This window comes from Acomys russatus, chromosome 1 (genome assembly GCF_903995435.1).
Source record: "Acomys russatus chromosome 1, mAcoRus1.1, whole genome shotgun sequence".
In the NCBI taxonomy this organism is placed as follows: Eukaryota; Metazoa; Chordata; class Mammalia; order Rodentia; family Muridae; genus Acomys; species Acomys russatus.
In genome coordinates this window covers 14,453,811-14,525,899 of record NC_067137.1, presented here as the reverse complement: position 1 = coordinate 14,525,899, position 72,089 = coordinate 14,453,811, and the positions used below count along the sequence as shown (strand labels likewise).

At 44.9% G+C, this 72,089-nt stretch overlaps 1 protein-coding gene and 1 pseudogene across 1 annotated transcript; both read right to left on the bottom strand.

Moving 5' to 3' along the window:
* Positions 1-12,713: 12,713 nt before the first annotated feature.
* Positions 12,714-35,266, bottom strand: LOC127195740 (histone-lysine N-methyltransferase SMYD3-like; annotated as a pseudogene).
* Positions 35,267-40,094: 4,828 nt separating this feature from the next.
* Positions 40,095-41,924, bottom strand: Cdc42ep3 (CDC42 effector protein 3). The gene has a single exon (XM_051165924.1). It carries the CDS (start codon positions 41,683-41,685, stop codon positions 40,921-40,923), a length of 765 nt encoding a protein of 254 aa, XP_051021881.1. The 5' UTR covers positions 41,686-41,924; the 3' UTR covers positions 40,095-40,920.
* Between the last annotated feature and the right edge of the window lie 30,165 nt (positions 41,925-72,089).

The following is a 72,089-nucleotide window of genomic DNA, read 5'->3' as shown; positions in this document are numbered from 1 at the left end:
GAGGCATTACAATAATCCCTAAATCCCCAGGAGCCGGCCTAGTGAGATCGTAGCAGAAAGACACCGAGGAGACCTAGACACATGGCCACTGGGGCAGATCTCAAAGCCAGTGGGATGCACGGGGTCTGAGCCCAAGGTTCACAGCCCTCTAGGTTTCTCCATCAGATGAGTCACTCCACACAGGGGGCCATTACCAGGCTGAGTCGATGTCTGCCGATTGCCTAGGTGTCTGAGCTGTGCAGGACGAATCTCTAGTGAGCTGTGGAGAGTCTGTGGCCATCTCCTGTGCATCATCTTCAATAAAGAAGTGCATCCTTGGTTATGCCACAGTAACAAGTACACATATACGCACGCACACACGAACGCATGCATGCGCCTTCTTGCCCAGTAGAAGTAACTAGACCACTTTCATACCTTTGCTGGGTAAAGTAGTCTGGCCTGGCATCTGTGGTCTCTTAGGGTTTGCAGGATCTCTGTCCATGCCCTTCTGGCTTTGATGGTCTCTGCTGAGAAGTCAGGTGTAATTCTGATAGGTTTGCCATTAAATGTTATTTGGCCCTTTGCCCTTGCAGCTTTTAATATCTTTTCTTTATTCTGTATGTTTTGTGTTTTGATTATTATGTGACGGGCAGTTTTTCTTTTCTGGTCAATTCTATTTGGTTTCTGTAGGCCTCTTGTATGTTTATAGGCATCTCTTTCTTTAGATTGGGGAAATTTTCTTCTATGATTTTGTTGAGAGTAGTTTCTGGGCCTTGGAGTCTGATATCTTCTCTTTCTTCAATGCCTATTATCCTCAGATTTCTTCTTTTCGTGGTGTCCTTGATTTCTTGGATGTTTTGTGTCAGGAGTTTTCCAGATTTGGCATTTTCTTTAATGGTTGCTTCAAGATCTGTGATTGTATCTTCTAGTCCTGAGATTCATCCTTCCATCACTTGGATTCTGTTAGAAAAGCTCACCTCTGTGTTGCTCGCCTTCTTCTCTGAGGTCTCACGTTCTTGTTTTTTCTTCTGTCTGTGTTTATCATTGAATCCATTCTCATCTTCAGATCTTGAACTGATTTTTTGATTTCTTTCATCTGATTGTTTGTATATTCCTGAGTTTCTTCCATTGCCTCTTGATAGGTTTTCAGAGCTTGAACCATTTTCTTGATTTCTTTCATCTGGTTATTTGCATTTTCCTGAAATTTTTCCAGTTCCACTCTATGTGCTTCTTTTATGTCTCTCACCTGTTTGGCTGAGTCTTCCTGCATTTGATTATGAATTTTATTTGTTTCCTCCATTATCATCCTCATTACTAAGGATTTGAGCTCATTTTCTTGTATTTCCGTTGTGTTTGAATTCTCTGGGTCATTTTCTTTGGGATAGCTGGAAACTGGAGATGCCATGTTGTTTTGGTGTTTTTGCGTATGCTTTTATGCTGTTCTTTAGACATCTTGCGGTCTCTGTTTTTGTTGGGTGGCTTCAAGAGTTGGGTGGAGGGAGTCTGATGATAGATTCATTTGTTTTCTCACGATTTCCCTAGGCTGGAAGCTTTGATGCTTCACTGGTGTGGATGGCAGGAGGCTAGCCCTGTCGTTTTGGACTCTCACAGCCAGTGATCCTCAGCTCCCCTGTACTGTGGGTCCTGCAATTGTTCTGGGTCTCTGAATGAGCGTTGGGTCAGGACAAGGTATCCACAGTCTTCTGGGTCCCCTGCCAAGTCCAGCCAGGGACACTGGGCCCAAATCACACGCCGAGCTCAGCTAGATTCTCAGGGCCCGAACTGTCTGCAGAGCTCAGCTAGGGACTCTGGGCCCAATCCGTGCACTGAGCTCCCCTAGGGACTCTGGCCCCAAAACGCATGCAGAGTCCAGCCAGAATTTTTGGGCTGGGACTGCGCACCAAGCTCAGTTAGGGGCTTTTGGCCCAAAGTGTGTGCTGTGGTCAGTTATAGACTCAGGGCCCAAATCGTCCACCAAGCTCAGCCAGGAATTCTGGATTCAAACTGCGCACTGTGTCCAACCAGAGTCTGAGAGCCAGGACTGTGCCAAAATCTCAGCTAGAGTCTCCGGGACCAATCTGTCTGCCAGGCACAGTTAGAGACTCTGGCCCCAAACTGCACCCCGAGCTCCACCCAAGTCTCCGGGGCCAAATTGTGCACCGAGCTCAGCCAGGGATTCTGGACCCACACTGCACGCTGAATTCAGCCCGGGACTCCAGGCCTAAACTACGTGGAGAGTCCAGCCAGAGACTTAGGGCTGCCAAGCCTGTGTGCAAAGCTCAGCTAGAGTCTCTGGACCCAATCTGCCCGGCAAGTCCAGCTAGGGACTCTGAGTCGAATCTGCATACTGACCTCAGCCTGTGTCAGCGCCCCAGAACTGCAAGTTGAGCTGAGCTAATGTCTTGGGCAGAATTGCTCACTGAGCTGAACTAGCACCTTGGGTGTAACTGACCGCTCTGCCCAGCCTGTGTCACAGCAGGGGAGCTGTGGCTGAGCTGAGCTAGCACCTCAGGCAGAATTGCTTGCTGAGCTGAGCCAGCATCTCCACCGCACTGCTCACTGAGCTGAACTCGGGACTCTGGGGTTGAACTGTCCGCCGAGTCTAATTTGGGTCTCAAGGCACCACACAACCCAAATCCTGCCCAGAGTCCCCTCTCCCGCAGCAACTCCCACTGGCCACCACACCAATCGCCTCCACCAGAAGGCTCTGAGCTGCAAACCTCAGCCACCGCTGCTGCTGCTGCTGCTGCCACTGGTGCCTCTGCCACTGCTGCTCCGATCCAAGAAAATCCGCTCTCCTCCCGTGTGCAGGGGCATGCAGATCCTCCGCACCCTGGTCCCTCCGAACCATGGAGCACTCCTGCTGCTTTGGTGTGGGGACCTCGGTGTTCCTAGCTCAGAAATCTGTGTAATTCCCTGAATTGTTCACTGGAGCTTCTAAACACGGTCCACACTGCTTGCCGCCACCTTGGATCTCTCGTCTGGCTACTTCAGGTATCCGTTCCACAGGACGGGTCCTAGGTGTCTCTGGCCTGTGTGTTGGTCCGGCCTGTTTGCTGATCCTTTTTTTTTTCTGATCCACGTGTGCTCAAGCTGGGTCTGGACCTGCTGTTCCTCTCCCACTTTCATATCTTTGCTGCCGCCATTCCTCTTCCCCCTAAGGAGCTACAGTGACTTCTCTGACCCTGACTTCTGGAGAAGTGGCTTTTGAGTGAATGGCCCAGTCTCTCTTGCTTCCCTCTGGCTATGGTGCCAGCCTGGTCAGAGTCTGTGTACTCTGATCCCCTCTGCTCTTTGTACTAGTTTTATGGGGTATAACTCTTGGAAGGCAAAGGGGTGGTTAACCAACACTTTTATGTATATACTTAGTTTAGAGGTGTGATTATTGGCACACTCATTCAGTCCTTTCATCTGAGCCACGGTCTCCAGTAGCTTCATCAGCAATAAAAGGATGTTTCAGTCTTTATCTGCCTACTTCTGTTTATTTCTATCAACTCTGGGTGCTTCTGTGTTGATGGTGCAGGAATACTTTGTTTTAGCTCTTTTTCTTTTTGTGTTTGTGTGTTAATAATTTTACATGTGTGTGACAACCACTTTACCAACTGAGCCATCTCCCCAGGCCCCAACAACGTCAACCCTTCTTATCTCAGGCCCTGTTGGTGTTATGCTACACAGTGGTGAGCTGGAACAAGCAACGGGCAGGAGAACTTAGGGGAAAGTAAGGGTCAGAGAGGAAGCAGGCAAAGAAGGGGCCTCTATTTGCAGCAATCGGAGACATCTCCAGTGCCTGACCCTGATGAGAAAGATGCTAACAAGGGCTTGCCAGGACCAGTACATGCCACACCAAAGCATCCAACAAATGAAATCTGACCTGGTATAATTGTGAATACTGTTTCCTCATGATGGGTTTTGTCAGTTCTGTCTTGGTACCTGTCTCCTGACCCTTGCCTTTACATGAAATCTTGTATTGGTATCCTCTTTATGGCCGTTCTTATATAATAATGAAAAAATCTCCAGCTCAGCTGGCTACAAAACACATCATGCTAGAAATAAGATAAAATAATCTTAGCTATAGCAAGGGGCCCACTTTCCTATGTGTAGGCTGGTGTAAGCAGGAGGCAGGTATGAATAGGGAGGGGAGACATGCCTGGCACTCTCTGTGCTTTCTATAGGGCTCTGCCATGATTTCTCTTTTAATTCACTGGGCCTGAGGAAGAGCTGGGTGGAACAGTGGGCCTGTCACCCTCCAGCCCCTACCCCTTGCCAGTGGCTGGCCACACTCTTCACCTGCTTCATCTAGATCTCTTGGCTTTGTACAGTCATACCATCTTTTCCTGTCTCGTGGGGTCCTGGCTTCTTTCTGTTGCTTTTTGTTCTAAGCCAGCTACATTTCCCAGGTCCAGTTGCTAGGTAGCTCAAGTGACTTTGTAAGTCAAGAAAGGGTCACTTGGCTATCTAGTCACTGGGACTTTAGGTCATTCTGGTTAGCCGGTGTGCAGACCTGCTAGGTGTGCAGATCTGCTAGGGAGTTTTCTTAGTAGGGCAGATGTCCACAGTGGGAGGTGGGGGCTACTTGAGAGAAGTGTGGCTTCTGTTTACCAAGTGTCCACAGGTCATGGCAAACTGCCTCGTTGTCAGGAGAGGAGGGGCCACTATACTGAAGATTACCCACTGGTGGTTCTAAGGCACAGGGGGGAGGGCATTTCAAGTAAGACAATAAGGGCTGTGGCTGTCAACTCAAGTAACGCTTCCTGTTGGGGACTCGGGGAAGCCCCACCTCATCAGTTCCCTACAGAAAGTTTCCAGACCCTTCAGAAAATAGAGTATGTGCTGGAAACCACTTAGGCTTTCCTCACCAGCAGGCTCCTGCTGCCAGTAAAGGCAACACCATGCTCCCCCCACCCAGCGATGTGTCAGATTCAGGAACAGTGGGGAACAGATATTAGAGGATTAGGACTATGTCATTTCAGGGCAGATTTGTTTCAAAGTAATATCCTTCAGGCATCAGCTGCGCTTTTTAGGGTCATCCCTCAGCCATGACTCTCAGCTCCCCTTCTTGCAGGGTAGGCAGTTCCAAAATGCTTGTCTCTTGGTAGAATCCTGACCTTCCCTTAGAAATGAAGCAGGAATACATGCCTCAACAGTTCAAGGCAAGCTAGGTCATGCCTTTCATTTCTGCCATGCATTTTCAGTGACAATCTCTTCCTGTGTGTTCCTATCTTTTTGGGGGTCAGATTCCTGGAATTAACACAGGTTTGCTGGGGTCAGCAATACCACCTCTCCTCTGTACAAATGAGTGACAAGGGCAGGCTGGCTGCTGAAGGAGGCTGTAAGTACATTAAAGCACCTGGAAGGGGAAACCAAAGTCAATGTTTTCTTTAAGGCCAAGGAAAAGAGTGTACACAATCGTGGCCTTTTACCTTAGTGGACGTAACAGACGTGGCCTGAGTATCAATGACTGGCTTCTCCAGTGTGTCCCTAGGGGTCCAGGTTTGGGTAACGTCTTCTGTTATTAGCAGGACGGTCTAGCAGTTGCAACAGCACTGCCCTGCTTCTAATCCAGTGAAACAGGGGTAATGCTGCCTATACTCTCATATTTTTTCCATTTTTAAATTATGTTTCTTTTTTAACATATGCATTTCTATTATCACACATGAATGAAATAAACTACATACAACATGAAGAACCATGAGACAATCAGGAATTATATAAATATTACATTCTTAGTGTTTTGGCTATGTGTATTTGGCAAACTTGATGTAAATATCTTTTCTATCTTGTTACGTCAAAATTTCAGAATGACAATCAATATCTATTACATCTCATCTCTATTAACTTAAAACATTTATCTTGATCCAAAAACATCTTAAGCCCTAACCAACTAAGCTTAATTGTAAGACTAAACTATCTGGCCTTCAACCCCATCAGAGACTTGAGAAGGAATAAAACTTAAATACCTGAGTGAACCAGAAGTGCAGGTTAGCAGCTTCCAAAATGAAAAAGCGACTAAGACAGTTTACCGCCTGAACAGTCACTCAACACTCTCTATAACTTTGGAGCATCATCTTCAGCCTTCTGGCCCAATATATCTGACAGACATATTTGTGAGGCATGATTTAGAGGACTTGTTTACTCTGTTTTGGCAGAGTTTGGCCATTGACTCTGTCTGTATCTAAGCTTGCCCATTTTTAGGCAGAATTCTGTCTGTGGCAGAAATGAGGACATTTTTCCCAGTGGCTTGTTTGCCACATTTGAAACCAACTCCATAAAGAGGTCCTTTGATGCTCATCATCTTCTTTGAGGTAGGCTGGGATTAGTAAAAACGTGCCATATTCTGTAGGTCTTTGAGACTTTTGAAGACTTTAACTATTTTACCTTGTATACCTATAAAATCATATATTTTTTAAAATGCCAGCTTGGTACCAACCAATGCTTTCCCTTTCCTCCAAACAGCCCTGTGAAGTAACTATTTCTCCTGCGTACAGACGATAAAACTGGGCCTGGTAGAAAATTGATTTGCTCCCAGTCATACACACACTCTGCAGTTGCTTTGACCTGGGTTTGATCTGACTCCAAAGTGAATGGTCATAGTTAGTATTGCCCAGTTGTCTTGATTTGTGAGTTAAGACTCTCTCCCGAACTGGACTGTTCTTCTGCAGTGTTTCCATCATCTACCAACCGTGACTGACAAATTCCCACAGTTCCGTGCACAGATCCTGCAGTCTCGGTGTTGTTGACACTGTGCTGTGTTGGAGCTGAGGGGGCCTGCTTCAGTTCTCCTGCACACAGTCTCTTCCTGCCACTCACTCTCTGGGGCATCTTCGTATGACCCCTCTTCAGCAGAATAGCCTAGCATGCTCCATAGCGCAGGAGCTCGGATCCAAGGAAGCAAACCTCTATGCTTAGCTAAGGTCTCACTGGCTGAACCAAACTTTACTGTAAAGCTCAGATTCAGTGAGGGAGGAGACTGTTCAGTGGAGTTGTTTGGCTTTTGTTTCAAATTACTAGGACCACAGCACAATAGTCTACCAAACTAGTCAACAATAACATTGTAACTGCAGCTTTCACTTATTGAGCACCTGGTAAGACCAGTCAATGTGTTCCATGCTCTACATCATATTTCTTGTTCATCAGCATCATAACCTAGCCAGCCTGTAGCTTGTTTCCATTCTCCTCATGTGACAAGAGAGGAACCTGAGGCTCCGAGACCCTAACTTGATAAAATGACAAGAGAGAATTCAAATACTTCTTACTACGTTTCAAATGGCATAGACGTGGTGCCTGCTGAATAGCTAACCCTATGAGTGCCTGCCGTGCGTGCTGAGACATGAATTCAACTCCCAGCAACCACAGGTGGACAGAGGCAGGGAGAGTACTGGGGCTAACTGTAAGCTGAAGGCTGGTGACAACTCCAACCCAAAGGTGGACGGCATCTGAGGAACAATCACCACATACATGTGTGTGTGCGCGCGCACACACACACACACACACACACACACACACACATACATGCACAAACACACATAGAAAAGTAAGAAGCGGGGTATAAAGAATCTATTGTAATCATAGTAAGAGCACTTGGAATCTGGGAGGAGAAGGAATGGTGCTAGCCCCTAGCTTCTACAGGTGAAAGCTACAGGGCATTTGTGCTTTGAGACTAACTTCCTTCCATGTGTAGTCTTTTTAATTCTGAAAATCGAACTGAGAACACAGTCAATAAACAAGAGTTGGCATAATTAGGTTCATTAAAATACTGGGACAGAGGGGAGGACATCCTATTAAGACTCTAGATGAGAGAAGCATGGAAGGATGGCAAAGCAGAAGGATCCAGAGGGTCCTAGAAACCTACAAGAAGAGCATTATGATAGGCAGATCTGGGCCCAGGGGTCCTGCTCAAACTAAGGCACCAGCCAAGGACAATACAGGCTGTAAACTTCAAACCCCTCCCCAGATCTAGCCAATGGACAGGACATTCTCCACAGTTGAGTGGAGAGTGGGGTCTGACTTTCACACGTACTCTGGTGCCCCATATTTGACCATGTTCCCTGGATGGGGAGGCCTGGTGGCACTCAGAGGAAGGATAGCAGGCTACCAAGAAGAGATTTGATACCCTATGAACATATACAGGGGGAGGAGGTCCCCCTCAGTCACAGTCATAGGGGAGGGAAGTAAGGGGAAAATGGGAGGGAGGGAGGGAGGAATGGGAGGATACAGGGATGGGATAACCATTGAGATGTAATATGAATAAATTAATAAAAAATTATGAAAGATTCAGTGTGGCTTTTCTTTTCATCTCTCTTGTTTTAAGCCATAGCGGAAAAAGCCGAGCCTTTCTCTGGCTGTGTTTTCAAAATGTTCTCGGGAAGCAGAGAGCCAGAGAAGAATGGAATGGAATGAGCTGTACCCTACAGTAATGCAGATTTCCAAACCTAACTTAGATGTTTGGGGGGAAAAATCTCATGTACACACACATACACACACACACAGAGCGGTGACTCTGTTCAGATGTGTTTGCCAGCTAAAAGCCACGCTGCCACTCAGGCTCATTTGCCAACGTCCTTCCTTCCCCATTACCACTTGGGGCTGTGGGCCAGGCAGGGAACACAGTGTTTGGCCTGTCCAAAGGCTCGGGGGTGTATGAAGCATAGGCATTGTTGAGTGAGCCTGGCTGGGAGGGCAGTACATAAAAGCAAGCGAATCATGTGGAAAGACTCATGGAAACTTATATTAAAATACGATACCTCCAAAAATAATTTCTTGCAAGCAGCAAGAATTAGTGCATTGTGAAACAAACAGGGCTTTCACTGTTAACCACAGGAAAGAAGCTGGGGTGGGGGGTGAGGGGGGGTCAGTGGAAAATATCTGCTGTAAGAACTGCCCCCCTCTTTCTCCATCCCCCCTCCCCATTCTCTGTCTCCCATGCTAGGTGACATTAACTGATTAAAATGCTAGCACTTGGTTAGTTAAAGAGGTATTAAAAAAATCAGAGTATGTGATTTGTGGTACGTTGTGGGGTCTCTTGTATTTCCACTGCTGTGTCTGTCTTGCTATATCCTGTTATTTTGGTCTTTGAAATACTCTTGAAAATTCAGGCCATTGCTTGCTTTTCTGGATGCAGATGGTTGGAGGGACCACTGACTAATGACTGTTGACAGCTTTGACTGACATTTGCGTGGCCTTTGCCTGTGTCCTCATTACCCCGTCCCACCCTCATGACAATAGTTTAGTGATACAAAGATGCTGATAAATAGTATTTTAAAAACCAATTTCTTTTAAAATGAATCCCATGAAGAATGTGGCTATTTTATCTTAGCAAATAACAAATTCTTGCAGAAGCTTATAATTGCTGTCAAGTCTCCTCCCTCTCTACCTGTCCCATGAAATAGATTGTGGTCTAAATAAGGACTGTAAATGATTCATACACAAGCAAATTTATTATTCATTTTAGAAATAAAGCTGAGCCCATAGAGTCTAGTCCAGGAAAAATAAGGAAGAATGAATGGCTTTAAGGACACATCAGATTACTTGGTCCAAATAAAGACGTTTGGTATGGCTTAAAATAAGTCTATATTTATTCTTTGAAATGGGCTGTGCAATTAATGTTTCCTCTGTTGGAAAGTCACTTAAAACAGTTTCATAGTGTTCATCTTGTGAATTATAATCTATGGCAAGAATAGATGCCTTGATTTCATCGACGGTTCCATGACGAAGGAGTTGTCACACAACGTTGACAGCACTGGCTCAGAGACTTTATCAGTATCCTAAGGTCACACATGTCACACATGTCGTCATACATGGCTTAAGCTGGACATGATGGCTCCCGAGTTCCTAAGAGCTCTTATGGCTCCTTCAGAGGCCTCTGCATCTTCAGGCCTCCCTCTTCGCTCTCTCTCTCTCTACTAGAGCATTTTCACTGTGTATTAGAATTCTTCTGGTGATATAGCTGCTTCTGTGCCTGGCAGAGAAGATGCCTAACATCTCACTTGCTGAGTGAGCAATTAGAGGTATAAGAATTACTATCCTGACACAAAGTGTTACAACGGAATTGAGGGACAAGACAGATATGAAACACTAGTCTAGAGCATGGACGGGAGGATTATTATATGATATGATATAGACACCTCATGGTTCATACATTCAGATGAGCATGGGGCTATAGGAAGAGAGAGTAACCAATGAAAGTATCAATAGGTATGTGGGATGAATCACAAGAAACTTATGAAGAAAATAATACACCCACCAGAATTCCTTTAGAAGGTCCCACGGCAATATATTTTAAACACTGAAGACATCTGCTCTGAGGACAGCTATTCCATAAAATGAAGAGGGTTCATCTATTGTTCTGGGGTGGGGTGGTGGGTTCAAGAAGAAAGTTTGACTAAGGAAGAGACCTCCTGTCTACTCTACAAACTTCAGACCATGTGCCCCAATGAGTGGACTTTCGTTGCTGTGCTGGAACTAGTGGATGGACTTGAAGCAGAGATGCTTACAGCACCAAGGCACTGGTACTCGGAGAACACAAGGACACTGCAAGTCTACAGACAGTTACGATATGCAGCCAGGCTTAAGCAAACCTCTAGTGGAGCAGGGAGGTGGGGAGCATACATCCAGATGACTGACTGAAAGGAAATGTGTCCTTTATCCAAAGAAGAAATATGGGTCACAGGCTTTAGGAAACCAAATTAAAGCAGAAGCACTTTCCTTTAGCTGCAGGCCCCACGTCCATGCCAGTCTGCTATCCATACTGACAGGGAAGGGGCTTTCAGCTCTGCCTTAAGTGAGGGAAAGCTATGTTGGTGTGAGTTTTTCATGATGGCAAATCCACTTAGTGTTTAATGTACAGAGTTCTGTCTTAGTTAGGGTTTCTATTGCTGTGGAGAGACACCATGACCATGGCAATTTTTACAAAGGAAAACACTTCACTGGGGCTGGCTCACAGTTCAGAGGATTGGTCCATCAGCAGCACGGTGGGAAACACGGTGGCATGCAGGCGAACATGGTGCTGGAGACGGAGCTACATTCTCTGGAGAGAGTTCTACATCCACATTGACAGGCATCAGGAAGAGAGAGTGACACTAGACCTGGCTTGAGTACCTGAAATCTCAAAGTCCACCCACAGTGACAGACTTCCTCCAACATAGCCACGCCTCCTAATAGTGCCACTCTCTATGAGCCTATGGGAGCAGAGCCATTTTCATTCAAACCACAACAACTTCCATTTTGAAATTGTGTTCTCATTATTTTTAATCATAAATATTCCTTTTAATGAATTATTGGTTTTTATGTCCTTATATTTGATGTTTCAAATGTGTTGATTTTGTGTTAACCCTCCAAATTTCTAGAAAATTTCATCGATTCATACAAACCTACAATTTCAAGAACCTCTTCCCTAAATATGAACCATACTTTCTTTTCATAATACATAGTATATTTATCATATGTAAGGAATTAAAAAACAAGAATCTGACTAGGAAATGAGCAACTGCTCTGAACAGTCACAAAAACACGAGGCACAGTCAACATCATCAGTCATCAGGAAGTTGAAACTACAATGAAATACGTACAACAGTTAAAATGCTATTAAAGCCAACAGCAAAGCAAGCAAAAGCCATCACATGTAACACACACTGGCATGGATATGGAGAAGAGGAAGTCTTACACGTTGTCGGTGGGAACCGAAACCAGAACAACAGTATGGAACTTCATCTGAGAAGTGAAAATAGGACCACCATGGGATCTAGGCACCCCAGTTCTAGGTATATGTCAAAGGGAAATTAAACCTGCAAACCCCAAACATACTTACCTGTCCATGTCTACTGTGGAGCCATTCGTAATAGCCGAGGCTGTGATCACCTTGGGTCCTCACTAACAAGCACAATGTGCATATAAGTAATGGAGTATTGCACAGCCATAAAGAAGAGTGAAACTCTGTCGTCTGCAGCAGAAAGAATAGAAGCAGAGGAAATGATACCATTGGACATAAGCCAGGGACAGAGACAAGTACTGCACTCTCTCCCTAGCATGTAACACTTAGGTGGGTCACTATGAGAAATGGGAAATCACAGAGGCAGGAAAATAAAGGGAGGCCAGATTTGCTCTCTGATAGGTGCACAAGGTACACACGTCTTCAAATGTGAAACATCAGAGCAAACCACATAAGTGTGCGTGATACAAGCCAATAAAATTAAAAGAACAATAAAAAGGAAAAAGCCTGTTTCTTGATAAAATGGGATGTACACTTGTGAAAATGATTACTTTTATCCAATTACCTCTAGATACATGCAAAGAGGAAGTTTTTAACTTTTTCCACACTATTTTTTGTTCTGTTTTGTTATTGAGACAGGGTCTCTCTTCATAGCCCTTGCTGTCCTGGAATTCACTATGTAGACCAGGTTGACCTCAAACTCTCAACAGTCCACCTGCCTCTGCCTCTTGAGTGCTGTCTGGTGTTCCACCTTGTTTTTTTTTTTTTTTTTTCCTAAGTTCCAATTTCCAATGCTGGCATCTTAAACATGAAAACCACCTGTGAGCAGGTGAAGCCAGGTTGCCAGATGGCAAGATCATCTCCTATATTTGTTATAACGGTTCTGCTCAGTCACGAACACATCTTTTCATGACACATTGCAAAGACACATCTATCCACATAAACACAATGGCATTTTCTATAAGAGGTTCACACAGTAGTAAGGCATTCGGTGAAGGGTGCGCCACTTCCCCTGTTCCTCTGGGTGTCCTTAGGAAGCTCTTATGTTGGCATCACATTCTTCCAGGAGAATAATCGAATCTTCAATTGGGCTATGTTCTCGGCCATGGGTCACTTCCATAATGTCAAAGGCCAGCCCCAGGTTTTTCATGGCTTGGGGAAACATGCCTTGTTGGAGCTGTAGTTTGCCAACTTTCATCCTTGCATGCCTCTAATAGGGTGGTGTAGTGCAGCGCCTCCTCCAGCATCCCCAGGATAATGCAGACATCCATGGCATAGTCAAGGACTCCATGGTGCACGTGGCGTAGAATAGCGCCTCCTCCAGCATTCACAGGATGATGCAGGCATCCACGGCTTCACCTGGTAGACTTTCATGTCAGGAAGCTGCTTAGAGTTGCTGCTCATGATCACCTGGCACGGGGCCAGAACCTGCTTCACCTCCCAGCGTGCCTTCAAGCTCTTCAATTTTTTTTTCAGCGATTCCTGAACTTTCCTTCCATATTTGTTCATCACCTGTTAGCACATCAGCATCTTTCCATCCATAATCCCAAAGTACTTGCTAAGGTTGTTCGTTTGGGCCAATCCTTTCCTGTGGGACTTCAGAGTTCCTCCTCTGGGCCCACATGGCTCTTTCCCATCCCATAGCGATCCTCCTTCATGACCCATAATTTTCAATCATCTACATTTTCTTAATTAAATGGAAGAGAGGAGATTTATTTCCAGTTCCCATTGCTGGCACGGCTTGGGGTTGATTAGAGCAACATCTTTTGAGTTACCCCGTCCACAGCCTTTGAGGACTGTCTGGAGCAACCGTTTAATTCTGTGGCCAGCACTCTGCTCAACAAAGGAAACCTCACAGTTTCTCCAGGACGGTACTTTGCATGGTTTCATCACAAAGCAGTGTTGATGTAATGATTACAGATTTTCACTTAATAATTATGAAATGCACTCTTGTTACTGCGCCACGTGGTAATTGGCCACAAATGGCACATATTGCATTTAAATGGCTGTAATTCCTGCTGTTCACATTAAAGCCAGCTTTGTAGGTATGGCACCGATTTAGTCACACAGGGCCTCATGCACAGGAGGGCTGGATGTCTTGTGGGAGTGGTTCTCAACCCTCCTAATGCTGCGACTGTTTAATACACTTCCTCATGGTGTGGTGAACCCCCAACTATAAAATTATTTTGTTGCTACTTTCTAACTGTAATGTGCTACTATTATGAATCATACTGTAAATATATGTTATGTAGGATATCTGACGTGTGATCCCCAAAGGGGTTGAGACACACAAGTTGAGAACCAATATTCTATGGTCATTCTGTGGAAGTTTCTGATAAAATTCCTACAAGGGACCCCATCCTACCTTTTCCCTTTCCACTGAGCCCTCCAAGTTTTTTCTGTCCACCTGCTTGAGACTGGCTGAGAAAGAGAATCAAAGGACCAGGTAAGAAGGCAGGAGTGAGCTGGGTCCCTCAGCCAGCTCAGGAGCCCTTGCCTCTTTCGTTTGCAAGGAGTCCATCACTTAGAATGTTCTGGCTCTTTTGTTTCTACTGTAAAAGAGAATAAGAGGAATGGTGAGATGGCTCAGTGGGTGAAAAAAACTTGCTTTGCAAGCCTGACAACCAGAGTCAACCCAGAGCTGGCCACAAAGGGAGAGAACCAACTCCTAGGAAGGGTCCTCTGACCTCTGCCTGTGTGCCATGCATGCACCTAGAGAGTAGGTTATAGTCAGATGCCGGGCACATGGGCACAATGGGGCTGAAGAAGGAAATGCCCAAAGGAACTCTTTCTCGTGTCTGATCTTTGGCACTGTCCTCTCTCCTCATTTTACTCCAAGGTCATCTGGCTTGGATTTTCCTGAGGTTTCATGGAGGCATGAACAGGTAAATTGGCACCATCAGATCAACAGAAAGATTAGGACCTCAAATGTCTGCCCGTGGCCTACAGCCACGCTTATTACAGGCCAATTATGTTAATGTAGAACAGTCTCCCTGTACAGGTGAGGGGGGCAGGTAAAGCCCTCCTCAGTTCCTTCTCAGAGAAGACCCTGGGGCTAGTAGTCCTAGATTCTACCAGGCTGAGACCATAGAGAACATTGAGAGTGGTCAGGTGGCAAAGAAGGCCATGAGAAGGAAAGTGTTCTTGGCAGTAACATCATAGCTGTGGGACACTCCGTGCCATGGAGCTGGCTATCGACCCTCTTCTGCAGCATCTCGGTTAAAGGGTATTTACTGGTCCCTTTGGGTTTTGATCAGTAGATGTCTTCCTGGACCTGAAAACAGTACCAAATTCCAATCTCAGGCTGTTTCAAGATGGAATCGGAGGTCAGCCACTCAGTTTCCAGAAACTCGGGAGCCAGAAAACAGGAAAGGGAGGTGATGGAGGAGAGCTGAGTGGGACACAGGGCAGAGGTACCGTGTGAGCGCAAGGCAACTGGCCTTTGAGTTGTATGACCTCGGTGAGAATTCTGTTGTTGCTATAGTAGTTCTGGTGAGGTCCTGAGACTGTGTGTGAAAGCTTTTTATGTGGTCCCCAGTTCTGGTGGGGGTGGTGAGGGTTTCTCACTCTTAAACAGAGTGGAGCCTGTGTGAGCTAGGGGACCTGTCAGCTCTATGGATGAGTCATCCTTGCTAGGTTGACTCACTTGGCACTTGCTAGGTTTCTGTTTTCTACAACCCGGAAAGTAGGCTTCTGATACCATTAGAATAACCCAGACTTTGGAGATCTGGGAGTGCAGCTCATTGGGCAGAATGCTCGCCTACCTTACATAAAGCTCCAGGCTTGAGGCCCAATACCATATAGACCAAGTGTTTGGTGAATGCCTGGATTAATTTCCTGCACCCAAGAGGTAGCAGTCCGAAGGTCAGGTTGTTCGAGGCCATCCTTGGCTGTATAGCAATTTCTAGGCCAGCCTGGGCTACATAAGACAAAGTTGTACTTTTGTTGCTATGTTGCCCTTTTTAAAATCTCTTCTCTCTTTTTTTTTCTTTTTTTTTTTTTATTAATTTATTCTTGTTACATCTCAATGTTTATCCCATCCCTTGTATTCTCCTATTCCTCCCCCCCTCCATTTTCCCATTATTCCCCTCCGCTATGACTGTTCCTGAGGGGGATTACCTCCCCCTATATATTCTCATAGGGTATCAAGTCTCTTCTTGGCTACCTGCTGTCCTTCCTGTGAGTGCCACCAGGTCTCCCCCTCCAGGGGACATGGTCAAATGTGAGGCACCAGAGTATGTGAGAAAGTCGTATCACACTCTCCACTCAACTGTGGAGAATATTCTGACCATTGGCTAGATCTGGGAAGGGGTTTAAAGTTTACCTCCTGTATTGTCCTTGGCTGGTGCCTTAGTTTGAGCGGGACCCCTGGGCCCAAATCTGCCTATCATATTGTTCTACTTGTAGATTTCTAGGACCCTCTGTATCCTTTTATTTTGCTATTCTCCCATGTGTCTCTCATTTAGAGTCCCAATAGGATGCCTTCCCCTCTGTCCCACTTTCCTGGTAAGTGAAGGCTTTCATGGGACATGCCCCTTGGGCTAGTATGCAGATATAAGTGAGTATATACCATTTGATTCTTTCTGCTTCTGGGTTAACTCACTCATTATGATTATTTCTAGCTCAATCCATTTATCCACAAATTTCAGGAATTCCTTGTTTTTAATAGCTGAGTAGTATTCCATAGTGTATATTTACCACAGTTTCTTTATCCACTCTTCTACTGAGGGACACTTAGGCTGTTTCCATGTTCTGGCTATTATGAATAAGGCTGCTATGAACATGGTTGAGCAAATTTTCTTGTTGTGTGCTGGAGCATCTTCTGGGTATATTCCAAGGAGTGGAATAGCTGGGTCTTGAGGAAGCCCTATTCCCATTTTTCTGAGATAGCACCAGATAGATTTCCAAAGTGGCTGTACTAGTTTGCATTCCCACCAGCAATGAAGGAATGTTCCTCTCTCCCCACATCCTCGCCAGCATGTGGTGTCGCTTGAATTTTTGATCTTAGCCACTCTGATGGGTGTAAGATGGAATTTCAGAGTTGTTTTGATTTGCATTTCTCTGATGACTAAGGAGGTTGAGCATTTTTTTTAAGTGTTTCTCAGTCATTTGATACTCCTCTGTTGAGAATTCTCTGTTTAGTTCCAAGCCCCATTTCTCAATTGGGTTATTTGGTTTTGTGGTGTTTAATTTCTTGAGTTCTTTATATATTTTGGATATTAAACCTTTGTCAGATGTAGGGTTGGTGAAGATTTTTTCCCAGTCTGTAGGCTGTCGCTTTGTTCTCTTGACAGTGTCTCCAGCCTTACAGAAGCTTCTCAGCCTCATGAGGTCCCATTTATTAATGGTTGACATTAAGGCCTGGGCCGTTGGTGTTCTGTTCAGGAAGTTGTCTCCTGTGCCAATATGTTCCAGGCTCTTTCCCACCAGGCTTAGTGTCTCTGGTTTTATGTTGAGGTCTTTAATCCACTTGGATTTGAGTTTTGTGCAACGTGACAAATATGGGTCCAGTTTCATTGTTTTACACATAGACCTCCAGTTAGACCAGCACCATTTGTTGAAGATGCTACCCTTTTTCCATTGAATGGATTTGGCTTCTTTGTCAAAAATCAAGTGACCATATGTGTGTGGATTCATATCTGGGTCTTCGATTCAATTCCACGGATCAACCAGCCTGTTGCTGTGTCAGTACCATGCTGTTTTAATTACTATTGCTTTATAGTACAGTTTGAAATCAGGTATGGAGATTCCTCCGGAGCACCTTTTATTGTACAAGATTGTTTTAGCTATTCTGGGTTTTTTGTTTTTCCATATGAAGTTCAGAATTGAACTTTCAATGTCTTTAAAAAATTGTGTAGGTATTTTGATAGGGATTGCATTGAATCTGTAGATTGCTTTTGGTAGGATGGCCATTTTTACTATGTTAATTCTCCCGATCCATGAGCAAGGAAGATCATGCTATTTTCTCAGGTCATCTTCAATCTCTTTCTTCAGAGTTTTGAAATTTTTTTCATACAAGTCCTTCACTTGCTTAGTTAGGGTAACTCCTAGATATTTTATTTTGCTTGTGGCTAATGTGAAGGGTGTGGTTTTCCTAATTTCTTCCTCTGCAAGCTTGTCATTTGTGTATAGGAAGGCTACAGACTTTTTTGAGTTAATTTTGTATCCAGCCAATTTGCTGAAGGTGTTTATGAGCTTTAGGAGTTTTCTGGTGGAATTTTGAGGGTCACTTATGTACACTATCATATCATCTGCAAATAGGGATAATTTGACTTCCTCCTTTCCCATTTGGATACCCTTGATCTCCTTTTGTTGTCTTATTGCTCTGGCTAGAACTTCAAGTACTATATTGAAGAGATATGGAGAGAGTGGGCAGCCTTGCCTTGTTCCCGATTTTAGAGGAATTTCCTTGAGTATCTCACCATTTACTTTGATTTTGGCTATTGGCTTGCTGTATATAGCCTTTATTATGTTGAGGAAAGTGCCTTGTATCCCCGATCTCTCTAAAACTTTAAACATGAATGGGTGTTGAATTTTATCAAATGCTTTCTCTGCATCCAAGGAGATGATCATGTGGTTTTTTATTTTCAGTTTGTTTATATGGTGGATTACATTGATGGATTTCTGTATATTAAACCATCCCTGCATGCCTGGAATGAAGCCTACTTGGTCACGATGAATGATATCTTTGATGTGTTCCTGTATTCGTTTTGCAAGTATTTTATTTAGTATTTTTGCATCTATGTTCATAAGAGAAATTGGTCTGAAATTCTCTTTCTTTGTTGAGTCTTTGTGAGGTTTAGGTATCAATGAGACTATGGCCTCATAGAATGAATTTGGTAATTTTCCATCCATTTCTATCTTTTGGAGTAGTTTGAAGAGTATCGGTATTAGCTCGCCCTTGAAGGTCTGGTAGAATTCTGCACTGAAATCATCTGGCCCTGGGCTTTTTTTTTGGTTGGGAGACCATCGATGATTGCTTCTATTTCTGTAGGGGAAATGGGACTATTTAGCTTGTTTATCTGTTCTTCATTCAACTTTGGCAAGTGAAATTGATCAAGAAAATTGTCCATTTCCCTTAGATTTTCAAATTTTCTGGCGTATATGCCTTCAAAGTAGGATCTTATGATCCTTTGAATTTCTTCAGTGTCTGTTGTTATGTTTCCCTTTTCATTTCTGATTTTGTTGATTTCAATACTGTCTCTCTGCCTTTTAGTTAGTTTGGCTAATGGTCTATCTATCCTGTTGATTTTCTCAAAGAACCAGCTTTTGGTTTTGTTGATTCTTTGGACTGTTTTCTTAGTTTCTAATTTGTTAATTTCAGCCCTGAGTTTGATTATTTCCAGGCGTCTACTCCTCTTGGGTGTTTCTGCTTCTTTTTTTTTTTTCTAGGGCTTCCAGTTGTGTTGTTAAGATGCTTATGTGCGATGTTTCCAATTTTTTTTTAAAGGCACTTAGTGCTATGAATTTTCCTCTTAGCACTGCTTTCAATGTATCCCACAAATTTGGGTATGTTGTTTCTTCATTTTCATTGAATTTCAGAAACTCCTTGATTTCTTTCTTTATTTTTTCCCTGACCCAGGTGTCATTTAGCAGAGAGTTGTTTAGTTTCCACGTCCGTGTAGGCTTTTTGTTATTTCTGTTGTTGTTGAATTCTAGCCTAAGAGCATGGTGATCTGATAGGATACAAGGTATTATTTCAATCCTCTTGTATCTGTTGAGGCTTGCTTTGTGACCTACGATGTGATCAATTTTGGAGAAGGTTCCATGGGGTGCAGAGAAGAAGGTGTATTCTTTCTTGTTTGGGTGAAAGGTTCTATAGATATCTGTTAGATCCATTTGACCCATGGCATTGGTTAATGATGTTATTTCTCGGTTTAGTTTCTGTTTCAATGACTTATCCTTCAGTGAGAGTGGGGTGTTGGAGTCTCCCACTATTATTGTGTGGGGATCGATGTGTGGTTTAAGCTTTTTTAGGAGATCTTTGACAAATGTGGGTGCCCTTGTATTGGGAGCATAGATGTTCAGAATTGTGATGTCATCTTGGTTGACTTTACCTTTGATGAGTATGAAGTGTCCTTCCTCATCCCTTTTGATTAATTTTGGTTGAAAGTCTATTTTGTTCGATACTAAAATGGCTACACCTGCTTGCTTCTTGTGACCATTTGCTTGGAATATTTTTTTCCAACCTTTTACCCTGAGGTAATGCCTTTCATTATGGGTGAGATGTGTTTCTTGAATGCAGAAGAATGTTGGATCTTGTTTATGTACCCACTCAGTTGTCTGTGTCTTTTTATTGGAGAATTGAGGCCATTGATGTTGAGAGATATTAATGACCAGTGACTGTTAAGAATCTTAATTTTGATGTTGTTTCCAGTCGACCGTTTGTGTAGTTGTGTTTTTGCCATGGGATAGTTATCTATTTCCTGGGTAATTTTGGTTGTAGCTTCACCCTTTGGGATGGAGTTTTTCTTCTAGTACCTTCTGTAAAGCTGGAATTGTGGATAGGTACTGTTTGAATTTGTTTTTGTCATGGAATATTTTGTTTTCTCCATCAATGGTTATTGATAATTTTGCTGGGTAAAGTAGTCTGGCCTGGCATCTGTGGTCTCTTAGGGTTTGCAGGATCTCTGTCCAGGCCCTTCTGGCTTTTATGGTCTCTGCTGAGAAGTCAGGTGTAATTCTGATAGGTTTACCATTAAATGTTATTTGGCCCTTTTCCCTTGCAGCTTTTAATATTTTTTCTTTGTTCTGCATGTTTTGTGTTTTGATTATTATGTGGCGGGCAGTTTTTCTTTTCTGGTCAATTCTATTTGGTGTTCTGTAGGCCTCTTGTGTGTTTATAGGCATTTCTTTCTTTAGATTGGGGAAATTTTCTTCTATGATTTTGTTGAGAATAGTTTCTGGGCCCTGGAGTCTGATGTCTTCTCTTTCTTCAATGCCTATTATCCTCAGATTTCTTCTTTTCATGGTGTCCTTAATTTCTTGGATGTTTTGTGTCAGGATTTTTCCAGATTTGGCATTTTATTTAATGGTTGATTCAATATCTGTGATTGTATCTTCTAGACCTGAGATTCGTTCTTCCATCTCTTGGATTCTGTTAGAAAAGCTCACCTCTGTGTTCCTCGCCTTCTTCTCTGAGGTCTCACGTTCTTGTTTTTCTTCTGTCTGTGTGTTTATCATTGAATCCATTTTCATTTTCAGATCTTGAACTGATTTTTTTATTTCTTTCATCTGATTTTTTGTATATTCCTGAGTTTCTTCCATTGCCTCTTTATAGGTCTTCAGAGCTTGAACCGTTTTATTTCTTTCTTTCATCTGGTTGTTTGCATTTTCCTGCAATTTTTCCAGTTCCACTCTATGTGCTTCTTTTATGTCTCTCACTTGTTTGTCTGCGTCTTCCTGCATTTGATTACGAATTTTATTTGTTTCCTCCATTATCATCCTCATTACTAAGGATTTGAGGTCATTTTCTTGTATTTCCGTTGTATTTGAGTTCTCTGGGTTGCTTTCTTTGGGATAGCTGGAAACTGGAGACGCCATGTTGTTTTGGGGTTTTTTGCGTATGCTTTATTGTTGTCCTTTCGACATCTTGCCGTCTTTGCTTTTATTGGGTATCTTCCAGAGTTGGATGGAGGGTGTCTGACGATAGATTCACTTGTTTTCTCACGATTTCCCTAGGCTGGGAGCTCAAAGCTTCACTGGTGTGGATGTTAGGAGGTTGGCCCTGTTGTTCTGGTCTCTCACAGCCAGTGATCTTCAGCCCCCCTGTGCTGTGGATCCTGCAATTGTTCTGGGTCTCTGAATGAGCGTTGGGTCAGGCCAAGGTATCCACAGCCTTCTGTGTTCCCTGCCAAGTCCAGCCAGGAGCACTGGGCCCGAACCACGGGCTGAACTCAGCTAGATTCTCAGGGCCTGAACCGTCTGCCAAGCTCAGCTAGGGATTCTGGGCCCAAAATGCACACAGGGTCCAGCCAGAATTTTTGGGCTGGGACTGCGCACCAAGCTCCGCTAGGGCCTTTTGGCCCAAAGTGCGTGCTGTGGTCAGTTATTGACTCAGGGCCCGAACTGACCACCAATCTCAGCCAGGAATTCTGGATTCAAACTGCACACTGTGTCCAACCAGAGTCTTAGAGTTGGTGGAACCAAGCGCTCTGTCCAGCCTGCGCCACAGCAGGAGAACTGCGGCTGCTCTGAGTTAGCACCAATGGTGGAACCAAGTACTCCGCCCAGACTGTGTCACTGCAGGGGAGCTGCCGCTGAGCTGAGGTGGCACCTAGGATGGAACTGAGCATGCCACCAAGCCTGTGCCACAGCAGGAGAGCTGCGGCTGCTCTGAGTTAGCGCCTGTGGTGGAACCAAGTGCTTCGCCCAGACTGTGTCACCGCAGGAGAGCTGCCACTGAGCTGAGGTGCTGCCTAGTGTGGAACTGCGTGCTCAACTAAGCCAGAGCCACAGCAGGGGAGCTGTGGCCACGCTGAGTTAGTGCCTCGGGCAGAATTTCTTGCTGGGCTGGGCCAGTACCTGGGACTCTGGGGCCGAACTGTCTGCCAAGTCCAGTCTGGGTCCGAAGGCTCCATGCAACCCAAATCCTGCCCCGAGTCCCCTCTCCCACATCAACTCCCACCAGTCACCACACCAATCGCCTCCACCGGAAGGCTATGAGCTGCAAACCTCAGCCACCACTGCTGGTGCTGGTGCCACTGGTGCTGCTGCCTCTGCCGCTGCTGCTCCGATCAGAGAAAATCCACGCTCCTCCCGTGTGCAGGGGCACACAGGTCCTCCGCACCCTGGTCCCTCCGAACTGTGGAGCACTCCTGCTGCCGTGATGTTCAGACCTCGGTGTTCCTGGCTCAGAAATCTGTGCAATTCCCTGCATTGTTCACTGCTCGCCGCCATCTTGGATCCTCTCAAAATCTCTTCTCTCTTTACCCCGACTTCCCCCTCCCTTCTCTTCCTCTCTCACCTTTTTTCTCTCTCTCCCTTCTTCCTCTTTCTCTGTCTCTCTCTCTGTCTGTCTCTGTCTCTGTCCTTCTCTCTCCATTTGCAGCCTTATCTTAGCCATAAGGCTAACTTAAGACAGAGTGTCTTTTGCCAGCCACAGGCCAGAGCTCTGGGCAGGCCTGTGGGAAGGAGATATTTTGGCAACAGCAATAGCTCAGGAAGCCAATACTTTCCACCATAAGTTACAGTAAATATTTACACATGCCGCGGGTGTGCAGATTCTGAGTGAAAAGCAAACTCACGTACCAATGTTGCCCCTGAAGGTGCTCTCCGTTCTTCAGTAGCCATGACTAATTCTCCATTTCAAGGAGCAGAGAGCAAATTGGCCTGGCTTAGGAAATGAGGCCTTTAGTATATACATTCCGGAAGTGGGCACACAGTTGGAATGAAGGAATAGGAAAATGAATGAACCCCTGGAGCTGTCAAGCACTCAATTAGTAAATGAGCTAAATGTCACTGCTAAAGGGTGGCATCGTCATCATTGGCTGCCTCTTACTCTGGCTTTGGCCGGCATGAGGCAGCAAATGAACTGAGCCAAAGAAAGGCAGCTACTGCGTCTCACTGGTGCTGTGGGGTATGAAGAAAGTTAAGACAAGATTCTGCCTTTGAGGAACTTAGATTTGTTTAAAAAAAAAAAAAAAGACTATGTCTAGCAATGAAGGGACCAGGGGCTTGGTCCTTAGCATTGGAAAAATAATCAATAGTGCAAGATTGAGCAGCCGTAGAAAACTGAAAGACTCCTGAAGGTGTCCATAGAATGAAGGCAGGAAAGGCCAATGGGTAGTGCGTAAATGAAACATCTGAGTTGTCTGAAAGGTAGCAGAGATGAGGTAGGACTGGCACAAGGAGGTCTCTCTAAAGGCGGTAGATCTGCGTGTGGAACAGGATTGCAGACAGACAGAAGGCACGAGCAGAATTGCAGAGACGATGAAGGATCTCTGTGTGCAAGGCCAAAGGAAGTAAACCAGTCTGGCTGAAGTAAAGCTGGGGTGATGGAGGGCGGAAGGTAGTGCTGGAAATAACTGCAGCTCTTGGTTTGCGGGGCAAGATTTTCTCATTTCTGAATCCTCCAGGTCCCCAGAGTCTCTCTCTCTCTCTCTCTCTCTCTCTCTCTCTCTCTCTCTCTCTCTCTCTCTCTCTCTCTCTGTGTGTGTGTGTGTGTGTGTGTGTGTGTGTGTGTGTGTACACACACACATGCATGCACATGCCATGGCATGCACAAGCTGGTCAAAGGACAACTTTGTGGAGTCAGTTCTGTCTTTCTACTATGTGGGTACCAGGGAGTGAGCTCAGATTGCCAGGCTTGGAGGCAAGCACCCTTATCCACAGCACAGACATCTTACCAGTTCCCAGAGCATTATCTTTTTTAAAAAAATATATTTATTTATTATGTACACAGTGCTTTGCCTGCATGAACACCTGCACACTAGCAGAGGGCATCAGATCACATTATAGATGGCTGTGAGCCACCATGTGGTTGCTGGGAATTGAACTCAGGACCTCTGGAAGAGCAGCCAGTGCTCTTAACCACTGAGCCATCTCTCCAGAGAGCTATCTTGAGTTCCCTTTTGGATTTTCTTTAGAAACCAGAAGTCTAATCCTATTAAGTAGGCCCGCCTTTCCTGACTCCACTGAGTAAGTCTAGCTTGGAGGTTGGGTGTGTCAGGTGAATGTGGAAGGCCAGGCCCCAGGCCGGGGTACGGAACTCTGCGAACTGCACTACTGATCTAACTTGGAAAATGGAATGGTTTCCTCTTGCCCCAGGATGTGTGGGAATTCCTTCCACACACACAGTGAAAACACAGAGAGCTTTTCTTATCCGCCTCTGCTCCCAGGCCTCACCTGGCCCACTCACCTGGCTCCCCACCCAAGAGCCTGAGAAAGTAGGTGCAAAGTGGGGGAACTTGTTCAAACCTCGGCATTGTATAAAGACTCATCCCAACCCCCAAGTGAAGCATTACGAATGCAGGCCTGATAATGCGCCATTGTAAGCGAATGAAAGGCTCAGGCTTTGCGGTGGAGCCCTCAGAGTGCAGCAATTCTGGAGAGTAATTATGGAGCAGGAGACTGATTACACAAACTGCAGACTAAACAGTTAGGCTCTGCGTGTGAGGCCAGCTGACAAAGCAGAGGTAATTAATAGGCAGTTACAACATGGAAGATTCTGGAAAACATAGTTTTGGAGTTTCAAATTCACAGCCTCTGACAGAAGAATATTAGTAAGACAGATGCAGTAAGACCAAGGTGTCTTGAGGGAAAAGGCATTTGCAATCACGTTTAGAAAGAAGTCCTGGTGGGGTCTGGTTCCCACCATCCCTTTAGGAGAGCATTGCCCCCAGTGTTAGGGTTGGCACAAGCACGCATGAGACGATGCTAAAGAGAGACACTGCTGCAGCTGTACAAGCAAGCTGCTGCGAGGACTAGACACTTGTTAGTTTTTATGAAGTCGCAGGTCTGCTCTCTGCTCCTTTGCCTTTCAAAGATGCTTCCTGGTGGGCAGAGGCAACAATGATGTGTCTCAGGGAAGCGAAGCTTGGCGGGCTGCAGCTGGCGCTGAGTGTGCCTCACTCCTTTCCGGGTCAGAAGTGGCTGTGGAGTGATGGGCCTTAGACAGATAGGACCCTGTGCTCTCTGCTCACCTCCTGCTGCAGACACAGTGACAGTGATAGAGTCTGACACGGGGATGCTTACTTTCCTTTGAGTTAAGGGGAAAGCATGGGGGTCACAGACTTTGTGGTGAGCCAGGAATTCTGGTTTCACAGTTGCATCTTAGAAAACCGGGACACTGTTCTTTGATGGCCTTTGACCTCTTTTTCTCTTGTTCTTTTTTAGACCTTTTCAATATAGATAACAAACACACAGTCACACACACATGCACAGGCACACTCACACATGCACTCACACACACACATGCACAGGTACACACACACGCACACTCATGCATTCATGCACAGGCACACTCACATGCACGCACACACACACATACACACCTGATTGACAGATACCTTTGTTGTACACATTTTTATTTCTGTGAGACTAGAGGGCTGAACCCAGAGGCATGTGAATGCTAGACTCTACCACTACCACTTACCTCTAGTTCCCACTCAGGCATTTTCATTTTTTGAACTTGTAAGTCAGGTCTTACTAAGTTGCCTGGGTTAGCCTTGAACTCATTCACTAGGCCACCTTGTTCTGCTGTTTAGCCTTTGGTAGCTGCATTACAGGCCTGTGCTATGAGGCCCAATTTGCCTTACTTCTTATATCAGTTACTTGTTATTTGGACAAAATACTTGATGAAGGCAACCTAAGAAAGGAAACATTTGTTTTGGCTTATGACTTGACCTCCACTATGATGGGGTGTCATGGCAGCAGGAGCTGGAGGCAGCTGATTTCATTTTGTCTACAGTCAGCAATCAGAGATGTGAAGGCCATGCTTAGCTCTCTTCTTCCTTTTTATTAAATCCCTGACCCCAGCCCATGGCTGGTACCACTCAGATTTAAAGTACGTCTTCCCACCTCAATAACCTAATTTTAATAATCCTTTACAAACACACACAGGACTAGAGACTTGTTACCATGGTGATTCTACATCCTGTCAGGTTGACTACCAAGATTACCACCATCCCCTTAACTGCTCAACTTTCTCCTCTCCTCCTCCTCCTCCTCTTCCTCCTCCTCTCCCTCTTCTCCTCCTCCCCCCACCTCTGCCTGCCAAGTTCTGGGATTAAAGGTGCAGACCACCACACTGAGTTCCCTTTCTTTTTATATCGGTTCTTTTTGCATTACTCTAAATCAAAATATCCAGCAGAAATAACTTAAGGAGGAAAGGCTTATTTGGGCTTCTACTTTCAGAGATTTCTGCCCTTGGTGGCTCGGAGGCATGATGGAACAGAGCAGAGAGATTCACGCCATGATGGGGAATAAATGGTGGACAGCTATTTTGTATCATAGCAGAATTATGGAGCAGAGAATAAGAGCAAAAACATGGTCCCTGTGTAATCTCTAAAGAACTACCTGTTGTGACTACCTCAGCCCTCTAGGCCCCGCCCCTCAAAATCTCACAGCCCTCAGAAATGGCACCCCCAGCTAGGCAACAGCCATATAAAGCAGGAACCAAAGGAGGACTATTTCACAGGCAAGCTCTAACATGCTGCAAGGCCATCAAAGTCTTCCTTCCTTTTTCTATGCACCACTTTCCTGAAAACGTCTTCCTTTACTTCTTTAGAACACCCATTTTCTCAGGGGCTAGCTCCAGGAGAAGCAGCTGACTGGTTAGAGCATACTACTATTATGTGAGTGGTTGATGCCCCTGAGGGCTGGCAAATGAGACTAGCTATTCACTATAAGAGAGTAGTTTACATCTTTCCTTTCGTATCTATTATCCTGTTTGAAATGGACAATCTTATCACTTGAAACTTAATCAAAAGGAAATGGGTCATTGAAGAACTTCAGTAACCTATCTGGAATATATATATATATATATATATATATATATATATATACACATACACTCATGCAGGACATAGTTCCAGGATTTCTGGCCCCAAGATGTCTTTCTCATTCCTTCTCACCTGCTTGCTAACAATAGCAGATGGAAATACATTGGGTAATTGATTCTCCTCACCCTTAAGGATATCTAGTAGTCTGACTATGCCTCAGCCATTGTGCCAAATATGAGCGATACCAGCTCTCCACATCCTAACTGCATTAGGAGTCCCTAAAATCCAAGAAATACAGTTGAAAATCAGTCAGTGAGTTCTGCTATTTTTTCTGAAGTTTCTCTAAAATTATATTTTGCTATCTAAGTCTCAGGGCTGGACATTTGCTATAAGATATCTGTGATGTGCAATCCTTTAACCTTGAGACTACCTGGGAATACCCCTCCTTCCCTAAATAGGCACAGTGTTCCCATTTGTATTCTTCATAAAATACCAATGTAGAAACCACAGGTAGTCACTTAAAGTCATTTTCTATTTGACTCGGATGGCTCTCCCAGTCTCCTGGATCAAAGTAAGCCAGCCATATTCAGCTGACCTCTCTTGCCTGAGGATGAGCTCTCTACTTTCACAAAGCCATAGCACTGTGGGGTGGGATGAGGAAAAGATACATTGAGTGCAGTGATTCACATGGCTCGGGATACTATTATGGTTCAAAGTCAACTGGAACTTGCTTAGGCAAAGGAAGAATTCATTCCTCTTATAGCAAACCCCAGGATGACAGGGAAGAGGCTGGACCTTCAAGATGATTATGAAGAGGCCTGGATCACCAGAAGTCCATTCCCCCATCCTCGGCCCCTGCTGTCCTGTACTTACTGGTTCAAACCTGTCTGACAAACATCTAGTAGACAACTGGGCATCAAAAGGTTAGAGGAAGCACCATCCCCACCTCCCAGTCCCCAGCTCCTAGCCAGTTGGCATGGATGGTAGCTGTTTTAAATCACAGGACTACACTGGAGAAAGAGATCCCTTCCTAAAGCCAAGGAAAGCTGCTCACCAAAGGTGTGTGGGAGGGGTCCAGCACATTACTATAGAAGAGGTGTACGGGGTTCACAAATAAAGGACATTAGAGCTGATTTCACATTGCATAGGTTAGTGTAGCTTTGAAACATGAGGTTCAAAACATTAACTTGCAACATCTGAAATTCCCACTACTTTATGTAACATTGCCTTTCAAACACATTGCAAAAGCTATACCAAGAAACAGGGGCTCCTTTTATGTATCTATTCTTGGGGGCACCCAATTACAATTTAAATATTTTCATCATCTGTTCCTTTTGACTCATATCTCCCATAATGACAGGTTTCAGTAAAAAGTAACTCTAATATGTTCTGAAAAAAAATGACAGTATAGAGAAAGAATTCAAGTAATGAAAAAGCACATTCATTCACCATTTCTCCTCCAGTTGCTCTAAAAATAATGAGACGTTTTTTTGAAAAGGGATGCACACAGAAATTGAAGCTAACATGTTTAAAATGTAATTATTTTGTTGGCATAATAATAGCTAATGCTTATTGAATGTTTGTAAGTATAGGTAACTAGTGAAAGTCCATTACTGTCATTATCTGAACTGTTCCCCAGCCAACTGATTTGTAAACTAACACCTGCGAACCAAACTCATCAGTGTGTGTGTGTGTGTGTGTGTGTGTGTGTGTGTGTGTGAGATCAGCTATCATTTTTCAAACACTGCCTCATTCATTCATTCATTCATTCAATCAAGAAACAGGGCCTTTAATTGGCTTGGAACCAGTGAGCCTACAGGATCCCCAGGTTAAAATTGTGAGCACTTGACTTCACACTGTTTGCTTGTTTACTTGTTTGTTTGTTTGTTTGTTTTGGCTGCTGGGCATGAAAACCTGGTCCTCATGCTCACAAGGCGAGCACTTTACTGACTGAGCCAGCGCCGTTCTCTTTATGTGGTTTTACTGAAACACAGCGATGCTCATTTATCAGTGCCTTGTCTGTCATCTTGCTCTCACGCTACTGAACTGAGTGGTTGTGACAGAAACTGTATGGACTACAAACATGAAGGCATTTATTACTGGCCTTTTACAGCCTAGTTAGCCTAATCCTTGCAAAACAGTTATTATGAGGTAGCACTGTTATGCAAAGTTACAGTCTGGTGTGTATGGAGATTGTGATTCAGAGCGTGGTCTATCTGAACATTCTGTATCCAGATAACTCCACACAGAGAGTGTGGCTGCTACAGTCAGGATATTTAGGTTCAAATTAAACTATCACTCTGTAGCTGTCGGGAGGACATTATCTTAGCTAGTCTGTGCTTTGGAGTCTTCCATGTCCTTTATAGTTGGTGTGGTAGGTAACCTTGTCAGTTTGACTTGACTATGAAATACCCAGGAGGCTAGCAAAGCACACTTCTGGGTGTGTCTGGGAGGGACTTCCAGAAACAGAAGCAATTCCATCCTGAGGACTCAGATCTAATCAATTGATAGATCATCGTATGATGCCATTGTTGGAGGGTAGGGAAAGCTAAGGGCTAGGGCCTGATAGGGGGTGTGAGCTCCTGGGGCTGGGTCCCTGAGGATCTCTTGTCTCTCATTCCTTCTGGTCTCTCTCTCTCTCCTGTCTGAAATGAGGTGAAAAAGCTCTCATCTACCACATGCTCTCAGCTCTATGATATTCCGCGTAAGAACCGGAGAGCCTCCTGTAGCCGTGAGCTAAAATAGGTGCTTCTCTTGTTAGAGTGTTCTGCCAGGTCTTTGGTGACAGTGATGATAATTCCGATGAACATGACTGGAGAAAGCTGTGGTTGGTCATCCTTGGCTTAAGTACAGCTTTGGACCCTGACCCCAGATCTGACCATGATTGCTAAGGCTGCTTGACAAGCCGATCCTCAGACAAATCCACTCTTTGAGACCATGCAGTTGAGCCCTTAGTCTCTCAAGAACTCTGGCTGTTCTTCCAAAGGTCCTGAGTTCAATTCCCAACATCCATGTGATGGCTCAGAACCATCTATAATGAAGTCTGGCTCTCTCTTCTGGCCTGCTGTCTCACATGCAGGCAAAACACTGTATACATAATGAATGAATAAATGAATAAATAAATAAATAAATAAATAAAATAAGACCAACATTAAATAAGTGGCATTAGGGAAACACAGAAATTAGTATGTGTCTCTGAGGTGGCCTCTAGTACATGGTGTCACCCTCCTCGACTCTGGGATCAGAGAGCATACTCTGAAAAGCCATGATGATGGAAGCAATAACAGTGTCTCTATTCTTTTCTCTGAACACAAAATATGAAATTAGAATATCAGACAATGGAGAACACAAGAGGCTGGTTCTGGCATTTACGGAAAGTGAGAGTGGCCAGATGCCACCTAATATTCACATTACTAACTGGACAATAAAAAAACAGAAAAACTCCTTTTTACTCGTCATTCTGAAATCTTGTTGAAAAATTATTATGCCTCACATAGGAGTATAAATTTTATAAAACATAAAATTAAACTTGCTTATATAGGCAGGATCCTTGAGAAAAGTTGCCAGAGGCATATACACTAAAAATGGACCTATTTGATGTCAACTTTCTTTCTTGATGGCATTATTTCCTGTGTTTTATTTTCTTTTTCTCACTTAGGTTGCTTTTTCTTTGTAGTCTCATCTTCAACTATTAAGTTAGTATTTTGTGGTATTGTGTATTGCTGAACTTCTTTTGAAACATAGTAACTTTATTACCATTTGTCTCTTTTCAGTCATCTGCCTGTCTTAACACTCTCTCTCTCTCTCTCTCTCTCTCTCTCTCTCTCTCTCTCTCTCTCTCTCTCGGGGGCGCACATACATACATACATATATACATACATACATAAGCTGATGAACAGTTTGTTTTAACATCTAGGCATGTCTAGGAACATGTGACACCTTTGGAACAGAAGTCCACACACATGACACAAGAAAGAGAAGACAGAATTGCTTGCCTTCATTCTCAGATCTTCCATCTACACAGGCAATTCCCAGCATGCTTCAGGGGACATTTCTCATTCAAACCACCACGTTAGTATGTAAAATCATTTGCTCCTGACTTCCTGTCCTATAATGCCTGCTTATTGCAGAGCAGGGCAGGGCATCTGAAGCCAGCGACTTCAGACTTCAGTGCATTTAGATAATGTATAGGGAAGGTGACAGGATTTTGTTTTCTTTTTGTGCCAACTTGTACATTAGCGTGTCTTAAGTGGCAGATTAAAAATTTCCTAAAGCACTAATGTGGATTAAAAATGTCTGTTGAGGCTTGTTCAGGACTCTTACAAGATCCAAATCGCATTCTCGTCCTTCAAGCATTCTTCAACAGCTTTGTTGCATTGTGTAAATAATAGCGTTCTCGAGAACCGCTTTTCTTTCATTAGGTAAGTAACTAAAACTTCTAAATATAGAAAATCAATGTAGATTTTATTACACTGCACTACAAATGCAAACATCTGTCTGTAAGTATGTATTTTGGGGAACGGGTTTAGTTCTGTTTGTCTCTTTGTTTTAATATAGATGCTTTAGTCAGTGTTATATTGCTGTGAGAAGACACCACAACTATGGCAACTCTCATTTATTTATTTATCTTTACCAAAAAAAAAAAAAAAAAGCATTTAATTGGGGCTCCCTTATAGCTTCAGAGGTCTGTTTTCATCATGGCAGGAAGCATGGTAGCACGCAGGCAGACATGATGCTAGAGGAATGTTGAGGGTTCTGGACTGTAGGCAACAGGAGAGAGAGAGAGAGAGAGAGAGAGAGAGAGAGAGAGAGAGAGAGAGAGAGAGAGAGAGAGAGAGAAACCTCAAAGCTCACCCCCTAGTGATACACTTCCTATAACAAGGTCACACATGGACACACCTAGACCACTAACGCCATACCTCCCAATTCTTTCAAACAGTGCCACTTCCTGGTGACCAAGCATTCAAATCTATGAGTCTATGGGGGGCATTCTTATTCAAACCATCACAATAGAGAAACTAATATTTTGTTGTTCTCTTTTGCTTAAAAAAAAAAAAAATTCTCTGCCAAAATGATAGCATTCCTCCTATTCAGTTCAGGTCAGAGAAGTCATTCATGCAGAGTAATAAAAAAAAAAAGTTCTTTGATGACCATTAATTTCAGTTGCTATTTTTAATCCATTTATCCATTCTCTCTTCATGATTTTTATTGAACAGTAAGTAGCTCTGAGTTGGCCCAGAGGACTGCTATACTTCATCATAGGATGCAACGGCAAGCCCATTGGATAGAGGCCATGACTCATATGGCTCCAAACCAGAAGATATCTGGCTTCTGGCGGTTGGGATACAGGAGGTGACACTTATGATAGAGATGTCACTGTGTCAGAAAAAGAGGAAGGCTCACACAGAGGCACGAAACTGGAAAACTCTGGAATTTTCTGGAGGCAGGAGCAGTAAACGAGACAGAAGCAGAGTGGGTGGGACCGGCGGTATGGGTGAGGCAGGATACATAGTATGAAGCCGAAAACAAATGTCCTGAGGTTGGTTCTGAAGGGTTAGAACTCCCCTTTCCTTTTGGGGAAGGGGTGAAGATTACAGCTGGGATGGGGGCTTTCAGTAGATGGTGCTGGAATCAAAGGTTCCTCTAATGGTGTGAACCAGCGGTTTGCAACTAAGACTCCAGAAGCTACGAGCAAACCTACTATGCATCGGAACAAGAAGGTTAATGTATAAATACTCAAAGTCTGTCTTCCCATTCTTTCCTGTCTCCAGGAAAACTGTGGCAGAACCACTGACCAGGAAATGGGCTTCTTCTGGGGTTCTTTGGGAGAAGGTTATAAGTAGGAGAGAGATGGTTAAATGCTGTTTGTTGTTTTTTTCGTGCCTTGGTCCACACTTGAGCTCTCGGCTCTCACCGTTACACAAGAGCTTTCCTTACGTGGACTAGGGAATGTTGAGTGGCTCCAAAAGGTAATGCACAAAGTGTGAAGAGTGGTTAATCTACAACAAGTCAACAGGCAAGTAGAAAGTGTTGCCTTGTTCTCTCCTACTAAAGCGCGTTTGTAAGCAGCACTCCTGGGAAGGGACACGCCACTCCCACTGTGGCCTTATCCCAGACACCTTCTGTAGATGCCAATTCTTGTTCATGCACCAGTGATGATGGCTGCGGAGGCACACAAGAGTCGGGGCAGGTGGTGGAAGAGGAACCAGGGAGGATGCAGTTGGCACAAAGAGGGAGAAAGAAACCTCCGAAAGAAGAGAGAGGAGAGGCCAGGCCTGGTGGAGTCAGAATGTCAGAGGACCTGTGAGGGCACACACTTGATGTGACTTCAAGATGGCAGCTCACTGGTTGGTGACTTCCTCAAGAGCAGCTTCAGTGGAATAGTGGCAGAGCGTGCAGATGATGGCGGCTTCCGTGAATGGGCAGAGAGGTAAGGAAATGGAGACATGGGTGTAGATTGCTCCCTGGAGGTATTAGAAGTTCCCAGAGGGAGGCAAGGTTGTGCCCTGGTTTTCAGAGGGAATAGTTGAATGTCTTCTCCAGAGAAGCCCCATCTATGCAACTGAGGGGCGGTGCCAGCCATTTGGTTCTGCTGTGCCTGTTAGACTGAGTCTTGCCCTCTTTAGGTCTTTCCTTCCAGGACTCCCAAGGTCCTCTGTTCTCCCTCCCTGTGCCCACCTCCCTTACAGGTGAAGGATCTACTGTGTCCCTGCTAGTGTCTTTGGAGCAGAAATGCCCCACCTGGTGTGACATCCCACATCTCCCTTAAGGCCACACTTTCTCCTTCACCTACTAGTGCCACGCGGAGTAGCCAGGACTCTGGATCCTCTAGGGAGCCTCAGATCATCCCCTGGAGAGCCAGGAGATGAGGCATTCTGGGACGGAACTTCTATAGTGCCAGTGTTGGGAGTCCAGTACGTTTCAAGAGTGCCAAGGAATGGAGCCTTCCATACCTATTTTTGGGTATCTGGGTTCTGGTTGTCATGACAGTCCATTAGCTTCCTTATAGAGCTTTTATAATATCATCATTCCCCCGCTGCGGAAGACTGGTGTGAGGAGCCGTGCCCACCACAGCACGTTGGCTTCCTTTTAGTGCCCTGAGTGGGGTTTAAATGGCCCTCTGGAGAACTTTCTGACCCCTTCTTCCATTTGCCCTCTGCATCCTGGAAAGGTATCTTTAACTTGTTTGGCATCTGTGTGGGAAGGAGCACTTAGGAAAAGAGCCCTGAGAAGACAGTCTCCCTAGTAATGGCACATCACTCCTTCTGTAGGCTTCTTCCTGATCTTAGCTGGATAACAGGGTTAGAATCTGGCCTCTGCTCTTATTGAGTGCTGCCCTGGGGCCTGGAAACATGCCATTATGAGTGACAATGACCCTCCTGAAGGAGTCCGAGCTTTGCCTGAGGGCTTGGGCATCCCTCCTGAGTCTGATGAGACACTGTGTTACCCTGTCTGAACATGTGGCACGCGGAGGCAGTTTTCTCTGCACTTGTAGCAAGAGAGGCTTTCTCAACTGTCATTACAGAGCCCTTTGCCTAGGATGACCTGCCTGTCCTTATTGAAGCCAGAGTGACTATGGGAACTCCTTATGATGCAGACTAAGATGGGGGCAATGTGCCAGTGCTTTAAATGTGCAAGTATTCTCTTCTCACAGCTCTTGATGGTGAAGTCCAAGATCAAAGTTCCAGTAGGGTTGATGTCTCCTGACGCTTCTTTCCTTAGCTTGCATACCTGCTAATGCCTGTCTGCTTATTGTATCCTCACATAGCCTTTCCTCCTTCCTCTCCCTCCTCTCTCTCTTTCTCCCTTACCTCTCCCTCTCTCTTCTCTCTCTCTCTCTCTTACCTCTCCCTCTCCTTCCCTCCCTTCCTCACCCCCTCCTCATCTCTTTGTCTCCCCCACCCTTGACACCAAGGGGTGTCTTTCTCTCTGCATTAGAACATAAGTCCTATCCAACTAGGGTCCCATCTTTGTAAGCATATTCAATCTTAATTAAACCTTTTAAGCCCTCATTCCAAATACCTACCTGAACATTAAGAGGGTACATCTTAACGTTCTCTATTTCATATACTTCCAGATCCGAGGGGCGGGTTGGAGATGTCAGCCGAGCAGCATGCTCTCTGGAGGTGTAGAGAAGCATGCTTCCATTTCTTGGTGGCTGTTAGCATTCCTTGATGTATGGCTGCATCTGTGGTCACATTGTCCATTTTCCCTTTACCTCTCTGCTTTATAGACCATTAAGTTTGCACTTAGGGTCCACTTGGGCAACCCAAGATAACTCCATCTTAAGATCCTAAATCACACTTGCCAAGCTCATCCTCCTACCCCCAAAATAAAGTCAGTCTCAGGTCCCAGGAATGAGGAGTTCGTGTCTTTGACAGTCTAATGACTGCCACAGTTATATTAATTAGAAGTTTTTTGTTTGTTTTAAAAGTGGAGTCAATCTACAAAGTGTTTTCGTTGGAAAAGTAACTTCAAAAATGAATGTCCTACCCTTATCTCATTGTAGACTGCCATTGCCTGCGGTTTGAGGGACAAACCTGAGCCCAGGGAGTGTAGGATTGTCCCCTGAGAGGCAAAGTGGATAATGATCGGGGGCAGGGAGTCAGGAGACCTCCCAGTGGATGGTTAGAAAGGTGGATCCTCTCCTGTTGGAAGCCATTTCTCTGTGGATGCTTTGTTGACCTCTGGTTAGAAATTTCCTGGGTGTGGAGACCCCTGTGGGAAGGTCTGGCTTCCCTCAGATTTTCATGTCCAGGGGTCTTGTCTGTGTTCTACTATCAAAACAGTTGTTTGGCTTCCTCTCATTTGTCTGGGGCAGCTGATGGAAATCCAGTGTCTCTACGGAGTCTAGAGGGCCAGCTGTATTTTTAATAACACTAAACTCAGCACCTCATTTGCTTTAAAGCACAGTGGGGTTACTCTAGGGCACTGCTTCACAGCACTGCTTTATTTGGTCACAGGGGCTATGGTCAAACTGTGAGAATTTTATTGGATGCTAATCTAATATCTAACATTGTGTTCATCTGTTATTTCTCCTTGCCATTTATGGTGAAACTGTCTGCCAGAGCACCATAAATGCTCACTTCTTGTTTCTAACCCCATCCCAATTTTATTGTCATGCTCTGTGGGTAAAATAATCATGGGTTTCTACTGGTTTTTAACAATAGTCCTACTTTCTTAAAAATAAGTTTGTCTGGGCATTAGCTGTAAAAAATGCTAATGTTTAATTTTTAGTGTAATTTTAGGCTTTTCCAAGTTCTGTGTGTCTACGGGGCATTCTACTGGTTAGTCTTCCAAGGCAAAACAAACAAAAACCAAACCAAACCAAAAGAATCCCCTCCTCTGGTTTCTGTTGCAGGGCAACAGGCAGGGCAGGGAAGAGTCCAAGGACAGCAATTTAGAATCATCAGCATTTGGCACCAAAGACTTCATGGGAGGAGATGCTGTCACTCATGGAGAGCTTATGCTAATCTTCTGTAGTACCCAATTTGGTTGATTTGAAATTAGATTTAATCACAAGTGTTGCATGTACCTCTTCCAGCACCAGGGAGGGAGACCAGCCAACAGTGATTTCCATAATCTCCTTTGGTAAGAGTCACATTCGGTGACAGACAACCTTCTTAGGTCCTCACTCTTGCCTTCCTGGTTTTTTGGTCCCAGGCAAAATGATGTATTTTAATGAACCCACTGTTTTCTTCTATTCCTATTCTCTTGTTCCCATTAGACTTGCTCCAGTTGCTAGGAACCTATGCTCCTCCAGTTGGCACCTAACATACAAGTTGAGATCCCAGTGTTGGTGACCTTCATGTTACTATTAATCGTTATGGGGACTCCATGTTTAATGAGATGCCTCACCCAAAGGAGCCTGTCTCCAACAATAGAGAGCTGAACATTGAAAGAATTATTTGAGGGTAGAACTGTCTGTCCAGAGTCACATGGGGTTTACCTGGTCTGCTCAGAAACAAGGCTAGCCAAAAGTATGAAGTCCACAAACTTTGGAGTGCTTATGGATTTTTTTTTTTTTTTTTGAGATATGTAGTAAAAAACTGAATTTTCTATGAAAGTGTAATTCAAAGAGTTTTTTATTTTAGTTGGAGTCAAGGCCTTCAGTTCAACCTTTATAGATTGGGTGTGAGTTTTAGAAACCAAGACAATGGCCAACTTTCCATAATTAGTTCTGGGAAGCAGCTCATACAGCTGAAGAAGTCTCCAGGTGACATTTAGAATCTTCTCATGTTTTGCTCGATCTAGCCTAAGCGTGTAGGTGGGGACACAGGACAGTTGTTTTATATTTATATAAAGGGTATAGGACTCGGTGGTCTATTTATATACCTTAGTGGTCTAAGAAAATAATTAACTATTCATAATCTAGGAGACCAGTCCTAAACCGGAGAGTGTGATTTGGGGCTGGGTTGCCAGGATAATACCCAAAGGCAAAACTCACTATGGAAAGGGCATCGTGCTGGCTGTTCTACTGTCAGTCTCCCCAGCCTCTGAATTAATGGGAGGATTAGAACCAAAACAGAGCCTGGCATGGTGGTGCACGTCTTTAATCCCAGCATTTAGGAGGCAGAGGCAGGTGGATTGCTGTCGGTTCGAGGCCAGCCTGGTAAGTCCAGGACACCCAAGGCTACACAGAGAAATCCTGTCTAGAGAAACAAAAGACAAACAAAAAGCAAAAACCTATATGTTAAGGAGTTAATTCTTGGACTCCTAGATCTCCATCCTTCCAGGAAGCACAGGATTTGCAGCAGCCTTCGGGGAAAGTGCTAGCTTGTGTATACAAGGATGAGGCTGTGTCCTGGGTACCGGGATCCTTTTCCCTACAACCAGTGGTCCTTTCCGTGCTCACTGACAGTGATGCTGGATCACTGTAATTAATGACTTTATATTAATAATAATATATTAATATTAATTATAATAATAATAAGCACTCTGATATTTTTATTTTAGCATGGAATTTTTGGCTGGAATAATATACTTTGTTCTTTGTTAGGTCTTAGTGCCCATGAAAACAAACATTTACCTAGCCAAAAAAAAAAAAAATCTTGCCTTCTTTAAAAGAAAGGGTTGCTACTTATGCAAATGATGTGACATATTTCTTGTTGTTGGGTCACACATGGGTGGCTTGGCACTCTTTTTTTACTTACAAATGAAGTGCATTTGGGTTTCCTTATCTTTAAATAAGTGAATATAAGTCAGGTTGTAAGGGGAGGAAGACATCAAATCAGCTCTCAGCATGTGGGAGTCTAAAGTGCCTCTTTGTAGGACAGAAAGTTAACTGCCACTTGGGTACCTGTTCAAGAGAATGGGTCAGGCAAGAGAGGAGGTTTGTTTCTTTTGTGATGGAGAGTTTTTATTGCTATGTCAACTACATCTACGGGAATATGTGTGTTTTAGTTGTTTGGTCTGGACAAAGACAGAGTTTTGGAGAATGTGTATTTTGGTTTGGAAAAAGTCAAATGTGAAAAGGCATAAGGAATGCAGGATTGCTTAGGAGATGAAATTGAACACAGCTACTTTCCACTGTTGCCAGGGAGGCAGCAAAGAAGATGGAGGCACATCCTCCGCCTTTCCCTGAGATCATACAACAGACAAAGAACACAGTGAGACTGCGTATGATCAGGAATAAAGATGGGGAAAGTGTTGAAAGAGTTTGGCTGATGCCAGCTATGAGAAATGAACTCATGTGACTTGGCCTCACTGACAAGGCATAGGTGAGTCCAAAAGTCCAAGGTGTGACCATGTGAGTGTGACCATGTGAGTGTGACCATGTGAGTGTGATCATGTGAGTGTGACCATGTGAGTGTGACCATGTGAGTGTGATCATGTGAGTGTGACCATGTGAGTGTGATCATGTGAGTGTGATCATGTGAGCAAGAGTAACAGAAAGGAACAATGGGAAGAAGTGGTGTGAAGGTAAGAGACTTGGGAGTTATTGAATAGACTCAAAGCTCTGGGGAAAACGGTTTCCTCTCCTATTTGGTTAGCCACCAAAAGTAAATTTCACTTGTAAGGTCAAAGGTTATCTCACACATCATATGATGCAAGTGCAAGAACTTTGAACTCCAGGAAACTTTCGTTGCTGCTGAGGAGGCATATCAGTGATGCGAGGAGTAGAGGGAGCTGGCGCTCACTGTTGGCAGCAGTGCTCAGAGTAGGGAGGAGTGCCTGAAGAAGACAGGAATCTGTGCAATTTCCTGTTCTGGGTTCCTTAACCAATAACCTCAGGGCATCTGGAGAGTCTTGTAAAGGGAAAGGGCCCTTGAGTGATGGTCTGTAGCTTCCTTACTCTTGTCTGTAGGACCCACACTGCATGAGGAGCCTTTGTCTTACATGAATTTGTAAGATCACTATGTAGCTGGCATTGAAGAGAGCCGGGGGCTTTGCTGGGCCTGGGGCAAAGGCCTACAGTCTCACCCCACCCCCACCTCGACACCAAGATTTGTATAAACAACAACCACCACCACAACAAAAATGACCTCACATGTCCATTTTCCTAAGTATTCCTATTTCTAGAATCACATATATATATATATATATATATATATATATATATATATGTGTATATATATATATATATATATATATATATATATATATATATATATATATATATATATATACACACACCCAAAACTTCAGAACACGTAGGAGTCATCTCTCATCTTATTTTAAAGGCAAGGCTTAGGTACATTTTAGAAGCTGGTCATAAAATCTTTTCTGTTCTTGTTTATGACTATAAATGAGCAAGTTCATTTTAGCATTTACTCTTTATTGTGTGGTATGACATACCTAGGGAATGTGGGCATAAGCTCTCCTTAAATACCCACCTCCAATCTCTGCAGAAGCATTGTGAGTACTTTGTGCCTCTACACTTTACAGACTGTTGTTGGAGCTATTAGAAATATGGTAACACATTAGCAAGGGAGGGAGGTGGCGGGGGGTGGTGGTGAAGAGAGGAGGCTGATAATGCATAGGTTGTATTTTTTTTCTTTTGCAAGTACACATACACAGCTTACATGGAAGCACCAATGGAAACAAGACAAACAACACTTGATGTATTATCTATAAAATGTAGACTCTGCAATAAAAAGCCAAAGGCACATAAAAATATATTTCAACTTTAAAAATAACTTAGTTACAGTAATACCTTGCTTGTTTTTTTAACCAACATGTAGCTGACAGTCAAACTTTTGCAACATGGAAATAATATACAGGGATATATAAGAACAACAAGGAAAAAAAAACCCCAATCCCATAAGGTTGTTCTTCAAATATGAAAAGGGAGTAAAATCTTAACAATGGAGAAATTGCTATGGTGAACCCAAAGGGTACAATATACAAAAGAGTCTAGAAAAACAAAAGGCTTAGGTGCTAAGTAAGTTTGGATTTCCTTCTCACTGCATGCCAAAAGCGCCTTGGAGAGACCCAAGGACCCAGCCCTTCTAGACATGTCTGCATGTCTGCAAACAAACGAAATTGAGCAGAACATCAGCAGTGGCTGCTGAAAATGAGCTCTGACTCACTTCCTCTCTCTCTCTTTTTGCCAGAACAGGTCTTTTTGTTTTGTTTTGTTTTTTAATTATTCTTTTCAAAATTGTTTTTGCAAACAGGGCATGATGGTCAAAAAAATACTTTGTAGGAAAAGGAGCATTATTTTAGAAAATGCATCACATGGCTGCAGAAAACCAGCCAGGGCAGGTCTTTCCAACAGTTGTGGTTAGTTGAGCTTTTGTTTTCGGCTTATTTTGGTACCTCTTACTCCAAAGAAAAAGAGCTGACTCCTGGTTACTTATTTTTATCCATGACATTTAGGACCTCATCCAAAAGTGAGGGTCCAAGATCCAGCTGCAGGGACAGCAGGGAGCCAGTCAGGTCTGAGAGGGACTCCTCTGATTTACTCTTTGACTTCTCGAGCTCGCAGGATGCAGGATGCTCAAACATGTCCTCCGCAGGCCAGTCAGAGTACTGTTCAGACAGGCTGGAGGAGTGGCTGTCCCTGCCCTGGCTGGACTGAGACGCGGAGCCACTGGAGCCCCACGAGGTGTCTCCCTGGTGGACGGTCCCGCTCTCTAGCAGACTATTTTTCTCCTGAACCTTCTCTTCCATGACAGGCTCACAGCTGAGCCTTGGCAACTTAGGACGCCCAAAGGACTCCTGCTTGGAGTTAAATGTCACTGGTGACAATAAGGGCAGCATGAGAGCCTGGGATCCTCCGATGGTCGGGAGGGAGATGGCGTTTTTGAGCACCGGGGAGGGCGTTTCTGTGAACATTGAGTCCGAGGTGCTGTTGGTCCGGAAGAAGTCATTATGCCCAGGGAACTGGCCCGAGTGTGCTTTCTCTTGGTTCCCAGGCAAGAGCTCATAGTTGCCTTGAAGGAAGGAAATATCTCCGAAGACGTCATGCTGGCCCTCTTTGCCGATATGAATGGTGTGACGAAAGTCCCCCAGGGGAGGGCTGATCATATCAGGGGACAGAATGTCCCGCAGTTTAAATTTCTTTCCCTTCTTGTTGTTGGCTGCTTTCAGGTAAATTGGGGTCTTGGCTGGCATTTTGGAATCTGAGAATGTCTACTTGACAGATGGGGAAAAGGGCGCCCTTCTTCACAGGTATCCCACACTTCCAAAAAATCCTTTTGGATAAGAAGGGTCACATCATTTTTCCTCAAGTGGCTCTAAAGTGAGACAAGGTCTGAAAAAAATCTTGCTCTGTATAGAGTCACGTGGTCCTTCTAGAGAGCCGGTTACATTATCCAGTCCCTTCTACAGCAAGGAGAAACCTGGAAAAGAAACCAAAGCAGGTTGTGGTCACCATCGCTACAGTCCTTTAGGCCTGCCTTCCCCAGGAGTGCTACCCCAATGCCTGGGAGTAACAGCAAGGCAAGCTCCCACCAAAGCCCAACTTATTTCCTTCTACTAGCTGTGGTAAGACCTTTACTGTCTATTTGTACTGAGGAAGACATCTTTCCTATCTTGGTGCATCTAAATTTCTGAATGTAAATCAATCTCCATCACATATTGTCATTATCAACTTAAAACACATATCTAGACTTAACATCTTAACCCCTCAACAACTAAGCTTCATTGTAAAACTAAGCTACCTGGTCTTCAACTCCCTCAGAGACTTGAGTAAACTTGATTATCTGAGCATGCCAGGAGTGCAGGTTAGTAGCTTACCAAATGAAAAAAGATGACACAGACAGTTTTCTACCTGAATAGTCATCCAAAACTCTCTATAACATTGGAGCATCACCTTCAGCCTTCTGGTCCAATATATCTGACAGACATATTTGTGAGGCAGGAACTATTGAGGACTTGCTTATCCTGTCTTGGCAGAGTTTGGCCAAAATACTAAGAATGTAACATTTATAGAATTCCTGATTGTGTCATGGTTCCTCTTGCTATAGGTAATCTATTGTCTATATGTGTAATAATATAAATGTATATGTAAAAATATAAAATAATTTTTAAAAAAGTGATGGGATTACAATCCAGATGTAATGTGAATAAATTATTAAAAAAAAAAAAAACAAATTAAAAAAGACCTTTAGTGTCAGTAAGGGCTCACCAGGATGAACCCTTCAGTAAGGATGTAAGCAAGGGCCTGAGGTCAGGGGAAAACAGAAAAGAGGTACTTGAGATGTCAGTACCTTTTAAACATGGCTGTGGACATGGTTTTCTGAATACATCTAAGACTTTCATTTCACTCTCTTCTTAAAGCAGATGTCATGGGAGCAGAGACATGGCTCAGCGGTCAGAAGAACCCAGGGGTCCTGGGTTCCCAGCACCCAGGTAGGGGCGCACACTTGCCCCTAACTCCACCTCCAGGGGAACTCATGTGCTCCTCTGACCTCCATGGGTAGTAGACATGTATGTGGCACACATACATACATGCAGCCACTCACGTGTTCTCATAAAACAAACCCTGGAATCAACATAGAACCAATTGGGTGGGTTTTAAGATTATATTGTCTTTGCTTTAAATGCACACTAACAAGATGGACAGTGATTTATTGTTGAGTTCTGCAGACAAATGAAATTAAATGACTACCCTAAAGGCAGGAGGCTGGAAATGATCATTCAGCAAGCGACACTGGCTGTTATGGAATGGCTCAAGAAAAGCTAACTAGAACGCGTTCTTACAGATGAAACGAGATTAAGGATGGGGATAGGGTGCAAACACACTGCTAGAACAGAGAAGAGCTATAGGTGGAATCAGGCTGTGGCAGAGAATATACTGAGCCATCAAGGACCCAAGGATTTAATGGTACTCTGGGATGAAAGAAAAAGATCGGCTCCATTTCAAAGAAAACACACTGTGACCACATGTAATAAGCGGAGCTGCCCCAGCATCTTCTGGAACATCACTGATATAGCACATGCCCTCTCTCTACAGGGGGCGGGTTGGGTTCTAAGGTAAGCCAGCCCTCCTACCTTCTGACCTGGTGTGAATGCCTTAGCAGATCTCACTGAGACTTACTTGCTCCTTTCCAAAGAAATGTGGCAGCAGTCACTCCCTGGCTAGGTTCCATTACAGAAGACCTCATCTGCACTGAAGAGTGGGGAGGAGGGAAAGAAAAAGAGAGGGAAGGAAAGGAGGCAGGATGCAAAGAGGGAGAGGAGGAGGAGAGCAAGTGAGGGAACGCTCACATGTGCCCCTGCACCTAGCAGGCTCCCTTGCTGGCTCTGAAGTAGAAATCGATTTACCTCACCTAGCCGCTGCTGAGACACAGCTCTGGCCCATCCCTTGGCCACATCCCAGTGAAGTCTGGGTTCTAAACACTGACAGATACCCACAGAAACCCTGATTTAGTAAGTGGATATTGATGCAGGCGAACACATCCTCCCTGTAGATGCTTTTGGATGCTGAGAGCATAAGTGGGGAGAGGCGAGGAAGAGGGCCCAGGAGTGTCAGCCCCTTCCTTGCTGATGAGAAACACAACGTTTTGAACCTTCCCCTTCATCCCACCAACCCCAAGAGCTGACATTGAGAAAGCCAACTAGCCTGTCCCTGCTGAAGCCTCTCCCCCTGCTCCCCTTCCCCCTCTGTGTGTGTCCCCTCACACTGAGACTGACAGTACTCCTAGGACTGGATCAGACAGTGCCTTGAAGACACTCACATTTGCTCAGCAGCAGCTGGAGGCCCTCTACATCTGTTCCATATTTCTCTCCTTTCAGCAAGAGTTTTAAATTCATTCATCGGTGACAGGTGACAAGGGCCCTGCTGCACCACCCACTGTCTGGGAAGTGGCCTCTCCAGCACGCACCAGCATGCTGTTCAGCCAACCAGGCCTGAGAAGACAGAGAAGAACCAGTGGGAGACACCGGGCCACACTTGGCTCTGTGTGTGAGGACAGTGGGCTTGTTTCTGCCAAGAGTGTGCTGACCACACAGCCACCAAACAGAAGAGGACCTCAGGTCCTGATGCTCTTACTTAGCTCTGATTTGGGTCTTGTCTCAATAACAAAAGGTTAAACCTTACACAGAGGTAGTGGTGGTAACTGCCTGTAGTGTCTGCACTGAGAGGTGGAGGCAGGAGGATCATGACTTCAGGATAACCGTGGGCTACCTCAAGGCCATTCTGAGATACTTGAGCGTCTATCTCACAAAACAAACACAAACCGCATAAGCACACAGGACACCAGAGCGTCCTTATCGGGGACACAGAGCCCCAAGCTAGGCCCCAGTTATACCCTCCTGCCACAGGGGGTGGGAGGCAAGCCCAGGGAAGAACCACGCCCTGGGGCAGTATTATCAGCCGGGCCAGGGGGACAGCTGCCATGGAAAAGATGCAAGGCTTGCCAATGGTGCCTGCCTGAGGTCTGCTAGGGCTATGTAAGGCCATGAAGCACCCAGGGCACGGCATGCCAAGGCACAGTGCACTTCTCTGCCTCTGACAGGGCCACTCACATCTGTTGTGCAAGTGAACAAGGACAGGGAGCAGGAACTGAAGGGAGGAGGAGAGGGAAGGAAACTGCTGCCTCCTATCTGAGGGAGGAGTGCTCAGTGCCTCAGTGCTGGGGGGGCTTCCTGCCTGGGCCTCTACAGACATTGTGGGCTTTTAGTGGGAGCTTCCCTTAGCTTACTGAAGGCTGGGGTTATGCTGGTGGCAGGAAGACAAAAAGAGACCAAAGACAAGGGGGGAAAGCAAGGAAGGGGCTGTGAGAAGGCTACACAAGCAGCAGAGAATAAGGTGACAGACACTGTGTGCCAGGCCTAACAGCTGCCAAATACAAGGGAAGGCTGTTTGGGGTTTTACTTTTTTTTTTTTTTTTTTTTTTTTGGTTTTTCGAGACAGGGGTTCTCTGTGTAGTCCTGGCTGTCCTGGACTAACTTTGTAGACCAGGCTGGCCTCGAACTCACAGCGATCCACCTGCCTCTGCCTCCCGAGTGCTGGGATTAAAGGCGTGCGCCACCACGCCCAGCCCCTGTTTGGGGTTTTAAAGGGGAGGGATGGGGAGGAGGAGCAAAACCCATCCACTCTCCCATTTAAAAGACTCAGCAAACGCAGTGCTGGGCAGCACTGGGTAGCTCTGACCCTGTCCTCTCTCTGTCCTCTCCCAGGACTCACGAATCCCCCAGGCCCAGCTTCTCAGCTAATGGATCTATTTGCCCTTTCCAGGCTCTTGGCTCTCTAGACACTATTTCTGCCACTGCTTAACACAGAAAGCTAGTCTTCCCTAGTAAGAAGTGGCAGGTCCTGGAAAGGGTTACGTGTGTCCCCAGCAACTAGAATCTAATAGGACACAATTTTGTGAGGGCCTCTCCGTTGTTCCCACAATGCGCTGCTCTCTCACTCACAGCAACCCAACAGGCTCTTGTCTCAACAAAACAAAACAAAACAAAACAAAAAAGAGTTGAAAGCAACCTAGCTGTCTATCTACAGAATATTCGTACAGACACTACAGCCACATAAGCTAGTAGTATTTACATCTAAGAAGGAATGGAGCTTTTAATATGGCTACAGGGAAAGAGCCTAGCAATGTGTATGTTCAAAGGAAGAAAAGGCTGGTGCAGAAGTGGGGTATGTGAACCTAAATGCATCAGCTTTGTGTGGCTATAAAATACACCTGTAAAACACAGAAGAAACTAACAATGGTGACTGCCCTCAGATAGCAAAAAGTGAGTGGAAAACGACAAAGGTGGAAAGGAAACATTTGTGATTTCAGCTTTCCAAACCATGTGAATGAACTGGGTATTGTAATAATAAAAATATATATATATAAAAATACATAGGGCTCAGACACTGTCTTAGAGAGCTAATTCTGCACATGATACTTAGCTACATTCTTAAGTTTGGAGATAGGGCTTGAAAAGAAGGAAGGGGGAATATAGAAATATATAGGAAAGATAGAACAAAAAGTAGATTAATGAATCTTCTCCTCAACTTAATGCTTCAATTGTCACTCACAAAGTTATTTTTAATTCACTGGTATAGAATTTTGTATATAGACGCAAAATAAGTTTAATTCTAGATACAGTGGTATAGAATTCAAATGTAAGATTATTCTTCATACATTATATATATATATATATATATTTCTACTGTAATATGAGGCATTGTACCCATATAACTCAATTATAATACAAGGTTTATTTCCAATACTTTGAAAGTGCTATCGCAGGCTGTTTAGGATAAATAAGTTATGCAAGTTAATTGTTAGTTGATCAAATCATGGTCATGTCAATCACTAGTCTACTTTTATCACAAGAATATGCATCTTAGGTACAGCAGGTAGATGATATGATTCTATAGAAAGATAAGGTAGGATAGATCGATAAGGTCTTCAAACACCCGAGAGACATGCAGAATATGGCATTTTAAGATGTTTTTATTATTTTAAAGATTCACTGACAATGAGACAGGTTAGCTCCTGGCAACACCCAGCCTACCTCAAAGAGGATGATGAGCATCAAAGAACCTCCTTATGGAGATGGCTTCAAATGTGGCAAACAAGCCACTGGACAAAATGTCCTCATTTCTACCACAGACAGAATTCTGCCTAAGAAAGGGCAAGCAAGCTTAGATGCAGGCAGAGTCTATGGCCAAACTCTGCCAAGACAGGGTAAGCAAGTCCTCAATAGTTCCTACCAAACAAATATGTCTGTCAGATATATTGGGCCAGAAAGCCGAAGGTGATGCTCCAATGTTATAGAGAGTTTTGGGTGACTATTCAGTTAGAAAACTGTCTCTGTCACCTTTTCATTTTGGAAGCTGCTGACATGCACTTCCAGTTTACTTAGGTAATTAGGTTTATTCTTTCTCAAGTCTCTGATAGAGTTGAAGATCATTAGTTTTACAATGAAGCTTAGTTGTTTAGGGGTTAAGATGTGTTTAGGTCTAGATAGATGTTTTAAGTTGATAATGACAAGATGCGATGAAGATTGATTTATATTCAGAATTTTAGATGCAGTAAGATAGGAAAGATGTTTTCTTCAAGGCTGTCAAATACAAATACAAACACTAAGAATGTAACAATTATATAATTCCTGATTGTGTCATGGTTCTTCTTGCTATAGGTAGTTTATTGTATATATGTGTAGTAATATAAATGTATATGTAAAAAATGTTTAATTAATAAAATACTTTAAAAACACCACTACCACCACCACACACACAACAATAAGAATTAGATTATGGGAAAAACTGAGCCATTTCTTCACTGCTGATCTTTTTTTGGGGGGTGGGGGAAGGGCTTTATAACCAAACATCTGTTTTAACTTCCATCCTGTTGGGGGTCACAGGTGTGTATCACTATGTTCAGCTCTGTTTCATTTTATCTCATTTCTTTTTGCTTTCTGGAAACAGTGCCTCACCTCACTCTGTAACCTGAGCCACCCTAGAACTCACTATGTAGTCTAGCTGGCCTCAAAGGAAGTTCTCCTCCTGCCTTGGCCTCCCAAGTGTTGAGATTGCAGATAGGAGTTGCCATATCCACCTTGCTTCTCCACTTAAGATGATGGTCTTATCCATCTCTTCTATCATTGTTTTGACAAACAAAATAATTCTAAAATAGTGTGATGGCTACTCCTGGTTGTCAACTTGACTATATCTGGGATGAACTACAATCCAGAAATGGAGAGCACACCTATGAGAGATTTTCTGCTCAGTTTAAAGTGGGTGAATCCACTTCTGGGGTGGGAAGACACACACCTTTGATTCAAATCTTGAGTCAGATTATACCTGTAATCTGGATCATACGTCCTGCTGGAAATCTGTAGAAGGACACAGAAGAAGAAAGCTATCTTTGCCTGCTCTTCCTCGCCAGCACATCCATTCCTTCACTGGCATTGGAGCCTACTCTTTCAGGATTCTAGCTTGTACAGAAAACTAGCTGAGATATCCAGCCTTGTGGGACAGAGAAACTACTAGATTCTTGGACTTTCTGTTTACAGCTAACCATTGTTGGATTAGCTGGACCGCAGCCTATAAATCATTCCAATAAATCTCATATGCATGTGTGCGCATAACACACACACACACACACACACACACACACACACACACAGAGAGAGAGAGAGAGAGAGAGAGAGAGAGAGAGAGAGAGAGAGAGAGATATTCATTCCATAAATTCTATGACTCTAGAGAACCCTGACTAATAAACACACCAAAATAGGTAATCAGACAGCAAGGATATGGGGAAAGGGTTACTAAAACAAACAAACAAAAAATAAATTACTGACTGGAAAATCAGTTCCTGAATTGCTCAGAATTGAGTGTACTGGCAGCTTACTAGGTTCTGAAAAGAACAAAGAGGTTGAAATTTTAGGGGAAAATCCATTTATTTCAAGAAAGGAATGCTTGGTTTGTGTACTAATTATTTTTAGATTAATTCTTGGTTGGGAGAAAGGATACAAAAATGTCCTGCATCCTGCAAAACAGGTTGCAGTGTTAATTCAAAACACACGTGAGAAAACAGGGGCAGGTTGTGAGTGGGGAGGGTGCCACCTTCCTGGGGGCTTTGTGGTTCTTTTCCTCTCCTTGGAGGAAGTGAGTTGGAATTCAACTTCCCCTTTCTGACTTGGCTAGAAGTCAGAGAGAGCCTGGCTCCAGTCATTTAAAGGCATCCCAGCTCACACCCGCCCTCCCTGGCCCAATCTGTACTGGGGATGCGCCCCAGAACTAGGCATATATGTCCAGACTTTCAATCACCAAGCTACATCCCCAGCCCCAAATTCTGATCCTATCTTCCTTTTGCCCCAGTCCTCCCCTAGCACCAAGCAACAGCACTGCCATCTGCACTAGAAAACAAAACTACTGCTGTTCTGTTGTTCTTTCCTGTATGAATCAAGCCTTAAGGATCATGGTGGGATAACCTCCCTCCACCTTGCTCCTGCCCTGAGCATCTTCTACCACCAACCAGGAGGAGAAAGTAGTAACTTATCGGTCTCTCCACTGCATTCAGACTCCTGGACTGCACTGGCCCCTGGGCTCTCCTCCTTGGGAGGGATGGAGGCTACCTGCAACATGTTTCTGCATGTTCCGAGGAGATCAACTGGAGGTGAAGCCAGCAGGGTGAAAGAGCAGGAAACCTACTGGAACACTAATCTTAGCGACCTCAAGGATTCATTTCATTGTAATGAAAAAGAGATTAGCCTGCTCTGCTCTGGGGCTCTTGGCTACTAAGCACAAAGTACAAGGACACAGAACTTGACTTCTTCTCTAGGGAGGAATTAGAGAACCAGATTTCTTGAAAGATGAAATGCGGAGCCAGAAGGGTAGAGGGGGGCCCATGTGTACTCTACAGAGCAAGGGCCTCACGGGGGCGAAGGCCTCCCAGGAGCCTCCCCAAGGTGCATGAGCTGTGGCGGTAACCCTCCTACAGGGGACCGCACTCATTAATTCCCCGACAGTTCCATTTCACACTCCCCTATAAACAGGTTCACAGACTTGTCCCTGAAAAGGCTTTCTGTTCAAACATAGCTATGTTTTCACTTGCTAATGACTAGCCAACTTTGGTATCAGGAAACTTAAGCGTCCCTACAAAGCAGTTTCTCAGGCCGGTCCTTTTGCAATCCTGGCAGAGGGTGGGGTGGCTTCTCTAAGGAAAGAATTTCAAAATTCACAGAGAAGAATTTTGGTGTTAGACATTCAACACTAAACTTAAGGGGGGAAAAATGCAAGACCAGCGAACAGCCTGGTGGAGGCAACCCAAAGGGCATGCTTTTCATATTTCTGGCCTGTTGTACTCCACCCATGAGAAGATAAGATGCCTTTTCTATCTTTAGAGTCTTATCTTCTGCCCAGGGTCCCTAAACTGAGGACAGAACCGCCTCTTGCAAAACTGTGAGTTTCTATGAGGCACAGGGTCCCAGCTGCTGAGCTCTATCCTGCAAATGCTTGCCAGCCAGACTGGCCGGCTCTGCTTTATAGACCCACTCAGAAAGTCTGATACACCCACCTTCAATTATTTATACATGGACGTCTCACTTATGATTAAACAAGAGCTTGTGTTGACTTTCCTTTTACAACCCCAATTATACAGGACCCACAAACACCACGTGAAAGACTCTCACTGCTAATTTATGTAGACTCCTTACACTTACAGAATTTAATTGCACTATTTGAAAGATTTTTTTAAAAGCAAAACTAAATGACAGGACGCCCACCTCCCAAGGTACCAACACTTATGAAGAGAGCCTATTAGGGCATTTTTCCTTATAAAAGTGAGTTACAAGGGCAGACTATATGGACATTGATTCCCAACAGTTATAACAAGGCAGGCTGAGGGCAAGTTCTCTCACGCCTGGCTCATTTTGCTTGACTGGTTTTACGGGGACTTAGCCTCAGTGCTGGCCAGAAGCACCCAGCAGGCATTCTAGGATTGATGGGTCGAAATCCAACAAGGCTATTACTGTGAACTGCTCACATGCTCCACAACTACTGGAGCCAGCTTGGCCAGTGCCATGATACAAAGACAACAGCAATATAGAAAGTGACTTTAACTCTCTTGTTTTCAGTGCTGTTTGATCATTCCAATTTTGCTCAAAAGCCAGGATCTCCCAAGACTACTTAGGTCCTCAAATGGTAGAGTGAAGCAAACTGCGCTAACATTTACATCAGCAGTTGCCTGGGCCGAAAGTTAGTTCTGACAATAGGAACCTAGAAGTCCAGATTGTGGACTCTTCAGAGTGCTGAAGACAGGCAAATCTCTACTCCTTTGCTGATTTATCCTCAAACTGTGCATTCTGAATTCTGTTCCTCCTTTGTGGTCACAAAAAGGACAGGTAGGGGGATCTCCAAGCTATTTCCCCATCTTATTAGGACTGGCTATAATGACCCATGCTCCCTGGATGGGTTAAAACACAGGTTTCTGTACATTAATCTGCAGCAGATAGTGTCAAACACATTTATAGAAGACTTCCCTATGCTAATTATACACTTGTCTACATTATATACACATATTTGAATGAATGAATGAATGAATGAATGAATGAATGAATGCATACTCTACCTAAGCTGAAAACTCTTCTGTGAGCACACACTGGGTCTGTCACCTACAACAATCACACAGCACACTGCGAACTTCAAATTTTGAAATAATCAATCCATAACCAATTCGATTTTTCCATCACAAGAGACAGGTTGATGGATGCCAAGAAAGCAAGTCACAGTGCAAGTTTACTCTGCAGATGAGGCCAATCTGAAATGCTTGGCTCTCTAAAGAATTTACCCACGTAATAGTTAACAGGCAAACTGTTTGCCGAGCAATGTTTAGAACACACCATCTAGGACACAGTCTGGGATTAAGCCCATGCTCCTGGTCAATCCACAGGAGTCAGAAGTTCTCCTACATCTGTGCCATTAATCAGATAACATGATACCTACCAACCAAAACTCTCTCTCTCCCAAAGTCCCGCAGCACCAGCGAAAAGGATGCAGGGAGACCGCTATAGCAATGAGCAGCAGACACTGACTTGACCTTGTCAGACACCCACATTGGGTGGAGAAGGTCTTCCATATTCACCCTTCCAGCCCTAACTCACCACAAGTTCTTAGTGTTTTCGCTATTATGAAAAATAATCTCAAACGGAATTTGACTTTGTGTTTAAGGTCAAAAGATTAAAAATTTAAAGCAACAAGAAAACCTCTGAGCCGCAAGGAAAAAAAACAAACAAACATCCTGTTCTTAGAAAATACCCAGTGTTGTTAATTCTTTTCCCAGAGGAAGTGCATGCACGTGACAGCACGCAGTATCAGGGCTCCGCTGACTGTGGGCAATAGCTCCCTCCTTCGCTGTTCACACTTTATTCCCTCCTGACTACCGTGTCCCTGTGGAATGTCCTCTTTACCTTCTCACCATCAAGCACAATTCAAAACATCCTCTGAGACCGGCTTCGGAGTCACTTCCTTCCTAGAGGAAGTTTTCTCTAACTCACCTCACGTAGTCCTTCCTCACTGCTGTGTGGCTTCGGGGTTTTCTTGGGGCTTGTGTAGAACTTACATCATTTGTTATTTTCCTGTTTTCTGGCTTTGTGATGTTTGTGCCCATCTCAAAAACAGGTGAGCCATAGTGTTGAGCCTTTTAATATGCTAGCCACTAACACAATTCCCTCAGATTTCACTATACAAGCTTTGTTTTCTTTCTGTCCATCTCTTGTCAGAAGCCTATAGTAGGTGAGCCCTTTACCCACTTGGGTAAAATAAATAAATAAAGTTTTGTTGGAGCATACAGTGGTGAACGGGCACTTGTTTTTGTATTCTCCATAGCTCAGCATTTCTCCACAGGGTAGTTTTGCACCCGCAGCAAGTAACATAACAAATGTCTGAAGGGATTTTTGATCCTGTGACTTTAGGTGGAAAGGACTGGTTAGTGGCACCTCATGGACACAGGACAAGCATGCTGCTGGACACCTTCCAACTCCTAGAACAGACTCTCAAAGGAATAGCGACCAGACCTCAAGTCTCAGTAGACTGATGCTGAGAGACCGAAGCAGAGTCCCTACTGCCTTACATGGCCATACTTGATATCTGGCAGAGACTGCATGTGGCCCTCAAAGTGTCAAATAGGACCTTCCTGAAGAGGTCTGAACCCTGGCTTTGGATGCCTGCATCTCTACAGGGCTTTATTGCCCACCCCATCCCCAATCACACCCTGCACATGACTTCAACCACCACTTCTAACGATAACCTCCAGAGGAGAGCTTCAGCTCGCTCAGACGTACTGAACTCTAGACCAGAGTCACTCGAAGCGGTCCCTGGGCCAGGCCAGTCTACAGCTGAAGAAATCCAAACTAGGCTATTAGAAACTTTTGATGTTACCATAGCAACCAAACCTTCGCTGTCTCTTTTCACTGAAGTGGTTGCTGATAAGTCTGTTGAACTTGCTGTGGGGGCCCAAGCTATATATTTCACTGTGCACAGTAAGTGGTATCATTCTACCACAGACTGAAAAGTGAAATCAATCAGCAAAATAATGGCTCTTCTCAGAGTTAGAAAGCGCTGGATTTCTCTCCTGCAGTCTGCGGTGTTCCATCCCCTCACCCTCCCATTCCCCCTCTCACACACACACCACCCCGCTTTGCTTTCCTCACAAAGTCCATCTTTCCTCCCTCTGACTACCCTAGCCAGGGATCCTGTGCTTTCTGCTCTTTCGTAAATGGCAAAACCCAGCTGCTGCTGCTCTCAGCCTCTCCCCAGCCTCACTCTCCTGTCACTGATCTCTCCTCTCATTTGCCTCCACAGCCACTCAGTTATGCTTTCTTCTCCCTTCCTCTTTATCTTCTTACCTAGAATCCACCCATAGTCTTAAAAGCCTTCAGGGGCAGGCCCACCCTTACAGCCTGGAGGCAGGAGAGCGCGTGAGCACAGGCAGCCTGAGGAGCTGCCCAGCCCTGCAGCAGTTCTCCTTCCCAGTTGCCAAGGCCTCTGGAGTGCCTTACTTCATGTGTGCATCTGACATCTACCAACTACCACACTGTGTTGTAGTTACTGCTGCCCTGCCCATCACCCCTGTCATCTATGAGAATGAACTATTTCATTCATAGAAGGAACTAAAGACAGCAAGTACGTGTGACTGGTGTTTAAAGTGGAGATGACTTCTACCCATGACCGCAAAGTATAACCAAGCAGTTTAAAGTATAAACAAGAGTTAAGATGACCTTGGACCTTTCAAGTCTTCTGAATACATTCCAGTCCAACTTAAAGAGTGAGATTCTGGAGAAGCAGTGAGCCCGCTCTGCTGACCTCTCCTCTTAAAAGGAAGAGAATGCAGGAGAACTTGGTTCCTGTAGCCTAGCAGTCCATGAGGAAATCTCAGGGATCTACAATGGGCATTCTGTAGGAAAGAGAAGCCCCAGTGGAGCAGGCAACTGGCACAGAAAGGACTCCATTTGAGAACAGATTTTTTAAGGCTTAAGGAGGACGGAATTTCCTAAGGCCCAGCAAATACCTGTCTCCCTCTGGTCACTCTGGAAAACGGTAAAGAGTAACCTTAAGACATACACAGATAATCTATTTTCAAAAAGGTATGAGACTCCTTGTGGATTGTCGCATCTATTTTTAGTGAAATTGAGATCTGAGCATTGAAGAAACAGGGCCTAGCAGGCACCGGCAGGTCCACTTAGTACCTCGGTTGCTTTGCTTGTTTGGTGAGAGCTGCTAGCTCGGACGATTGGGTATGAAGCTGACTTTGTCAAAGCCTGAGGAAAATCCTGATGAGAGGACAAGTGACTCTAAGGACATTAATAGCTACACTTACCTCTAGACAGAAGAGACCCACAGGGACCCTCTGTGTGCCAGTGACAGACCAGGGCAGACTTAAATAGGGGCAGGATGAAGTCAGCAGGAATCAGATGAATAAGGAGAAAGTCCTGCATTTGGGTTAAAGCTAATTATATAATCACGTAAGCACAGAATGAGGCAGGATGTGGCTGGCAGATCTTATAAAACCAGACCTGGGCTTTTTAGCTTACCACAAGCTTACTTGTGAGCTGACATTTTGAGGTGGTGGCTGAAAAAGCGAAAGCCCCAGGAGGCTCCTTGCACAGATCCCAGCCAGTACGAGACCTTTCCATATCCTGCTCTGCTGGGACCTGTCTGGGGACTCTGTGTTACATCATAACACTTCCTACCAGGGTATGCCATTTCTGTTCCCTTTCCTGGCATCATGGTGCTAATGAGTGCTAGTTGACTTCCTCTTGAGACTTGAGTTTCCTGTTCTGCAAGCGAAATATCTATCTTCTCAGGGCACGGAGAGCCTGGCAGATGGCTGGTAGGCGATGGGCCCTGATCCAAGGGACAGGTGGCTATTAGTGACAATGACTCTGAAAACTAGATCTGCATGAGATGGGCTTTGGAAACTCACCATGGGAGGGTCATATTAGTCTGGGTTCTCTGGAGGAACAGAATTTACATAAGGACTATAGAGGGATTTATTAGAATGCTTTACAGGCTATGGTCTAGCTAGCCCACCAATGGCTATCTACCAACAGAAGGTCTAAGAATCAATCCACTAGTTGTTCAGCCTACAAGGCTGGCTGGCTCAGCTGGTCTTCAGTACACACCAGAATCCTGAAGAAGTCAGCTCTAATGCCAGTGAAGGAATGGAATGGACTTGCCAGGGACAGAGGGCAGACAAGAGAGCAAGCTTTCTTCTTGCAAGTCCTTTTCATAGATTGCCATCGGAAGGTGTGGCCTAGACTAAAGGTGTATCTTCCCACCTCAAAAGATCTGGATTAGCAATGGGTCTTCTTACCTTAAATGATTTAAGTAAGAAAAAAAAATCCCTCACCGGTGTGCCCAGCTGCTTGAGTTTTAGTTAATTCCAGATATCATCAGGATGGCACTCAGAACAGTCACCACAGACAATTCTTCCAACTGTATTTCTTTTAGACATTAGGACCTGGCCACCTAAGTGATTGTTTTAACTAAAGTGTAAAGTCTTCCAGACAATGTGGCTCCAAAAGCCAAACTTCCCACTCAAAACACAGCTGAACATGATGCAATCTCTGTTTTGACTTGTACACAGCAGCTGAGACCCAACTGGGTGTGCCCTTCCAGGCTGGTGGCAGCAATCACCTCCCCCTGGATGAGCCACTCGGGTTAAGGCATCCTTCACGAAGGATCTAGGATAAAGCCCAGCAGCATGAGCACTGCTCTTACCACCACACCCTAACTCAGCATGCTGGGAAGACATGTCATTCTGAAGACATCTGAAACTGAGGAAACCATGTCTAGTTTAGTGCTGTGTCTACCTAAAGGGAGCCATGTGGTCCCAGCTTCTGTGTACAATCACCTAGCCCAAGGCTCGTCACTCACATATTCATCAACAACCAACATCCACCAAAGAACTGTGAAGTACCAGAAGCTGTTCCATGGGAGGAGGCCATAGCAGTGATTCTCACCATGTGGAGAAAGACAGTAAGTGAGCATGGGTTGTAGGATATGGAGGTCAGCGATAGTGGCAGAAAATCCATGCGCCCTGGTGATCTCAGTGGACACCCAGCATCACAGCCATCCCCAGGGCAGAAGAAACTTCTGTGCAGATTGCTACTGCTCAGTTGTACTCTGGAAAATGTCCTGGTGTAGACTCCCCTAATTTCTATAGTACTCTTGGATTGGGTGACCACCAGGCCACTTCCCCTTGAATTTTAATGTTCTATATATAGTCAAGAAGAAGCTAGGCAAGTGATAATGACTTCATACTTAACAATTTACAAGATGCTAGAGGAAGAATTAGCTGGTACAGCTAGGACTAAATTGTCCACTGGATAGTTCATTGGGTAGATTCTAATCATAAGATGCTTAGACCAAGTAGGTTCAGTCTCTGCCCTCCAGATAGCTTAGGCCTAAATTACTGATATGACGGTTAATGCTTGTAATCTCAGCACTCAGGAAATGAAGAAAGGGGCCTGAGAGTTAAGCCAACCTGGGATACATGGACTCTCAAAGATAGATAGATAGATAGATAGATAGATAGATAGATAGATAGATAGTTATAAAAAAGCATTCTAAACACAGTAAGGAAGGGCCACATAGAATAAAGCACAGGACACTGTGACATGCCCCAGACAAGGAACAAGAATGAGAATTACAGGAATTTAGAGCTGGCTGCCTCCCCCACTTCTTCAGACAAGAATAGAAGCCAGCTCAAGAAGGGGAGGTATCTGCCTTGTGAACAGTTGATCACCCCAAAATGTATGGCCTCCTCCCCTGCTGGGATAAAAAAGGAAAAACAACACTTTCAGCCTGAACTGAGCCTAAGGGGGGAAAAAAAACCTAATTAGTAGGGTAAAAAATCAAGTACAATCTCAAATGACTAAACCACATTTCAACAAAAATGTGTTTGTGCTTTAAAGATGAGTGTAGCCTAAATGCTGGTGATATATTTGGATACTACAGGTCTTTCTCAACTAGACGCATGACAGAGGAACATATCGTTGGCAAGATGTGTCTATAAATACAACCTGCAGGATGTCACCAGAGCAAGACAGATTCCCAAGTGTGTAAGCTGTCCAAACAGAAGCCTGCCTTTGAAGTCCCTGCCTTCCAGCCCGCTCTGGCTCCTTAGGCGAGAACTGCACTGCTGTTTTCCAAGCCAAGGCCACTCTCTATTATTAGCAGGTTAGGCTAGCTGATAAGCCACATGGATCCTGGCTTATTGAAATCTAGAGTTAGGGATGATTTGAGCTCTCTAACACGAAATCCTGTTAGAGATGAGAAACAAGGTCCTAGAGACCAGAATCACACCATTCAGATCGACATCAAGATACCAACCTATGCTTTCAGATCTAGTCCTTGCTACCTTCTGACTGTCCCCAGGTAATTCTGGGTTGGTTTTATCAAGCAGAACCACCATTGATTTCCAGCATCTCTTTCATGCTCTTCCAGCCCTGTTTATGTATGGCCTGCAGCTCAGCAGGCTGCGGGGCACAGAGACATAAGTCGTCTGTGCAACTGTGGCTCGGTGCTCCCCAGAGTGAGCTTGCTACCTAAGTAGTCCTGCTGTCGCTGCAAAACAATCTGAGACACAGTAGATGCTCTCCCCACAGGGAGAGTCACTTTCCACAGCGTAGTGGTAATCTGCAAGGATGTCATCAAACTGGCTTCTCACAGACCCTACCTGGTCTCAGTCTTTGGGGATGCTTTAGGTATCACCCCACTGGGTCACTGCAGTAATGTGACCAACGCAGCACTTTAATACAGAGGCAACGGCTACAAGACTAATCCTAACTAATCACTAAAAATCTTTTGCTTTTAAATTCCCTACCCTCGAATTCTACTGTGAACCAATCATTTATACAAGCAGTAATGAACACACAAAGCTGAGTGAGGCTTATCAGCTCACATACACAGTTTGGCTACTTAGAAGTGGGTGGGGTAGAGCTGCTTTGTACCATGGTACTTGCCTACAGTTCTAGCATTCTAGCATTCAGGAGACTGAGGCAGAAGGATCAGGAGTTCAAGGTCAACCTAGGTTATAGAAGCCCTGTCTCAAAGACAAGAAAAAACACACAAACCACAACAAAATTACTATCATTTTAATGTCTGTTTCCTATTACAAAGGTATACCGTCAGATTAAAAGCTGCTTTTTCACCAGAGAGAGAGCTGCCATATTCAGTCTGCTACCACTCCACTATAAAAGTCGTTGAAGAGATTGATCTACATTCAGAATTTTAGACGCACCAAGAAAGGAAAATGTTTTCTTCAAGGCTGTCAAATTAAAAATAGCCAAAACACTAAGAATATAACATTTATATAATTCCTGATTGTGTAATGGTAGTTTATTGTATATACATGTAATAATATACATGTATATGTAAAAATTTTTTTAAATGTTTAATTAATTTTTAAAAAAGCCGTTGAAGTGCATCAAGGCAAAAGGAAACTTTTTTTTTTTTTTTGGTTTCTCAACACAGGGTTTCTCTGTGTAGCCTTGGCTGTCCTGGACTTGCTTTGTAGACTCGGCTGGCCTTGAACTCACAGTGATTCACCTGCTGCTGTCTCCGAGTGCTGGGATTACAGGTGCGTGCTACCATGTCCAGCTAAGGAAACTTTTTTAAGTGGGAGGGGGGAGAAACAACCCCCCAAAACATCCCTGATTAATTGTGAATTGTTGTAGATTTGGCTAGTTACTTGTCAGAGTTTGTAGGGTGTTGTTTTGTTTTGTCATCTTTAAAGGAAGGGGGTAGAAGAAGAGAAAATTCCAGATCAAGCTGGAGAGCTCCAACTCTAAAAGCTGTCCCTTTAGTCCCATGGCAAACGTGAGTCACTTCCAGAGCCTGTCCTGGGGTCTGAGCAGCAGCCTTCACAGCTGAGCAGAAGCAGGGGGCCGGTGGATTGGCCAGGGCAAGCGCGTCTAGCTTGTAAGGCCTCTTAGCTCTATCTTTCATAGCAGATGTTTATCTAGCAGCATCCATGGCATGTGCACCACTGTCACAGGCCCCTTTCTGCAAAGGTCAGAGTTCAGGGCCTTCCTTCCCAAGCTCCTGTGGTTCCTGACTTCCCTGGAACTCTCAGGGTAGTATTATTACCCAACAGGCACAGAATATCCACTGGCTGTCAGGGGCCTCGAAAGGCAGACCTCCTGGATGTAATGACGTAACAGACATGGTTACTTAGCCCTCCTTCCGCTCACTGATCCAAGGAGACATCCTACTTGGGGGCTGTACTCACTCCTGGATACTGGAATGCCTAGTCTCCAGCTGGGGCATAGCTTTCTCCCTTCAGAGTTCCATACTTTCACCTAGTGAATCTAACTGCTTAGACCAACTCTAGCAGTTTCATGCTAACTAGGCTGGAGAAGAACAAGGTCTCCATATACAAGGCCGAGCTTCCCTTAATAATTAAGTAATTCCAGCCGTATTCCCTAAGGCTGACAAGTACTGTCACCTTCCTTTGGGTGGGGATATGGTGAGATAGAAAAGTGCAAAATGAGTTCCTTTCCAGAGGCCAAAAGCCACAACAGTAATCACACTTGAAAGTTCCCCTCCCCCTCCTCCCAGACAATGGAGGCATGCTATTCAGAATTAGGACAAGCGTACCTGAGTTCAAGCCATGCTCTGCTACTTAGATGTGCAACCTTGAGCAAATTACAGAACTCTGCAGAACCCAAGCTCCCATCTGGATCAGAAGTACCAGACCATCTATCTAAAAGACTAGTTTGGGGGTGCTGTGTGAGGGAATCACACAAGCTAAGTCACTTGTCCAACACCACACAAGTGCTACATGTCAGAACCAGGCAACAAGTCTAGGTGGCCTGACGCCAAGTTAATAACTTCAGCCTTTCCCAGTCCCTTATCCCAGAAAGCCGCTGACTTCCAAGGAGAGTTAGCCACTAGGGCACACCCACATTTCGGTATGGCCTTCACTGTCTATCTTTGGGCAATCTAGCTAACTGGTCTGTCTTTAGTTCCTACACCTGTAAAATAAAGAGACTGACACACCTTCTTTCATAGAATGATTATTTAGCAATAAAGGAGTTGATGCAGAGCAATGAAAAGAGTCCTTAGCTTAGCACTTAGGTCAGGCTTTATGCTGGGGTTGCCTTTGCTGTCCCAGCAATCTGCTCTATTCCCTGACCTGCGCTCCTGACCTGGCTCAATCTGGTAGTCTCAAATGGCTCAATTAGTTCTCTGGGAAACAGTGTACTTAAAAATACATTTATTTTTTTGGTTCTTACTCAATGAAAGGAAAAATAGGTGAGCAGGATTCTAGTTAGAAAGAAACTAGGCTGAGCTTATATGAAATCAGACTGAAGCAAGAGAAATAATAACAGTAGTAGTAGCATAAATAGGAAGTCTTTCTAGGGGCTTTTTAGGTACAAAATTGTGTTCCATCTACTGGATAAATGCTATGTCTAATGAGCAAAGAGCTTGTGAAAACTTTATGGCTTGGTTAAAAACCTTAGGATAATATAGGCTAAAGTGATTTTATCCCCAGTGCTGTTGAATAGCAAGAACTTTAAAAGTGGAAAAGGGCAGCTTTTGTGAACATGGCAGACATAAAACAAAACACCACATTAAAGGGGAAGCTGGAGAGCAGCCGGGGCCAACTGGCTCCGGGGAGCCATTCTGCGATCACTGTTCCGGCTTTCTATGCATCTCGGACTACATTTAAATTCACAATAAAAAGCAAAAAGAAAATGTGCGGTACTTTCCTCTAGCTGCCTTTCTAAGTCCCCTTAAGATATGAGGCAGAATTTCAGGGCTCAGATGAGGGGGTGGGAGGGAGGCTCGTCTTACTTCATGTCTTCAGGGCCTGCCACAGCCTCAGCACCATGTTCCAATCATGGACTCGAGAATGCAAATCTCCAGCAGATGAGACGGCTGGGAAACAGAAACTGCCATGGACCCAGAAGGCTCCCAATGTCCTCCTCTAAACACTGTGGCATCTGTGAGCCCAGGGGCTGGCAGTCCTGGTTCATGCCATGGGTGGGGCCTGCCGAGCACGTCCAGATGGACTGCCAACCATTCCTTAAATGTAGATCTTATTGCTTATTTCACACCTGACGATGCTAGACATTTCACAGCCGCCTTATGTCGAGTCCTACATTCTGGAAAAGGTGTTTGTGCACACTTGCGTCTGACTGTCCATCAAATCACTATGGTGCAGATTTCTAGAACTGCCCAAAAGTTGTACTTCCCAGCTCAGTTGTTAGAGGCAAGATCTTTTATAAGTTGGGACATTACCGGGGTCTTCTGATGGATATAGGGATACCCCTGGGGCATCCTGGATGCTTCCTGGTGAGGTTTATTTCTCCCTGTGATGTTAAGGGGAAGTCCCAAGCCTAGGTCTGCTATTAAACCAGGGACATCTGCTACCCTCCTAATATTTTCAAGGCGGCAGGCACCCCTCCTCCACCCCCCTCTCAGAACTCCAGGACACTGTGAGGGCCACAAGCCGCTGGGGTGGGGGAAGAAGCAGAAGGAATCTTTGTCTCCCTAACACATCCATTAGTTCCCTCCCAGGAACCCCCTACACACTGCACACAGCAGCAGCCCGCTCCCCCCCAAATGCACCAAGGCTGCAAAGCTTCACGTTCCAACCCCTGCCTGACATTCCCCTTCCCACTCTTGTTTTAATTCACTCGATTTTTTTTTTTTTTTTTTTTTTAAACAAAATGTAATTACTTGACTGTCAGCCTGGGCTGCACTCTGGGGCTTTTACTCCTTTCAACACAGATGTGCTCCCAGCTTTGATGCTGTTGTCTACGCGGCTTGTCCCAGCCACAGCCAGCTTGGTAATGTAACATTCAAGTGCATATTTATTTTTAAACTGACCTCTCCTAAACGGTGCAGTATAAAGCAGGTCCTGCCAAAAAAATATGCTACTTTCTATTTATAAGATGAAACACATGCCTTCCCTCCCGAAGGCGAGAGGGGGGTAGAGTACAAGAATTCATAAAGAAAAAAAATGACTAGCCAGATCCATTCGCCCTCACATGTCTATGTCAAGATATTGGTGAGGAAGAGAAAGGGAAGAGGAGGAGTAAGAGGAGGTAGGAGTGATCTTGTAAACGCTTCAGTTGTTCAGAAAAAGAAAAATTTTAACTGCCAGATCTGCAGGTTGGTGCCTCCGCTACAATGCGCTGCCTTGATCAGTAAGGAAACAGCAGAGGGGCGCGGCGCACACGCACGAGCCCCGGTGCAAACACACAACTAGAGGGGCGCAGTAGCCAAGTGCGGTTTGTTCTGATGGAAACACGCAACTTGCGCCCAGAATGGCTGTCAATAGCTCGGAGGGGGCCCTGCTGCCTGTAGCCCCACCCTAAGGAAGCTGGCGAGGATGGCAGAGCTCTGGGTCCAGATCCCCTCCTGGATCGCTTGATGTCCCCTTTGATCCTCTAGATCTCAGCTCAGGAAGGTGGTGTTCTAGGTTATCCTCCTGCCCTCCAAGTCTTCCAAGCCAAACACCAGCATTAGCTGAAAGGGACTAAGGTTGAGGGTCGGACGGATTCACAGGTGGAGAGGCAGCCCTGGGTTACACTCACCAGCAGTCGCCTAAGCTCCTCGCTTCTGCCCGTGGGCCCGGCGTCTACCCGGGTCCCTCCCAAGGGCTCACGCAGTCCTCACGGGTGCGCGCAGATCCGGAGGGGCGGCGACCGTTCACCGCGTAATCTGCTCCGGGACTATGTAGAGTCTCCCTGGAGGCTGCAAGCCGCCGGAACTGGCTTGTGGCTGTGCTCCCAGCGGCAGTTGAAAGTACCAGCAACACTGAGCGCCGAGCGGCAGGACGCCCGGCCTCAACCTGCCGAGGGCGGGGCGCAGGGCGTGGGGCGGGGCCCGGAGCGGGGCGGGGCTGGAGAGGCCAGGGCAGGGCCGGGAGAAGGGTGCAGGCTGACTCGGACCTTCCCTCCGCCGTACCTGTCCCCCCACCCAAGACCAGCACGACGGGTGGCGCGGAAGCAGGCTGTAGGACAACAATAGGCTCCTACTGTCACCTCCCAGTCTCACCTATCCCCCGCCCCAGTTGTGGCTTCTCTCGAGGGAAAGCCGCCAGGAGTTCCCTTAGGCACAAAGAAAAGTGACAGGGTGCTAGCTTCAAAGAGGGGACCCGGGAATGTCGCTAACCGTGTGGTGCGGGAGGACAATAGGATCCAGCCCGCGCCGAAGACCCCCCGTGCTCACTCTCGTGTCCCCGCCTCGCTCTATCCTACACAGCCCACCTAGCAGTGCCCGGCTTCGTAGCGGAGGGAAGGGACCTGCGGGGAAGAAAGACCACCTGACCGCGTCGCCACCGCACGGCCGCAGCTCCCCTGGGACCCCCAGGGCAGCGGTAGCTTTACCGAGGAAAGGGGAGGGTCGCGTGCTGTCAACGTGCGGTTCACTCCCCCTTGCAAGCTGTCGCCAAAACCCGGAGCGCGGATCTGGCGCGCGGGAGACGCGGGGGCTGGGAGGCTGAGACCCTGCGGGACGCGGAGAAACGCAGACGCAGCAGGTTTTTCCGGTCCGGAGGGAGGCGTCTCTTCCTGCCCCCACCCCCACCCCCACCCCCCTTCCAGGTCTTTCAGGGATTGACCTAAAGCTGCGGAAGCGGGTGGAGGCTCTCCGGGACGCCCAGCGAGGCGGCGCAAGTGGCGCAGCTGCTGCCGCTCGGGGACCGTAAAATTCCGCCCTTGGCGACACCTGCGCCTGTCGGTCACCCGGCTATTGCCTCAGGACGTCCCCCTTCTCTGTCCCTAGACCTCAGTAGGAACCCGGTGAATTAATGTTAATTGTCTTAATCTTCCTTCTCCCTTCACCCGCCAGGTTGTAGACAGGAAAAGGTGGCGTTTTCCGGCAACGGAGGTCCCCGCCAGTTTGGTTGACCCAGAAAAGGAGCAGGAACCCGAAGGACTCACACGCCCCGGGCCTGGCCCCAGCCCTGGGACTCTCAGGTTGCCTGGAAATCCTGGCACAAAGCGGAGCCCCTCCTGGAGACCTTGGCTTCCCAGAGCAGTATCCGCTTCTGGCCCCCAGATCCCTCTGAACCTTAGGCAGGGGTGCACTTTAAGCCCAGGTCCTTAAACCAAGGCTGGTGTTAAGGTGAAGTTGAAAAGGAAGCAGACACAACTGTTCAGGAAAGCAAAATACTTGGGTGGAGTGTTAAAAGCCTCAAAGAAAATAATTGCTGGCAGGTTAACCGGCCACGAGGTCGGAAGTCAAATACAAAACTGCAGAAGTGATACCAAAATTTTGACAAGCAAAACAGTCAGTGAAGATAAGGGACCAGGCACTGTTTCCTTTCTCCAACTGACGACTGCTCCGAAGTTGCCTTTGGCAGATACCTGGGTTCCACTCCAGATTCCTCAGAGTTTTACTTGGGCTTCATATTTCAAAATGTATGTTCCGTTTGGCCCTAATGTATATATTTTATATATGAATTTATTGAAAATATTAAATGTTACTGGCCTAGTTAGATAAAGGTATTTTTATAAATATTTATGCACAGCTTTCATTTCATCTGGTCTTTTTAAAAGTACAAATATGCATGTATATACATTTATGAAATGCCATATGAAAAATTCCTTTTGCACACATAAAGACATTCCTTACACATATGTCTGTGTGTGATTTTTTTCATTGTTTTATTGTTAGCTGCTGTTAAAAGCGGTGCATTTCCACATGCCTAAGCAAATAATTTCTTTTACAGTTTGTGCAAGCATAGGGTGGCAGGTGGCTAGAGGTTAAGGCTTGTATTCCCAAGCCCCAGTTTTACTCTTGCATGCTGTTTCTGTCCTAGCCGTTTTCTCTCTATGTATCTCTTAAAACAAGTCCTTACCTCCATGCCCTAAACAGTGCATGCAGAACCTTTCTCTTGAAGGGTCTGGTGGCTCTGGCCTGATCTATTCTGGCTTCTTTGAGGCCACGTGCTGTTTTATTTGTGCTGAGCACCCTTGGGTGAAGGAAAATGCCCTCATGTTGTGAATTTTCTTTCCAAATGAGTTCATTTCCTGATTCAGTTATGGCAGCGTTTAGGCTTCGTGGCTGTAGATCTTGTTGATGTTAAGAAGATCTCCTGCTAAGCAGAAAGAAAAACTTTTGCATCGGTAAGACCAAGGATGAGGAGACTCTGCTCTGAATCTAGGAAAGGAACAGCCTTGAAAGATCGATGGGAATCTTGGAAGTACGCAGGACCAACTGGAGAGTCTCTTTCTGTTAGTTCTGATTCTAGAGAAGAGGTGAGGGGTATTGGACATGTTCCCCAACACAATCTACACAAGATAACAACATGGCAGTGTATGCAGGGAGGAGCTGCCCACGCCTGCCAGGCTGGCCTAGAACATGTCTACCTACGTCCTGACCCCTGAGTGCTAGGATTAAAGATATGTACCACCGCTCCCGGCACCCCTTTTTTGTTTTTTGAGACAGCATCTTGTGTCGCCTAGTCAGGCTACCAATATCCTATGTGGCCAGGAATGACCTTGGACTCCTCTTTCTCATGACAGGCATGGCTCATAGCAGTCTTCCTTTTAAATTCCTTATCATCTCTTTAATTTCCCCCAAATGAAGCCAGACTAACCCAGTGTTGATTCCGCTGGCTTAGGCTGGGGAGGGAAGAGGTGGGATGCACAAGAACCCTGCCATGTGGGCTTTCATTTAAGGTGTCATTGGCCATCACTTGCCCGCTTTTCACTCAGCTTAGCCATATCAGGCTCTGAGCTGCCCTGCAGTTTATGCCAGCTGAGCCCCACCCTCTATCTGTCCAGGACACCTCTTCCCCCAAAGCTGCAAAGCCTCCCTTCTCTGTTCATTAAGATCTTTTTTTCAAATAACACTTCAAGGGTGAGGCTTTCCCTCCCCTAAAATAGCAGCCCCACCCAAATTCCCTTTCCCTGAATAAAGCAAGAAGAATAATTTCTTCATGGCCTGACATGACATCATATGTATTTATAGTCTCATTTATGGCCTGTTTTCTGTGATGTGGGGACAGACATAAAGTACTTTGTAGCTTCTGTACCTAAAACAGGGCCTGACACATAGTACATGATTAGTAATACCTGTTGAACAAAAAGCCCTTAATAGCAGAGTGAGCATGAAAGTCTTGTTTATAAACTCTGTAGCTATAGGATAATATTATATTAAACATTCCTGGGATATACCGCACGACTGCTGAGACCAAAATTTCAGTCCCTTCTTTTTAGTCTAACCCAACGGGAAGCACAAAACACATGGAATGTTTTAAGTTCTAAAATTCAAGCATTTGAAAGTAAGGCTGACAAAAAACGTCTTTATACTCCATGTATAATGCATAACTATTTTTCTTCTGGCAAAGCTGAAATGTACTCGTGTGTGCTCAGCTGGGGTTTTCCTCCCACAATGCCACATTTGGGTTGAACTGAACCATGCATGTTCTCCATTATGCCCCCCCAAGTTAGATCTAAGGTGGGAGGGGGGCAGTACAAAACTGGAAGGTTTGAGACTTTTTATTTGACGGTGCTGGGGACGAAACCCAGGGCACATACGAGGCACATGTGCTATCACTGAGCAGCAGCCCCAGCTTGATTGAAACTTCTTAAGTGAGTCTCTAGCTGCAGCTTAGCCTTACCCTTGGCTTGCTTGTAGTAACTGCACCTGAGAGGAACGACACTAACCTGTGTTAATGAATTGGCCTCACCAGTTGCCAAAAGCTAAGAAATTTTCTAACCAGCAATTTCCTTGTAAATGAAGAAGCTCAAGACACGTTTTGGTTAAGAGCCTGAGTTTCACCTAATCAAACACAACAGGAAATGGTATATTTGAGACGATGGTAGCTTGCAGACTGCAGGCCTGGCATACAGGTTTAAGTGGGGCAGAAAGTCAACCCAGGACTTTGAAGGCATCTGTGTGAGTTCAGTAACACAGGCCAGCACCAGTTCAGTTTGTGGATGAGAGCCTCAGATTTGGATGCAGGTGTGAACTTGCTGATTGTTAGTGGGAACGCGTGACTAATGAAGAGCATTGCCTACGATTTATATAGTTTTTGCTGCTCTGGATAATCCTTTTACATATATCTCATGTCATCTTCACCGCAGGTGGTTGTGTCTGTGTAGAGTGGTGAGATGTTGTCGGCCTACAAGCCAACAAAACAACAACAACAACAACAACAACAACCTTTTAAGAGACCTGAGGCAGATTCAAAGACTTCCATGCACAACGTGTTATTCCTCAGTCTGTTCCCTTCCCCCAGCTTTGAGGTGCAGCTGATTGAATCATTGCTATCTTGATCTCTGGATATGTTCTTTCTCCAGATATCTTTATGTCTGCCTCTTAGCCATCTTCCAGTTTCTGTTTTAATGTAAACACACTCACCGACACACCCCCTCTCCTGGCCTTCCGAGATCAAGCACTGATATATTGATCTGTTTTGTGTGTGTGTGTGTGTGTGTGTGTGTGTGTGTGTGTGTGTGTGTGTGTATGGTCTATCCTGGCCCCACATCTGAACATAAATTGCAGAAGGACAAAAACATTGCCTGTTTTATTCACTGCTATTCCCAAGCTGTTGATCAATGCTTGGCAATAGCAGGAGTTCAAGCGGGTTTTTTTTTTTTTTTTTAAAGTAAATAAATTCCAGTACTTAGCACTTGGCACACAGTATTTGTTGAATGAAACAATGCTTTGATGAGCAAATGACAGATGAGAACTGTGATTCACTCAAGATCATATGGACAGTGATCACTTGCTTTATCTAACTCACAGTCCCTACTAATTCTTTCTCTGGGTCTTCTTTCATTTGTGTGCCTGCTTACAGAACTAGACTACTGTATTTGCGACAGAATTTATTTGGTACCAGACAAAATATGCATACAGAGTTGTGAAAACAACTCTAATGTGAGCAGGAAGAGTGGTTATTTCAGTTGTGTAGGAGAAATGAGGTGATAGAAGGTGGGGATACTTCTGCAGTGATAATCCTTTATGTTTCCTCTCCTCTATGGGCACAGGGAAGACATACTCATAAGCTTCCCTTGACACACACAAAACAAACCCTTGAATCTGCAAATGCATGTGGTCTTCAAAGTCTCTCTGCCACCAGTTATTTTTCTAGTTAAAAATCTCTATGCACCCATCCAAGGACCATGCACAGTAAGGACCTAGCCCTTCTATTCAGTCTCCATGTGAGCCTCGTAATATGGGGACTAATGACTACCTCTAACATGTACTCTGGTGTCTACTCTAGAACACTTAACCCTGGTGGGGGTAGCCTTGCCAGGCCACAGAGGAAGAGGATGCAGGCAGTCCAGATGAGACTTGAGATTCTGAGATCAGATGATAGGGGAGGAGGGTTCCCCCTTTCTAAGGACTAGGGGATGGGACAGGTGAGTGAGTGAGTAAGGGTGGGGCTGGGAGGAGATCAGAGAGGGGACTACAATGGGGATGTAAAGTGAATAAATTAAAACTAAAAAGAAAAAGAAGAAAATTGCTGTGCACAAAGGACAACTAATCTTCTGAGGCCTTATTGTTGGTCGCTTTACTTGGATTCCCCACAAAAGAACCAGGGAAATGAACTGTAGAATTCAGACAGGGCTGTCCTGGCGTTTATATCACAGAAAATGATATCTAAATATTTGTGGATGTAACCTTCAAGTATAGATGCCAGCATACGTGGATTACTATTGGAAACCATTGACCAAGAGACAATACTTGTGAACCACAATGTGTTCTCCTCAGGGTCCCCAGAAGTGATTTTCTTTTAGGGACCAGAATCTCCCTTTGCTAATATTCTGGGCTCTTGACCACCAACTTGGTGGAGTGAATGTTAGATTTTTCATGTGGCTGTTTACTTTCTAGGTAGTGACAGACAAGTAGGTGTGTGGCCTTGACAATACTTTGAGCTACCAGGCCACTGACTTAACAGGTTAGTCAACAACGGGAGGGAATGCTGCCACATATTCAACCCACATTCATGGAGTGCCCACTTGGTTTCAAACAGTTGAGCTAACATAATGGCCTTCTCCTTGGGCTGATCTATATTTCTTTTGCTTTTGATCACATATGAAAGCTATGTGTTCGGAGCCTCCAAATAGACCTTCCAGAGCCATCTAGATGCCTCTGGCATCTAGCCCTGTGTCTCCAAGCACTTATCTGAGAGTAAAGGAACATTCAGACTGGGCACTTATGTTTACATAGGCTTACAAAGTTGATTGACACACAGAAAACCTTCGTTCTGTATCTTAGCCCAGACATGCTGTGAACCTCACACAATACTGAATGCTAAACTGTGAACCTACAGAAAAAAAAAAAAATGTTGTTCCTAAGAGGGATCTAGGACTTCCTTGTGTTTTTAAAATCATATCTCGATGTTTCTAATCGTATCTTTATGTTGAGTCTGCCTAGAAAACAAGATAAGAGGTGTATGTGTCCGCTGTGCTGTCCTCCCAGCATCTGTAGCATAGCACAGACCTGCTGGCTAGTGAGCATGTTCTAGCTCTCTCACCGTCACTCAACTTCCCTTTGCTGAACACCAGAATTTGGGGACTGTTTAAACTTGAAGAGATAAAAAACAAAACAAAACAAAACAAAACAAAACAAAACAAAAAAACCAAGCACACAACAGGCTAAAGCAAGACAATGTGAGATTAGCATCAGATCCACAGTTTACAAACACCTCGCAGGAGTACTTAACCCTTGGTTTGTGTACTCACAGAAGATTCTCTTGCCTCTGCCTCCTGAGCCCTTGGCCAGACACACATTCTGATAACGTTATCTGACAATGGGACAGTATACACTGAAATTAGACTCACAAGCCGTGGATAACATAGGATGTATGGTGAAGTAAAACTGACATGTGCCTAAGGTTTTCCCTATTGCTACAGAACTGGAAGTGGGAACTGTGATGCACACTCCGGGTGCAGCTGTCCCTGGTGAGCACTAGGAGGAAGCTCCTCCCTCTTAGCACCCCACCCTCTTACCAGAGTGTATTGAAATTTCTTCCTGACTCTTCTGGGCTCTCTTATGAGCTCAATATTTGTGTCCCCAAAGGCATGCACTAAGAAGCATAGTTCCCAGAGTGATGGTGTTTTAGGAGTTTGGTGGGGCTTCAGAGAGGTGATGAAGGGCACCCCAGGAGGGAGCCCTTGTGATTCGGGTTAGTGTCAGAAAAGCGACTCCCAGAGGCCTCAGCTTTTCCGAAACGTGAGAGCCCCATGAAGACAGCTGCCTGGAAACCAGGAAATGGGCCTCCAGTCAGTGCAGGTCTTGGCCTTCATCTTGTGCTTTTCATCCTTCTAAATGCTTGCCATAATCCACCCAGTATCCAGAATAGTCCTTTGGCATAGAAAACCGGACAGACTAAGCAAGACTCCACAGAGCGCAACTGAAACCACTTTGAGGTGATCTGAAAGTGGAGTTTGACTATGGGTAGAGTAAAAAGGATGCTTTGATTAATATGGAGTGATTCCTGAACTTTCCATGGCACAGGTCTGAGTGCACCACATGTGGTAGGGAGCTCTACAACTTATGCAACTTCAATACACAGGGTGTCTGTGAGGGCTAAGGACGTCATTAGTGGGCTTTATGGAGTATGGGGATCCCTAGCACAACAGTGAAGGTGAGCTGCATCCCTGCCCCCCATGTCCTCTCCTCCATCTCCTTCCTCCTCTCCCTCTCTCTTTTCAAGTCCCTTCCTGCTCCCCTTGCCAGCACCCCTGGATTCCCTAGATTGCTTCTTGCCAGCAGCAGCACTCACGGTCTGCTGCACTACTGTTTCTCTCTCACTTGTGCACATGGGTATGTGTGTGTGTGTGTGTGCATCCTCCATTTGACTTATGTTCCTATGTTCTTCATCTTTGATCAAAAGGACACAAGGGATTGTGTAAACTAATGCAGAGGGAATTATAAAGAATGTAATTTATTAGACACAATTTTTCAGTCATTTAAGGGATCAACCTTCCATTAGGGCCTTTGTTAAGGTGGTAGATTTGTGTGAAGGGGTTACAAGGAAGGAGAGCCTCCAACTTGCTAAGGTTCAGCCTTACTGAAGGGAAAATGTATTTGAGGAGGGATTAAAAGAATTAACAGGACGCCAAGATTGTTAAAGACTGAATTGATTCCCTTTCCTCATATGCTAGGGTTCCAACCCACTGGATCCCAGAAAGACTGTATTTGAAGATAGTAAGAGAGGTAAATCAGGCTAAGTGAGATTGTCTAAGTCAACGCAAGTCAGTCTGACTGTCATCCTTATTAGAAGTGGAACTTCGGACACCCAAGGAAACACCAGAGAAAAAGTAGCCATCTTCAAGTCAAGAAGAGAAAGCTAAAGGGAAACCAACCCTGCTAGTCTTAGACTTGCAGTTTCTAGAACTATGAGGAAATAAATTGCTTTTACATACTTTATGTCTTCTAGTCTTACAAAATACCCAGTAGTGTTTTGTTACGAAAGCATAATAAAGCAGAGATGCAAAGTGTGGATCTAAAGACATAAGGATCAAACTAACAGGGAGAACAGAGTGACCATTCGGAGGCTGGAAATAACGGGCTGTGTTCAAGAACAGGGCGGACATTGGTTTGCTGGAACTCTAGGACCATTTACCAGGTAGGGTCAGAATTATGGGTAGCC

Excerpts from the sequence above, each read along its gene's own strand:
- Cdc42ep3 (XM_051165924.1), bottom strand. The coding sequence starts at position 41,685 with ATGCCAGCCAAGACCCCAATTTACCTGAAAGCAGCCAACAACAAGAAG.